Source organism: Juglans microcarpa x Juglans regia, chromosome 1S, assembly GCF_004785595.1.
Source record: "Juglans microcarpa x Juglans regia isolate MS1-56 chromosome 1S, Jm3101_v1.0, whole genome shotgun sequence".
Classification (NCBI taxonomy): domain Eukaryota; kingdom Viridiplantae; phylum Streptophyta; class Magnoliopsida; order Fagales; family Juglandaceae; genus Juglans; species Juglans microcarpa x Juglans regia.
In genome coordinates, this window is record NC_054595.1 from 17,921,858 (window position 1) to 17,993,946 (window position 72,089).

General features: G+C 37.4%; 3 protein-coding genes and 1 non-coding gene across 7 annotated transcripts; 3 read left to right on the plus strand and 1 right to left on the minus strand.

Moving 5' to 3' along the window:
- Positions 1-30,666: 30,666 nt before the first annotated feature.
- LOC121245988 (pentatricopeptide repeat-containing protein At3g09650, chloroplastic) lies at positions 30,667-35,503 on the minus strand. 3 transcript variants are annotated; one of them, XM_041143942.1, is made up of 3 exons: positions 35,065-35,503; positions 34,663-34,722; positions 30,667-33,190 (listed from the first exon to the last, which is right to left on the minus strand). In XM_041143942.1, exon 3 carries the CDS (start codon positions 33,088-33,090, stop codon positions 30,820-30,822), a length of 2,271 nt encoding a protein of 756 aa, XP_040999876.1. In that variant the 5' UTR covers positions 33,091-33,190; positions 34,663-34,722; positions 35,065-35,503; the 3' UTR covers positions 30,667-30,819. The 3 variants fall into 3 exon arrangements, 2 of the variants coding, with proteins under 2 accessions (XP_040999876.1, XP_040999875.1); XM_041143941.1 differs by having other exon boundaries at positions 34,663-34,845; XR_005937038.1 differs by lacking the exons at positions 30,667-33,190; positions 35,065-35,503 and adding an exon at positions 33,339-33,655 and having other exon boundaries at positions 34,663-34,891.
- A 2,021-nt stretch (positions 35,504-37,524) lies between these two features.
- LOC121245989 lies at positions 37,525-39,104 on the plus strand. The gene is made up of 3 exons (XM_041143943.1): positions 37,525-37,948; positions 38,039-38,292; positions 38,515-39,104. Exons 1-3 carry the CDS (start codon positions 37,802-37,804, stop codon positions 38,909-38,911), a joined length of 798 nt encoding a protein of 265 aa, XP_040999877.1. The 5' UTR covers positions 37,525-37,801; the 3' UTR covers positions 38,912-39,104.
- A 9,600-nt stretch (positions 39,105-48,704) lies between these two features.
- On the plus strand, positions 48,705-53,929 carry LOC121245990 (importin subunit alpha-2-like). Of its 2 annotated transcripts, none has more exons than XM_041143944.1 (11): positions 48,705-49,090; positions 49,368-49,479; positions 49,562-49,653; positions 49,757-49,888; positions 50,168-50,353; positions 50,442-50,605; positions 50,736-50,814; positions 52,255-52,383; positions 52,583-52,710; positions 52,800-53,180; positions 53,291-53,929. In XM_041143944.1, exons 1-10 carry the CDS (start codon positions 48,878-48,880, stop codon positions 53,176-53,178), a joined length of 1,614 nt encoding a protein of 537 aa, XP_040999878.1. In that variant the 5' UTR covers positions 48,705-48,877; the 3' UTR covers positions 53,179-53,180; positions 53,291-53,929. The 2 variants fall into 2 exon arrangements, with proteins under 2 accessions (XP_040999878.1, XP_040999879.1); XM_041143945.1 differs by having other exon boundaries at positions 49,368-49,464.
- A 3,487-nt stretch (positions 53,930-57,416) lies between these two features.
- On the plus strand, positions 57,417-57,567 carry LOC121247940. The gene has a single exon (XR_005937341.1). It is a non-coding gene; the product is annotated as a U4 spliceosomal RNA (small nuclear RNA).
- Positions 57,568-72,089: the final 14,522 nt, after the last annotated feature.

A 72,089-nucleotide genomic window follows, 5' to 3' on the forward strand; every position in this document is an offset into this window, starting at 1 on the left:
TATCAAGATTATCAAAATTTATTATAATTTTATTTTTAAATATTATTTAAATATAAAATATTTTTAAATTTTTAAATTTTTAATATTTTTATCTAATTGTTACCTAATTATTATTTCATACAAATTTACAAACTTAAAAAAATATATTCAAATAATTATTTTATTTTTAAATATTATTTAAATATAAAATATTTTTAAATTTTTAAATTTTTAATATTTTTATCTAATTGTTACCTAATTATTATTTCATACAAATTTACAAACTTAAAAAAATATATTCAAATAATTTTTTAATTTTATAATATTTTTACTTAATTTTTTATTTGATCTTATTTTTCAAAATTTAATAAAACGTTTTCATTCAAACTATTTAATACTATTTACAAAATTTTAAAATATTCCAAATATCCAACCATCCGCCTAAAGCTTTTCTAAAATTTTTTATCTCATTTATTTAATCTTATCTAATTATTATAATTTTTTATATAAAATAAAATAAATAATTTAATTTTTTAAAATTTTAAAATAAAAATAATATTAAAAAATATTTTAATAATATTTTATTTAATTTTTAATTATTATTTTAATTGATTTCATTTCATCTGTAAAGACGCGTTCTCTTTTAACTTCCAGGTTGAAAAGATAGTGGAGACTTTGTGTCTCTTCCTACATGAAAAGATAGTGGGATATTTTGGGATCTTTAATTTTGTACACAAGCGCCCCTAGCTGCATGGATCCATCCATATAGGCTCCTCTATCTCTCTAGAAAATACGGATTACTTTGAGGGCAGGCCTATTACTTCAGTACGGTTTTCACCATCCATTTGCCAAATACATAGAGTAATCTTGATTTGTAATAACAAGAAACTGACAATTCTTATGGGTTCATGATTTTGAGTAATTTTCTTAAAAAAAAATATTCTTACAAACGAGTTCGTATATCAAATTATATATTAATAATGACATATAAAAAATTTATTTAATAAAACAGTATGAATTGAATCGAAAATAATTTTTGTTAAAGAATATTTTTCTTTTTTCAAAATTTTCTTTTTTTTATTTTTCTTTTTAATAAAAAAATAATATGAGTGTCGGTATATAATTTAGTACACCAAACTATTTGTAATTAATAAGGCTGATTTGTTAAACATGGTGTTGCATAAATTATGGGTTAATTTGAACCCTCTCATGTTAACAACTCATGACTACTAAACAAACCCACGAGGTCCCAAGGTCAGATTAAAAAAATACTATATATGCTATATGATATACACATGATATAATATATATATATATATATATTAAAACTCTCTAATCCTTAAAAGAAAAAATAAGGCAGAAGGGGACAATATTTTTTAAAGCACTCGCACGTACGGCCCCAAAAAGAAGAAAAGTGGTGTTTGTCTCCTCTATATCATCACGGTTGAACTGTTAGGCCTGAGAGTATTGGAAATCCGAAAGGCTAGGAAGTAAGAAAAAGCCTTGTTAATGCGTGCCTTATGTGCGTGGTGTACACCTCGCGTACATCATGGACACCCTGCGAACACATCGCACGGAGCACGTCCTTTTCTTCTATTTTGCAACATTATTAACTAGATAAAAAATAAAGGTGAAAAGGTGAGAGCAATCTTATCTCTTTCGGAGACGATCCCACGAACCATGGAGCCATCATTCTCTCGCTTTCGGCATATAGTGAGAATACATGAATTTTATACCTCAATCATTATTTATTTACATTCTATATTTATAATTTTTTTTTATAAGATGTGAAATATTTTTTTATAGAATGTGGGATAGAAAATAGTGATTGATGAAAAAAAAATCTCATTGAGAATAAAGTTAATCTTATAGACGGCACAACTGTTAATGCGTAAATTTGCATAGCAAACTGGAAAATGAAGAGAGTCATCCTGGCCCACGATAATAGTTTAAGGCCTCGATGATGCAATCAAAAAGTCCATGATGGTGGTTTGGGAGTCGATAAGGTGCTCAAACGTTCATCCATAAAAATAAACAGTAAATAAATATATAAAATATAACTAAAGAGAGAGGACGCACGGAGTTAGGTGGATCGGCATAAATTTCTACGTCCACAGATTGTTTGGAGGTGAAATCCACTAAGTTTAGTGATTATACAATCTCTCATGACTTCACATATCTCTCAATACAATGGAGAAAATTATATTTTCTGGAAGTTGAAGAAGATGTGATCTTCCTCAAGGAAGAACATTTGAGGGGTCTCTACGTGTAATGAAGTAAGGAGATTCCCTCCCTTTATAGAGGTCATTTTCCCTTTACGTGCCTGAGCAGTTTGGCCTTATGAAGCAATTTCCTTTTGGTGATAGACTCCCAAGGGTTGGACCCAGCTCATTTTATATTCAACAGACGCTCGCAATTTTTAAGGTCGATTTATTAAACAAGGTGTCCTTAGAATCTTCAAGTCAATTGTGAAAAAGATAGTTTGAAAATTTGCAGAAAAATAAATTATGGAAACTTTTCTCTTGTTTTTTATTGTTGTGTAAAGCAAGAAGATCTCTGCGAGTGGAGCTCAAGAAAAAATTTGTGAGATTCATGGTAAGGGCCTTCAAGGATGGGCTTTTGGGAAGTTTGTTTGTGCAAGCGTTTGCTTGTTAATCGAGTGTACTAATGGTCACTTATGATTGTTTATCGTTTACCAGAGAGCGTGTGTTTCCGTACTTAGTAATCATTTTTGTTTTCATTGGCACTAGTGGATTATTCACCCATTGAGGCAATTTCCTGTTGATGTTTTCATTTTGGTGTTGAGGTTTGAGTGTGTTTGTAACTTGTGCTAAGTGGTCAGGGAGCCTATCGACCACCTGGGTCCATCTCAAGTAGTTGCTGAGCCTATTGACTCATTCTCGGAGGCAACCCGTGCGAAGTGATTATGGAGCTTAGAGGCTCATTCCCGAAGATAATCCGCGGGCGAGGGTTATGGAACTCAGAGACTTGGAGATGAATAGGAAATTTTTGGATGCCAAAATCAACTGGAGTTGGGCTCGATCATTTCTTGGCGGGAGATGTGCTCGACTATGCTAATTGGCGAGGATCGAGGCCCTCAAAGGAGTGGCATCATCCTTTGATCACCAAATGCGAGTGTGAGAGCATTCGAATTTCATGTTAGGCAGGAGATGTGCTCGATCGCGATAATTGACAAGGAGTTATGCACAAAAAGGAGTGGTATCATCATCTGTTCGCCAAATGTGAGTGCAAGGGCACTCAACTGTGTGGGCGAGGAGTGATCCACTCAAAGGAGTGTCATCATTCTTTGATCGTCAAATGCGAGTGCAAGGAAACTCAGCTTTTGGGCGAGGAGTGATGAACTCAAGGGAGTGTCATTATCCTTTAATTGCTAAATGTGAGTGTAAAGGCACTCAACTTTTATATTAGGCTGGAGATGTGCTCGACCATGCTAATTGGAGAGGAAGGATGCACTCAAGGCAAAGTCATCATACTTTGATCACCAATGTAAGTGAGAAAGCACTCGAATTTGCTGAAGGAGATGCTCAACTACTCTATCCTAGCGGGAGAGGTGCGAATGTTGTGACCTCTCAGCTTTGCTAGAAGAGATGCTCGACCTCTCTGTCCTAGCGGGAGAGGTGCGAGTGTTGCGACCACTCGACTTTGCTAAAGGAGATGCTCAACTGGTCTTGTCTTGCAAGGGGTGTTCTTGACCATGTTACTATGGGGGGAGTGATGCTCCATTGCACCACTACAACGATAGGCACACTTGACTGCTCTACAGCTACTGCAGACGTACTCTACCCCGTTATTGCAGAGGGAGTGATACTCCACTGCAGTAAGGCAAGTAGCGCAATGTCTGGCCAGAATTCGATTCGTGTGGTGCTTGAGCAAGGTGTGAGGCTCCTAAGTGAGGTTTGAGGGTGGTGTTGCTTAGGCAAGTGTTGTCATTGCCCAAGAAAAGTGTTGTAGGTCTGGGCAAGCGTGGTTGCTCGACAGGAGCCCTGGTGATCCGGGCGAGCATTATTGTCGCTTGGTGTGTGCCTTTGTTTTGGTGAAGATAAGGAGCTGAGGTGCCTGAGCGCTACTCAAGTGCGGCTTTACAGTTGGCGTTCCAGGTCAAGTGAAAGGTTTTCAAGATTTTTGTCTGGTGGAGGTTGATTGCCATTGTGCTCTCTCGTTGTTCTATTTGTTTACCTAGGACCCTTTTTTGGGATATGGATCATCTAAACTTCTTTTTTTTTTTTTTTTTTTTTTGGTTAAGACTAGTAATTAAACTGCATTCTTGCTTATTCATCCACCGGCATTCTTGTGGAATCCTGAGGGATTTTGGGAAGAAACTCCAAAAAAAAAATTATTAGCGAAAATAAAATTCAAACAACGATTCGAGAGTATCAAATCAGGGTCATTTAGCTATTGCTTTCAATTCTTCCTTGACTGAGATTGTTTGCTATTGAATTCTTTTAGCATGGGGAAGATGTCGGTCTTGAGCACTTCTGTAGCAATGGAGATTGTCCATCTCTGGATGATTTTTGTTCATTCACTAACTTGGAGGCTCGTACAATTCCGAGTCAAGTAGCTTAATTTTTTTGTTTTCATTCGATTATCGAACATTGACTATTCACATATCCTTCGAATGAATTTTCTTATTGTTTTGCTGAATATGGTCAACGAGATTTATGGTCACCGTTGAGGTGGAACCGGTGGGCCCATGGGCCATGACTGTTGGTCAAGTTTGGTGGCACTTGTAGTGGGCCATATGCCCATGCGTGCGTTTAGCTCACAGGTTGGTGCGTTAGTACCCACTAACTTGGTGATCCCGTTGTGCATTGCATGGGTTAGTGTGGTGAGCAACCTATTGTGGTGAGCAACCTACAGTGGCGAGCACTTATTGTGGCAAGCAACATACCGTAGGTGAGCAACCTACTGTGGAGAGCACTTACTGTGGTGAGCAACTTATTATGGTGAGAACTTACTATGGGCGAGCAATGGTAATGGTGCCGAGCAAAGGCAAGGGTCGTGACCTCCTCTGTGGTGAGTTATGCTCGGGTTCAAGACTGGGAGACCATTGTTTGCTTGTTGCAGGTACAGTGGTTGTTTCTTTTCTTTTCTTGGCCGATGAACTTGTAGACTAGCCTTACGTGGTAGCTATTGGCTTGTAAGCCGTCCACTATCATGTGTAGTGGTCTCTTGTTGATCTTCCATTGGTGAGCTTGGGTGGAGCTGGGTGGCAACCTAGTAGCTAGACGACATCCACCATGTTGATGGCAATGGTTGGGCTGAGCTTCACGACGAGAGGGGACTTGTAGTGGTGGAGAGGTGTTGCCGAGGGGAATGGATGTGGTCACCATGGTGTCATACAACTTGCACCGTCAGCGCCGAGGTTGAACAATGTGATGTTCACGGCACTAGCGACAGAAAACTTGGACGAGTCAGGTTGGGTTGAGCAAATTTCCATAGTAAGCGACAGTGTTAGTGTAGAGCCAATCCCATGGCGAGCACCAAAGATAGCGACAAGGATCTCTGTGGCAGTTGAAGCTTCGTGGTTAAGGACCACCAAGAAGGTGATAGAAAGTGTTGGCAAGTCAAGTGGTGGCCTCTGGTAGCCTTACCAGTTCAAGATTGGCTGGTGGGGTCCTTCACGCTTGTTTATGGGCTTTCAGCAGCAAGGAACTGGCGGGAAAGCTTCTGTCAGCTTCGTTTGGTCGTCGACGTGCACCCCTATACCCTTTAGGACTGTGTAAATCCTCCGCTAGCTCCAACTCCGGCCGACCTCTGCTCCAATTCTAAATTTGACTGAGTCAGAATAGTCGAAATTTGGAGTTGTAATCGGAGTTCCTCCGAAATTGTATGTTAGGGTCGGAGTTGGAGTTCCGAACCCAGATGAGCTCTAAACTCCAACTTTTCTTTTTAACCTAACTAAACAACGTCGTTCCATTTCAAGTGGAACAACGTCGTTTTCTTCACATGGGGGTCCAAAACACAAGACCCCCTTCTCCCCTCACCCTTTTGCGACTTCTCTGTTCTCTCTTTATTTCTCAACTTTCTCTCTTCTCGTATGCCGTTTTGCGCTGTTTGCTGTCATCGCGAGCCTAGCCCCACCGTAAGCATATCACCACATTCATTTGTTTGATTCTTAGATGGTATGCAAGATTAATTTGTGATGAATTTAAAATTTAGGGTTCCTAAATTTTGTTGATTTTGTTGCCATGACTTCATTGTAAATCTAATTTAATCATAATTGTGATTTTATTATTTAAGGGCTGCCTAATTTTGTTGCTATATTGTGGAATTTCAATTTTTAGGGTTTGAAAATCTTAAGAGTTTTTCTCCAAATTTCCATTCCGTGTATAATGGTCATGCATCATTGCATATTGAGATTTATAATAACCTATTTTCTTTGATTTAATTCTATTTCAGATTTTTTAATTTTTTGGTTTTGTTGTGTGTTAGTGCATCTTTGATTCTGTAATTTTGTAGATTAAATTTGTCGTGGTCAGTGCATCTATGATTCTGTTGATTTGTGCATATTTTAATATTTGTAATTTAGCATGTGGAAATGCATGACAAAAAATTTTCCCGCAAATACTATTTAATAGCAAATAATTACGTTTTGCCACAAAAATCACGTCGTCAAAAAATTCTTGCCACAAATAACTATATCGGACTATTTTATTTGTCACAATTTATAATCTGTGAAAGTTAAAGACTTTTTCCCACAAAATTAAGCTCATCAAAAAAAGTTTGTAGATAATATTTTTTTTTTACAGCAACATATGCATTTATTAGTGACAGAATTAGTTGTTGACTAAAAATTTACGATTCCCACGAATACAATTTTACTGCAAATAATTACAATTTGCCACCACATTCACGTCGTTAGAAAAATCTCGCTGCAAATAATTATATTAGACCATTTCCAATTTGTCACAAGTTACAATCTGTGAAAATTAAAGACTTTTCCCACCAATTAAAATCATCAGAAAAAGTTTGCAAATTATATTTTTTACCGACAAAATTAAGCTCACTATAATAAGTTTGCAGATAATATTTTTTTTACGGTGACAAATGCATTCATTAGTGACGGAATCAATTGGTGACAAAAAATTAATGGTTCTTGTGAATACTATTTGGTACAAAATAATTATATTAGACAAAATTTTATTTGCCATCAATTTTAATATGTGAAAATTAAAGACTTTTTTACACAAAATTAAGATGATCAAAAAAAGTTTGTAGGTGATATTATTTTACAGTGACATATGCATTCATTAGTGACGAAATTGGTTGGTGGCAAAAAATTTAAAATCTTAGATATAAACCCAGCTTCTTCTCTTTTCCCTCTCATTTCTCCTTTTTTACCTCTCTCTCTCTCTCCTCTCTCTCTCTCTCTCTCTCTCTCTCTCAGCCGACAACCCCTCCCTTCTTCCCTCTCTTCTCCTTCGGCCACAGCAGCGCTACCATAGTGTAGCCACGTAGTCACTAGCGTCAACCTCCCCTCACCGGCGCCAACCTCCCCCATCCCTCACATTGTTGGACCACCCCCACCTCTGATCTACCTTCCTGCACGCCTTCCTCCCTCTCCTACTCACTGAATCAAGCCCCCTCCCTACACGGGTTCTATGTCGTCACACAGCCTAGATCCGCCGCCAGCGGCTGCAGAATGACCTCCTCGAGGCTACCAACCATCCACCGGCACCCCCCCCCCCCCCCCGGGCTCCCCCATGGATAGCCTAGTCCCCTCTCCCTCAGATCTATGTATACCTCTCTCTCCCTTTCTTACTTGTGTCACGGCCTCCACCACCCATTTTGGGTTCTGCTCCCTCGCCACCACCCATTTTATTTTTGTAGTTTTATCACACTCATTATTTGTTGTGTAGTGAATTGTGCAAATGGAATCTTTAGTGTGGATAAGAAATTTGTAAAACCATTACTACTTCAAAACAAGGTAAGCTTCTATGGTCTGATGAATTATTATCAATTTGTTAATATTGTCAAATGCATTTCATGCATGTTTGATAAGTTATGTTATGTTGTAAATTGCATATGTGAAGAGTGTGCTCTGATTGTGCTAGTTGAATATGATGACATGGTGTTGTGTACACAGAAACAAACTTGCATGCTTTTAATTGTAATCAGATCTTAGTTACTATGTCCCTGGTAATGGAAGTAGATCTTTGCAACACAAGTTTTAGGCTCAAATTGATCATAGCCGAGAAATGGGTAAAAATCTAAAGTAAAGTTAATCACTTACAGTAAAGCAGCCCTCTTAAGCCTAACTTCTTATTGTGCCAGATTTTCTTGTAATGATGGCTTGTGCTCTGATAATCTAGATTGGGATGGGAAGATATCCTACTCATTAAAGTTGTGGCTTGGGTAGTTTTAATCATTGAATTTAATAGTTGCTAGCTTTTTTTTTTTTTTCCTCTCATTTGGTTTTAGATGCTAATTTGTGCATGTTTATGCCTTGTATATTAGTCCATCTTTTATAATCCTACTTTTGATGTTGGATAGTCAATGTCAATTGAACATCAATAAAGCTAGTTTGAAAGTTTTACATATATTGTGATTAAGTTTTTTAATTAAAATGGTACTTTTTTTCTATCAATTTTTTTTTTTTTTTTGTAAGGGCTGCTACAGTCGGTAGCTAGCAATCAAAGTAGGAATATAAGAGGGATCAAAGTGGGCCAACCCGGTAATCAAAGTATTTCATTTATCTAATTTGTGTTCAGAGTAGTTTTTTTTTTTTTCCCAGTTTTTTGTCATCTCTTATTTGTAAGCTTAGAGATTTCCACATATGTGTACTTAGTCAATGTGGTTAAATGCAGTTGAAAACTTTTCTAGTTTTAATTTTTTGTAGTTGTAAATATTATTGGTATTGGTAATATATTATTCACATTTTTTGTATTTTAGGTATAAGATTCTAATACTATTTTATTAGTATTTATTTTGACTATTTTCGGCGATCACAAATTGCCGGAAATACTTTTTTGGTCGCAAATACATATTTCCAGCTATTTTCACCGCGGCAGATAAGTATTTCCGACCCCAATTAACATGGTTGGCATACTTTTTGCGATGAAGGTTTGCACTTTTGCGAGGAAAAGAATCGCTGGAAATACTCTTATTTCTAAGGAACATTTCGCTTGCGAGTTTAAGTACTATATCTCAAGACGTAATTCGAGGGAGTCAACTACGACTTGAAGTTGCAGAAAAAAGTCATTTCCAACACAAATATGGGCTAATTGTGACAAAACCATTCGTGGGAAAAAGCATATTTGTTGTAGTGATACAATTAAGCACAATCAATTAAAAGAATATATATAATCTAGCTATAACATTAATGCCTATTTGGAAAGAAAGTATGGTCCAATTAGGTTAATTATCAATGAAGACTGAGCATTCATTATATATGTATGTATACAAGTCATTGATCCACTATATATCTTGGTGGCTGGCCAACTTTATGAATCATAGAAGGATTATATCTACTTTACAATAGTAATTATTGGAATATGAGCATTCATTATTTATGTATGTTTGTTAGTAACATATAATGAGTATTATATTAACGTTGATTTGTGGAATTCTGGTACAATCCAAATTGTATGATTAAGTGATGAAAACCCTTTCATTATTCACAATAACAATTAACAAAGACCTTTACTTCTCAATTCTAGAAGGGTACATGTTAGGCACATTTTTCTTCATTTTTTTTAACCATAAACTTCCATGTATTTAAATAAAGATGTAACAATTGACTCACACTGTGGATCAATTTGGTTATTCTCTTATTTCTTAACAAGTTCTACTAAGTCAACCGCATGTATTATTGGCGTTACTGGAATAATAAATTGCATCTTGTTCTAGGATTGCGTGAGAGGAGTCAAGGAAAAAATGGCCTTAAATAGTCAATAAATATCATAAGACATCCAGATTTTAGTCCATAAATGATTGCATGTAATGCACCCATTATGTACCAATAATTTTGGGGCCAGGGGCTAGGGCCATGAACCATCATTAGGTGGTTCGCATTTAAGATAGTTAATCCATCTGTTGGCAAGGTTCAAAATTGCTTGCATGAGAGAATCACAGGATTACAACCTATATATATATATATATATATGCATCATAAATGGTACTTTAGCCAAATATGAGCATTCATTATATTTCTAAATGATTACTAAACATGATATATATATATATATGTTTGTACTTGTAATGATCATAGAAGGAATAGTATTGCTCATTATAAATAGTTTGTACTTGTATGTTCATTATAAATAGTATTGCTCTTTTGTATGTATCTATCTATGTATGCCTGAGCAATATATTATATATCTAGCAAAGAAGTGAAACATACATAACATGATGTACATATAGTTGTTTTCTTTTTCTAATTTGTTCGCTTCTAATTTATTTTTTTAGCACAGTTGATCTATATATGGATGTTACACCTGCTGGAGACAATCATCCACAAGGGATGCCACACCCGCAGTTCCTACACCAACAAGTGCTTTCACCCCTAGACCCATATCTAGAGCAGCTATTTTATGTACAAGTAATAGACTCTCAATAGATGTAGAAGATGGAGATATGCTTAATGAGGAGGAGGATATGCATATTGAGCATGATCGACCACCACTACCTAGTAAAAAAAGGTCGTGGACTTGAAACATTTCACCAAAATTCTCATTGATCGTGAGAACCTGCAGACAAGATACCACCATTGTGGCAACTTTGTAGTTGTCATTCGAAAAAGTAAGACACCTCTGTGTTAATAGCACCTCTGTGTTAATAGCAAATCTTAATAGTTGCCAACGGTATAAGATACACAAGGGGTTAGTGGCCACTGATCAAACCAAGCTCTATTATAAAACTTCTATGGCCATTGATGGTACACAAATTAAGAAACTATCAATCCCTCAATATGGTGAGAAGATGTTGAGGGAATTGCTTACAGAGATTATCATCTGTGATGAGATGTCTTTTACCACAGTTAACAAAAAAGGCTTCCGTAAATTTGTGCACATTCTTGAGCCACAATTTCCTATGTCTTCACGATATACGGTGATGCGTGATTTTTTTTAAGAGACATGCAAAGGAAAAGATGGAGATGACTGAAACGTTTATTGCCACTGCCATAAAGTGTCAATTGCAACTGATACATAGACGTCCATACAGAATGTCAGCTACATGTGTATCACAGCCCACTTTATTGACAGTGAGTGGATATTACACAAGCGGATTATTGGCTTCAAAGAAATTGTTAATCACAAGGGTTCATCCATTGGGCTGGAGATGGATGACTATATAAAGGATTTGGGAATTAGAAAAGTGTTTTGTATCATAATTGACAATGCCAGTGTCAATGACACTACAATTGATTGGTTAAGGCAGAATTTGACAGTAAAAAAGGATATCATTCATAAGAACGAATTTATCCATGTTCGATACTATGCTCATATCATCAACTTAATAGTTGCTAAGGGGTTGAAGGAGATTGATGATTACATTATCAAAATTCGCAACCTTGTGAGATATGTGAGGGCTTCCTCTCAATGACTTGGCAAGTTTAAGGCTATAGCCGAATAGTTTGAGATTCCATATTCTAGTATGTTCTGCTTGGACGTTCCAACTCGATGGAACTCTACATACATGATATTGGATGTGGCGCAAAGTACCAAAAAGCGTTCGAACGGATGGAGGTCGAGGATGGGGCCTGAGGTATGCATTATTGGAGTCAGTTAGGAGAAGAAGGAGTCTCAGTGCAATGGAAACAGTTGATTGGGCCAATGTCAGGTATTTTATTCAATTTTTGAAGTTGTTTTATGACATAACTCTGCGGATATCTGGTTCCAAATCTACTATTGCGAACTTGTACTTCGACAAGCTTTCGGGGTTTTATGACCACTTGTAACAAAGTTGTGCTGACACTATGGGATTGTTGAATATTATGGCTATGAGGATGAAACCCAAATATGATAAATATTGGAGGAATGCTGAGAAGATAAATAGATTATTATTTGTGTCTACAATCCTTGACTCTCGATATAATTTGGTTATTATAGAATTTTGGATTAGGGACATCCTTGGGGAATAGAAGGCTGATGAGTTTATTAGAGAGCTAAAAAGTGATATTGATGACTTATATAGCTACTACAACAGCAATTGTCAGTTTTCAACCAAAGGTGGTAGGTAGCTCTTTACGCCTGACATATGTTGATGACACACATGCACCTAGTGATGACACACACATTGTGGCGCCCCCAATCCCCCTTATATAAATACACAGGGATCGAGACGCCAGGATGGTGACAACACGGTCACACATCCCAACGAAGTGCCAGTGTGTGTACATGCAACAGTGTACAAATATAATAACGCAGCGGATAGTCAACTAAGTACCAGAATTTAAATACAAATATTTAAAACAATTTATCTTTAAAAAATTATACAGTCATCCCAAATATAATACAAAAGGTGAATACATAAACTGATAAAAACACATAACTCACTAAACAGGAGCAATCCCAGATCACTCCTCCAACGGAGCCAAGCTAAGGCTCGTCATCATCATCTGCATCAAAATCTGCGATACCATAAAATGGTACCACAGGTAAGTATAAACCAAACAACTCTCGGGATAAAAATACATTAATGCAACCAACAATATAGCAAAATACAGTTAACCATAAAATACCATTTTTTCCCAGAAAAATGATTATTTCCAACACACGCCAAAAATCCCATTTTGGCCCAAAATATCCGTAACACATTTTCCCATAAAATGATTCACACAAACAATCCAATTATCGGACACTGTAGGCGGGAATCGCAGGCGAAACTCTACCACCGTCCCTGCTTACCACCATCCCTACCGCGTGCACCGTAGGCGGGAATCACAGGCGGGACACAACCACCATCCCTGCTTACCACCATCCCTAACGCGTGCACCGTAGGCGGGAATCACAGGCGGGACTCTACCACCATCCCTGCTTACCACCATCCCTACAGTTCCTTTACACACAATAAATACTTAACAGAGCACTGTAGGCGGGAATCACAGGCGGGACACAACCACCATCCCTGCTTACCACCATCCCTACAGTCTCTTTCCTTTTACTCACATGAAAATCCAAATCCAATAAATACATAAACATGTATGCAATACACGAAAACCCAGTTTTCTTTACAAACATGATCATGCATGCAATATGCGATGTACGTGAACAAGTCATAACCAACAACCACAATTCACAATGCAAACAAACACAACTCCGTCCACAATCCATCCAACCCCCGAAACTCCTCGGACTCAGTCCGGCAAAACAACCCAATTCACAGATAATATGCGTTAGTGCAAAAATATATTTAAATCACGAAAGTTCTTTAAGGAAAATACTTACAGTGCAATATAATAATTTCCGGAGGATCTCGAAGTTGCAAGTGGTGATTTCTGAGCAACACCACAGTGTAAAATACACTGTGGCCGTGGGTCACAGATACCCACTTTTCAACGAGGACAAATGAAGACCCAAGATTGATAGGGTAGGGCCTAGGGAGGTCGGTGAAGCCAATGGTGGTGGTGGTTTGCCGTGGGTGGCGGCGGAATGGGCGGTAGAAGACCAAAATGCCCAAATCGGAAATGTAGTTGGTGGAGCTTCACCGGTGACGGATCGGAGGTGGGGTTGGGTCCAATGGGTTGCCAAGAGGTCGGGGATGAAGTGGTAGGAAGATGGTGGCCAATGGTGGTGCGACGGCGGCGCAACGGCGGAAGGAGTGCCGCGGCTTCGAAGAGCTACTGGTGGTTAACGGCGGCACGGATGGAGGTGAGGTTGGTGGGGTGAGGTCGCCGGCGGCTGGGGAAGCTAATGGGCTGGGCGGTGAGGGCCACCGCCGGCTCACGGCGGCGCTGGCGTGAAGGTGGCCCGCGGCTTCGTGGGGGGCGTGTGGGCTACCGGCGGCGAGGTAGGGGCTGAGATTTGGGAGGTGAGGTCGCCGGAGGGAGGGGGAGCTGGTCGGCTGGGCGGTGTCGCGCACGGCGGCGCGACGGCGGCGGGCTGGGCGGTGAGGAAGAATGGACGGAGAGAGAGGGAGGGAGAGGGAGTGCGCGGGAAGGAGAGGAAATAAAGAAGAAAAAGAAAAGAAAGAAAAGAAAAAGGAAGGAAAGAAAAAAGGAGGGAAAAGAAATGAGGTCCAATCCTCATAACTTGGGTCACAAAAATGATCCAACGGAGATGATTTTAAAACCACAAGTTAAATAAAATAATTTAAACGTAATGGTAAAGTCAAATTGAAATAATTAAATCCCACGGTAATTAATTTAAATATTAAAAGCAATTTAAATGCATAATAATAAATAAATATTTGGAAAGCACAAAAAAATAATTTTCACCAAATAAAATCATAGAAATAAACTTACTAAAAATCCAACCAATTTTAAAATAAGAGGATAAATTTTTGAACAATCAAAAATAATCCTTCAGTAAAAATACACTGAAATACGGGGTGTTACATCCTCCCCCCCTTAAAATAAAATTTCGTCCTCGAAATTTGTAGGGCCAATCATCACTCTAAAGCAGGATACCAAATACAACCAGAACACTCTTAAGAAAATCACACAACCTCCAACACCCAACGGGCATGGATACAACTTGCATAACTTTCCAAAACCCAAGAATAAACCACACATGGCATCCATTACGAAAGGTAAGATTAGACCCATACCTGCCGTAACTCCAGCGTCCTGAGTCCCTGGAATCTCGTCGCCAGCACTACCAGGAGTCACTGCATACACCCGAGCCTGAACTAGTTGCCTCTGATTAGTCCTACCACCGCGATGACCACCCTGATTTCCTTGGGTCCAATTAGGGCACTCACGAGCAAAGTGTCCTGTCTGACCACACTCAAAGCACTGGTTCCAACCCTGACGACACTCGCCCTCGTGGGCTCTATTACATCTACCACAAACTGGAGCTCGGCCCCCAATACGTATACCGGAAGCTGCCTGCGCTCTGGCCCCGATCCTTTGCACAAACTTCTGTGGCGACTTGGAGCTGCTCCCTTCACCATCAACGTTCAGTCGCTTCTTACCCGGAGGGGAACCTACCACAGCACCTCGCTCTCGCTCAGCAATTGAGGCCACATTGACCAACCTCTGAAAGTTCTGGATTTCCAAGCATGCAACCTGCCTGCGGATTTGAGGGCGCAACCCTTCTTGGAAACGTTCAGCCCGCATCTCTTCCGTAGCAATGAGGTGAGGAGCAAACCGCCCAAGCTCCATAAATTTCCTTGCATACTGCTCGACAGTCATGTCTCCTTGAACCAAATTATTGAAATCCCGAGCCAATTGCCGTCTCACCGAAACAGGAAAGAATCGATCATCAAATTCTTTCTTAAAACGCTGCCAAGACACAGCAGCCAAGGATCCCAACTCCATCTCTAAAAGTGACCGCTTGTTCTCCCACCAATTTGCCGCTTCACCTTGCAGCATATAGCTCCCATATAATACCCTCTGGGCCTCAGTGCATCCACAGACTTCAAACGTTCTTTCCAGATCTTGAATCCACCTTCTAGCCCGTAATGGATCCTCTTCACCAGAAAAAGCAGGGGTCCTATGCGCTAAGAAGCGCTCATAGGTGCACCCGGCCTGCATCGCCCTGTACTGCTCTCCTTGCTGCGGACGAAAATTCTGCTGAAGAAACTCCGTCATCCTATTCAACGCCCTCGCCATGGCATAATTTCCATCACCCCTCGGTAATTCATCCTCGGGCTCATTAGCTTGCCTTCTTGGTCGTACCATTTTCCTGCCATAGCGTAACCCTTAACCCCACTATCAGCTTAAAACAAACTAAAAATATAATTATAGTAAAATAAATTAAAATACAACCATATCACATAAAATAAAATAAAATAAAATAAAACCAACAAAATAAAATATCATAAGACAAAAGGAATAAAACAAATGAAATAGTATACAAGAAAATAATTGAAACAAGTAAAATTGCCTGACATATAATAAAATAACTAAATAAACTAAAATAACAAAAATAAGATAAATAACAAACAATTAACGTACAATTAAAATAAATAAATTAAAATAATGTACTCCCAACAAAATAATTTCAAATCAAAATTTTAAAATTTTCTGGTACTACACCTATGGGACATGTGGTTCTACCCAGAGCCGAACTGCTCTGATACCACATGTGGCGCCCCCAATCCCCCTTATATAAATACACAGGGATCGAGACGCCAGGATGGTGACAACACGGTCACACATCCCAACGAAGTGCCAGTGTGTGTACATGCAACAGTGTACAAATATAATAACGCAGCGGATAGTCAACTAAGTACCAGAATTTAAATACAAATATTTAAAACAATTTATCTTTAAAAAATTATACAGTCATCCCAAATATAATACAAAAGGTGAATACATAAACTGATAAAAACACATAACTCACTAAACAGGAGCAATCCCAGATCACTCCTCCAACGGAGCCAAGCTAAGGCTCGTCATCATCATCTGCATCAAAATCTGCGATACCATAAAATGGTACCACAGGTAAGTATAAACCAAACAACTCTCGGGATAAAAATACATTAATGCAACCAACAATATAGCAAAATACAGTTAACCATAAAATACCATTTTTTCCCAGAAAAATGATTATTTCCAACACACGCCAAAAATCCCATTTTGGCCCAAAATATCCGTAACACATTTTCCCATAAAATGATTCACACAAACAATCCAATTATCGGACACTGTAGGCGGGAATCGCAGGCGAAACTCTACCACCGTCCCTGCTTACCACCATCCCTACCGCGTGCACCGTAGGCGGAATCACAGGCGGGACACAACCACCATCCCTGCTTACCACCATCCCTAACGCGTGCACCGTAGGCGGGAATCACAGGCGGGACTCTACCACCATCCCTGCTTACCACCATCCCTACAGTTCCTTTACACACAATAAATACTTAACAGAGCACTGTAGGCGGGAATCACAGGCGGGACACAACCACCATCCCTGCTTACCACCATCCCTACAGTCTCTTTCCTTTTACTCACATGAAAATCCAAATCCAATAAATACATAAACATGTATGCAATACACGAAAACCCAGTTTTCTTTACAAACATGATCATGCATGCAATATGCGATGTACGTGAACAAGTCATAACCAACAACCACAATTCACAATGCAAACAAACACAACTCCGTCCACAATCCATCCAACCCCCGAAACTCCTCGGACTCAGTCCGGCAAAACAACCCAATTCACAGATAATATGCGTTAGTGCAAAAATATATTTAAATCACGAAAGTTCTTTAAGGAAAATACTTACAGTGCAATATAATAATTTCCGGAGGATCTCGAAGTTGCAAGTGGTGATTTCTGAGCAACACCACAGTGTAAAATACACTGTGGCCGTGGGTCACAGATACCCACTTTTCAACGAGGACAAATGAAGACCCAAGATTGATAGGGTAGGGCCTAGGGAGGTCGGTGAAGCCAATGGTGGTGGTGGTTTGCCGTGGGTGGCGGCGGAATGGGCGGTAGAAGACCAAAATGCCCAAATCGGAAATGTAGTTGGTGGAGCTTCACCGGTGACGGATCGGAGGTGGGGTTGGGTCCAATGGGTTGCCAAGAGGTCGGGGATGAAGTGGTAGGAAGATGGTGGCCAATGGTGGTGCGACGGCGGCGCAACGGCGGAAGGAGTGCCGCGGCTTCGAAGAGCTACTGGTGGTTAACGGCGGCACGGATGGAGGTGAGGTTGGTGGGGTGAGGTCGCCGGCGGCTGGGGAAGCTAATGGGCTGGGCGGTGAGGGCCACCGCCGGCTCACGGCGGCGCTGGCGTGAAGGTGGCCCGCGGCTTCGTGGGGGGCGTGTGGGCTACCGGCGGCGAGGTAGGGGCTGAGATTTGGGAGGTGAGGTCGCCGGAGGGAGGGGGAGCTGGTCGGCTGGGCGGTGTCGCGCACGGCGGCGCGACGGCGGCGGGCTGGGCGGTGAGGAAGAACGGACGGAGAGAGAGGGAGGGAGAGGGAGTGCGCGGGAAGGAGAGGAAATAAAGAAGAAAAAGAAAAGAAAGAAAAGAAAAAGGAAGGAAAGAAAAAAGGAGGGAAAAGAAATGAGGTCCAATCCTCATAACTTGGGTCACAAAAATGATCCAACGGAGATGATTTTAAAACCACAAGTTAAATAAAATAATTTAAACGTAATGGTAAAGTCAAATTGAAATAATTAAATCCCACGGTAATTAATTTAAATATTAAAAGCAATTTAAATGCATAATAATAAATAAATATTTGGAAAGCACAAAAAAATAATTTTCACCAAATAAAATCATAGAAATAAACTTACTAAAAATCCAACCAATTTTAAAATAAGAGGATAAATTTTTGAACAATCAAAAATAATCCTTCAGTAAAAATACACTGAAATACGGGGTGTTACACACATCTTCCTTTGGTGCGATGGTATCATCAAATCCGTGCATCGAGAAATATTATGTAGTGTGAGTCTAAGGTTGAGCGTTATTTTATGAAAGATGTCAAGGCACCTAGTGATGCATTTCATTTATTAACTTGGTGGAAGGTTAATTCCACCAAGTTTTTAGCCCTTTCCCGAATATCCCGGGATGTACTAGTCATTGCTATCACTACGATTGTCTCTGAGTCAGCGTTTAGTACCAGAGGTCGCGTGTTCAATGCTTATCAAAGTTCATTAGCACCGACTACTATGGAGGCCCTCGTTTGCATACAAAACTGGCTAAGTGAGACGCCCATTAGACTAGATACCATTGATGTCTAGAGCTATAGGCTTGAATCGGGTAAGTTTATACTTTTTAATTATTATTTAAGTATTTTCAATATTTTTATTATTTAACTTATAATTTTTATGATTTTGTAGACGTAACTTTGAACCCTAGAACAATTGTAAATGATTGAGATGGTTGCACCGTGGGATGGAGAACCCCTTTTGTTGGTGAGAAATGAAATATCATTAGCAAAAAAGCCTTGTTTGTTTTTGTTAGTTCAAAATAATGCTTTAGTTCTAACTTTTTTTAATTTCCAAAACAATGCAGAATGATTGAGATTGAAGGTTGATGGTGATGAAAATTGAAAATTATTGTCAATTTGTAATTATGAATTTGTAGTTTTTTATTGTATTCTGATACATTATGACATTGTAAATTGATTGAGGACTTTGGTGAAGTTGACAGTTGGTTAGGGCTGATACTTGGTTGTGATTGTGGTGGACAAGTGGTTGTTTTGTGTTGATTGTGATTCAAATTGTCATTGTGGTGGTTGGCATGTTGTGAGCTTGTGAACTTGTGATTGTGGAGGTTGTTGTTTAATGTTTGGTTATGATTGTGCTAGTTGTTTGGGGGCTCCTTTGCATTTTTTATTTATATTGTGTTTGTGATTGTACATTTATTTCTCTTTGGTTTTGTAATGTATATAATTTAATCATTGTATTTTAAGTGTTTTAATTATTTTTTACAGCATTTCTTGGAAATGGGAAGCCCACTAGGATGTTGGTATTTTTAACAATATTTCAGAAGCCCAAATATCACAATGGGCCTTGAGCCTTTAGAAGTGGGCCCAGGGCATTTGGAATTGGCCCTTGGCCCAATGACACTCCGATCAGAGCTCCTAATATAAATAAAGAGAGAGACATGAATTTATATAGTTTAGCATAAAGGCATACTTCCATGAGTCATTTGGGATCGAAAGCCACTAAACTCGGTGATTGTACAATCTTTCATAGCCTCACATATCTCTCAATACAATGGAAAAAATTAAATTTTCTAGAAGTTGAAGAAAATGCCATCCTCCTCAAGGGAGAAAATTTGAGGGGTCTCTATGCATAATGAAGTCTGTCCAAAATTTGAGGAGATTCCCTCTCTTTATAAAGGTCCCTTTCCTTTTATGTGCCTGCGTCAACTTCCCTTATGAAACTTTTTCCTTTTGGTGATAGACTCCCAATGGACTGGACGCAACTTATTTCATATCCAACAAGCCTAATGTATATAGCTCTTAAAAATCACCTTGACACAATAGAGAGTAAAAAAAAAAGAAAGTAACCTAAGACAAAATAACAATTCGATGGTGGTGAGAGAGAGTTTTGTTGGGCTGGTGTGGTTTGTTGCGGTAGGAAATGAGCATTCCAAATCGGCGGGAGGATTTTGTGATGGTGATGGTGGAACTGCGTACCGCAATCTCTGGGACGCACGTTTGAGGAAAATTATCAAAATGATGTTTTAAAGAATTTTTGAAGCTATTTAAACACTTTTTAAGACCATTGACGGAAAACCCTAAGATGCTCTTACAATTCAAACATATTTGCTTAATAGAGCACTAAACCAAATGCCCCAAAACGCACATCATCTTACATTGCATGTCACTCGAGTTTCATAAAGTCTAATGTTGTAAGACAATGTGTTCAAATATTTCTTTGGAATTAAACTTCCTTAAATTTTAATTCAGAACATCATCATTCTCGTCATATTTTGAACAATCTAATTCAATTACCTGCGAAGATAAAAAAACCCAAAACTAATATAAACAGTAAAAGACAAACGAGAGGACACAACGTACTTGACGTAGTATAATTTGCTTCCATCCACTAAACTCTCTCACTCTATCCCTCCCTCATTATCTTCTTCCATAAGAAACCATCCAGCCTTTCCCAATTGTTTTCACCCTCAAATGGACCGACCATGAACGCTACTACCTCTCCGCAACGGCTCTCACCATCCTCATCCACAACCTCCCCTTCATTGACTTCTAACTCATTCCCACTAACCCAATCTCTCTCTTCATTGGGCATCTCCTCCACCATCACCATCCCCAAATCCTCCTACTGATTTGGATTGTCCACCACAAGAAACTACACCATCCCAACAGACCTCTCTGTCACCACCACCAAACCATTCCCTGGACCATAGACTCCTTGCTCTCTTTCGTCAAAGAAAATTAGAGCAAGCTTGTATAGCTTACACCCAACCTATTCACCTCCCAAGTCACACTTGCCTTAGCCGCTTGGTCTCCCAATTTTCCTATCTAAACACTCAATTGGGCATCACGTGAACCCAGTCCATCATCACCCCGCCTCCACCACGGGACTAATCGTTGAGCTTTGCCACACAATTATCTCTCTCAGATAGCTGATCCCTAAGCCTCTAAAAGATAAAAAAATAATATTAACAAATGAGAAGTAATACTTGATAACTTTTTTTTTTTTAGAAAGAGCCGGTAGCCACACACACAGCAGTCTCATCCCAAATTTATTAATAAGCCCTCACTTGTGGCAGAGGAATACCGTGGTTACAATCAAGACATCTGATAGATTACGAAAAATGCCCCCAAATACCAACGAACAAAACATAATGCAAAATAAACAAACAAAAATAAGCATATAAAGGAATCAATACTAAACAAGCCTATATAAGAAAACCACAAAAGCTTCCAATAGCCAAAATTAACGACATCTTAATGAAGGAAGACCAGACAAGTCCAAACGAACCAAACCTCTAAGGGCCTGAGGAAGGTATAGACCAACTTGACACCATTGGCGCCATCCTTGGCCAACTAGTCCGCCACCTTATTCCCTTCACGTAACACGTGTTGAAACCGATAATTAATGACTTGAGTCAAACTAACAATCTCTTCCCAATAATCCTCCAGGTACCAAACCCCACACCTCCCCTTATTCCACCAAAGAAATAATCACCAACGAGTCAACCTCAACAATCACATTAAGAATATGAAGAGATTTGCATAATCGCAAGCCATTAAGGAGCGCAAGTAACTCCGCTTTATTATTTGAGCCAAAACCAATAGGAGAGGCAAATGCTTGCACAAGCTATCCTTGATCATTGCGAATAACTCCACCAATTCCGCTAGAACCCGAGTTCCCAAGGCTACTACCATCCATATTCAATTTAAACCACCCTGATGACAGTTTATGCCACTTGACTACTTTACATCTCCTTTCTTTTAATGGAGCCGGTTGAGTCCGTAAGGCCTGGCCTTAAGAATCATGCCATCATATCGGGAAAAACTATAAGAATTATCAATTGCCTGACAAAGGGTACCAATCCAAATACAAATAGATTTGACGATCGCATCATGAGATTCCAATTTACCCTCCATTCGAGCTAGACATCGTCTTCTCCAAAGTCTCCAAATAATAATGACAGGTAGCAAGCCAATAATAACACCCACCTGAGAATTTGACTGAGCACGCTGGAACCAAGAGGATACTTGCAGCTTCCAATTGCTACCAATCGGAAGTCCAAAGAGGTTACCGAAAAAAGACCATATTTTCTTTGGAAAATCTCCCTCAATAAGAATATCATTAATGTCTTCATAATGACCTGCAGTACATCAATCACATTTGGAAACAATAGGAATGCCAACACGGCGCAATTTGTCATCTACACTCAAAGCCCTATGCCAAGCCTTCCAGAACTGAATAGACATTTTTAGGGGAAGATTTTTATGCCAAATCCAAGAATGCCAATCCAACAAGGAGCCTCTGACTCAAATGCAATGCCATGCAGATTTATTAGAAAACATACCTGTCTCTGAGGGGGTCCAGACAAGAACATCCTTACCCGAGTTTTACCCAAATAAAGCAGCTAAAATATCATCAACATTCTCCAGGCCAACCAAATTCTCAAGGAGATTCACATCCCAACTGTTTGACAGCCAACACTCTTTAATTTTCAACAAAGATGGACCCATAATAGGCAAATCATTACTCAAAGGGCCACTGTCCCTCCATTTGTCATACCAAAAAAAAAATATCTCCATCTCTAACTCTCCATTTAGAATTATTCAATATCAGAGGAACACAACGAACAACTATTCTCCAAAATCTCAAGCCTTTATCAACATCAATAAGGACCCAAGGTTTTGAACCCACATGTTTAGCCTTAAAAAAATTTGCCCAGAGAGAGTTACCTTGTAAAAGATTCCAAGCTAACCTCATATGCAAAGATGTCTAAGTGTCCTGGAGATGCCTCAACCTGATGATTGCTTGAGGGACCTGTAAAATAGCAAACAGGTGAAGGGCCACACTAGAAATGACATGACGTAATAAAACTAGTTTCCCTCCAGAAGACAGGAGTCGCATTTTCCAACCACTAAGTTTTTGTCTCACTTTATTCATCATGCCTTCAAGGTCTAAAAGCTTTAGACAACCCAGGATAATGGGGACTCCAAGGTATTGAAAAGGGAAGTGCCCCTCCACAAAACTTGGGAGAAGTTGTCGTTTGCGAGTAGGGGAGATTTTATTCGAACAATACAGGATGAACTTCTATTTATTAATAGCCTGGCCTGACCATCTTTCATATTGGTCTAAAATACTTAGAAGCACCCAAACTAATCTTTGACTCACATTAGAGAAAATAACCACATCATCAGAATACATTAAATGAGAAATGATAGGCGTACCTCGGGCCTGATGAAAATGGCCAAATCTATTCTCAGCCACGCTCTGGTGGATCAACCTAGAAAGGATCTCATGTTGAATAATAAACAATAAAGAGATAAAGGATCACCTTGTTGAAAGCCACGGCCTCCCGGAAAGAAGTCTTTCATTGTCTCATTCATCATAACTGAATACCAGGGACTAGAAATATAAAAGAAAATCAGATCACAGAATTGGGGCGAGAAATCGAAGCTCAGCATGACCCATATCAGGAAATTCCAATCCACTTGATCATATGCTTTTGTCATGTCTACTTTCAAAATGATGTTACCACGTGATTCCTTTTGTTGATAGATTGAACTATTTCCTGCGTAAAGCTAATGTTCTCATAGATACTTCGACATGGTATAAAAGCTCCTTGTTCCAAGGAAACCAAACGTGGCAAGAGACTAGTCAAGCGATTCACAATTATTTGGAGCAAAGTTTATAAAAAACCGAGTAAAGACTAATGGGGTGGAACTTGTCAAAACATGTCGGAGAATCCACCTTTGGAATTAGGACCAAGTTAAGAAGCTGTAAAAAATTTTGGAAGAGACTTGGAAGCAAAGAACTTCGATACTGCATTCCACACATCAATTTTAACCACCTTCCAGCAACTCTTATAAAAACCAGAGCCAAAACCATCAGGACCAGGAGCACTATTAACTGAAATTGAGGATAAAGCATCAAATACCTCTTCCAAGGAAGGCGCACAAACAAGGGAGGCATTCTCCTCCACAGAGATAATCGGGTTTATAAGCCCCTCAAGATTCGAATTCTCAACGGGCGGATCACCCTGAATAAAAGATGAGAAATAATCAACTGCACATTGGTGTATAGACTCCGAGGATGTATAAACCACATCATTCGAACGCATTGCAAGTACCCTCTTATGCCTTTTAATGGCTAAGCAAGCATGAAAAAATTTGGAATTCTAATCCCCATCACCGCCCATTTTAGCTTGGCTATTTAAGCCAATCTAATTTCTTCCTGACACCTCCAAATTGCTAGTCTGAAATGGCCCCTTGAAGCTCTCGGTCAAGATCTTCTTCCCAGTTTAATTAAAGCTATAATTCAAGCTCCTCAACCCTATTCTCAAGAGCAACAATCTGACACAACATATGCTCGAAAACCCTTTTATTTCAATCCTGCAAAGCAACCTTAGTCTGTTTTAGCTTCATAATCAGATTTTGAATAGTTGAACCACCCGATCGAGATGCCTAAGCTTGCCGAACACAATCCAGAAAATTATAATGTCCCACCCACATCTGTTGAAACCGAAAAGGGGCTGGTCCATAAGAGAAAAGGTCTTTCTTGAACTCAATAAATATAGGAGCATGATCTGAAATAGATCATGGCAAGTAGGAACATGTAGCATTAGGAAAAACCGAGAGAAATGAGGCATCAAACAACACACAGTCCAACCATGCCCAAGAGCGAGCAAGACCATGTTGCCCATTACACCAAGAGAAGACACTTCCCTTTGAAGCCATTTCAATCAAAGCCCCATGTTGAATCTAGTTATTAAAATCCTCCATAGCTCCAAGTGGACGACGCCTACCCCTGCTTCTCTCTAAATCATTCCGAATTATTTTAAAGTCACCAACAAAATACACGGGTCTAAGCCCACGTTCTGGACACTAAGTTCATCCCACAATATGCCCCGATCAGCCCCTGTGCATTTAGTGTAAATCACTGTTAAAAAGAACTTCTCAACACCTTCACCCACTTTGAGAGAAACATATTGCTCTCCCAAACAAGCCAAACTCACCTCCACTGAGCAATCCCAGAATATCCAAATTTTTTCCCCGTTAATCTCATTTGAAATGAAGTTGTCAAAATGCAGAGTATATGCCAACCTCCTAGCAACATCCAGAGTCTGGAAAGGCTCCAAAAGGGCAACGATTTTCAGTTTCAACTTACCAAGCAACTTTTTTAATCTACTTTTAGAAGTCTCAACTCCCCTAATGTTCCATACAAAAATGGGATCAATCATTGAGGAGGGTTAGAGACTGAAGCAAGAACCCGAGAAGAACTTCGCATTTTAACAAAACTCTTTTTCTTGTATTTTTGTTTACCTTCATTGGCCTCAGATTCAATCATATACCCTTTATCCAGCGGAAATACTTCAGAATGTAATTCTATCTCTGGCTCGGAAACAACAACATCCAGACTCAAGCTCTCCTCAGCACGTTTTGCATCCTGTTCCTCTGCATCTAAGTCATCCTCCTGGGCTACTATGACGGCAGGAGTAGACTCTTTTGCAAAGGCCATCTGTACTGACCCACACTCTGTTTCATTATCCATAGGCAAGATCACAACATAGTCTGTAACACGTAGTTCATCATCATTCTCCTTATCGACCTCATTTTCGGGAATTATTAGAACCTCCCCATCAGTATGTACATGTACCATAGACAATGGTTCAGTCACAACTGCACTCGTAGCAGTAGGATCCCCATTCACAACTACACTCGGATTATCCCTCTCTGGCTCACCATCCTTCTGGTGACCATTCTTTGGTTCTGGCAACGGATCAGTCACAACACATGGGATCGTCACATGAACCGTAGCAGATTCCCCATTCACATCTGTGTCTTTCAACCCTTTCTTCCTTGCCCGAGTCTTTCCCAACTTCTCAAGTTTCTCAGCACAGCATGTTTGCAGATTATGTCCTTGAATCCGGCACTTACAATAGTAGGCAGGGAGAGTCTCATAAACTACTTCTTGTTTCCTACTCAAAGGCAGGCTCGGTGCTCCAATCCAGAAATGTGATAGAGGATCTTTTCCCGCATCAACCTCCACACACAACCTCGCACCATCCATTCTCATGGCACAATGCATCAAATTATCCCGACGAATGAAAGTACTGATAGGAGCCATGAGAATACTCAAGAACACCTCATTGTAAAAATTTGGAGGAAGCCCTGGAGAGAAGTTCATACCAGAACACGAAAGGGCTCGTCATCCTTTGTGAATTATGGTGTCCAATGAAAAACTCGATAGAAGCTCCCTTTGATCTCTCAAACATCCCTCGACAGAGCTTTCGTGAAATCAACCTCGTTTGTCATATGTACAAACACGTTCCTCAGCCTATGCATGGAAGAGACAACCGGAGTGGACGAGAGGCCCCAACGATTGTGTATGAATGCACAGACTGCATCCAAGGATGGACATTGTTTCAGAAACTTGAGGATCACCGAATAGCGGAAAGGCTCTGCAGACTTGATAATTTCTTCATGAGAAATTGAAAGTAGACTTCACCGTCCAGGACCTTCGGAAGACGAGATGGTAGCACCATCTCTAGGATGGGCTGAGGGACAGCAGCTGCCAGATCGGCAAAGGAAGTCCGACCAGAGGCGCCATCTGCGGCTGCCATGCAGCCAGCCGTGGGAGACCATGCAGGAAACTACCAAAACCCTACAACTCACGTAGAGAGAAAAAGGGCAAAAACAAAAAACCCTTATTATTAAGTAGTACTTGATAACTACCATTGTATAAGTACTAAGACTCTTAGGTGTGGTTTGGATAGCAAAATATTTCCAATTCATTTCATTTCATTTAATCACATCTCATATCATTTCAATATCCAAACACCACAAACACACACTTTTCAATTTAAAATTTTTAACTTTTTTCATATAATCATTATTTAATCAATACAACTTATCCAAACTTTTAAACAAAACAGAAAAAAATAATTATACTTTTTCAAATTTAAAAAAAATAATATTAAAAAATAATATTCTAATAATATTTTAACTTCATAATATTTTTATTCAACTTTTTCTCTCTCATTTTCTAAAACCTCATAAAAGATATTAACTCAAATCATTTCACTATTATTCACAAATCATCTCATCTCATCTCACTATCCAAACGAGGCCTTATCGTTCGTGTAAACCATGCTAATTTGGAATATTACACAAATATCTGTAAAAAAAAACTAACAGAGTATAAAACCACAAAGAAAGGTTGAAGCTTCTGCATTATACAAATTAGGGGAGGTTTGGATAGTGAGTTGAGATAAGATGAGATGAAATGAAATGAAAGTTAAAAGTTGAAAGTTGAATAAAATATTATTAGAATATTATTTTTTAATATTATTTTTGTTTTGAAATTTAAAATATTTGAATTGTTTATTATATTTTGTATGGTAGTTTGAACAATTTATAATGATTAGATTAGATGAGATAAGATGAGGTGAGTTAAAATGTTTCTTATATCCAAACAACCCCTGACTTCAAACAGAAGAAAACAAATGCAAGATCGAGGTGCAAAGGTGGAAATAAGAAGAATATGAAGACGTATCCTGATCTGGAAATCTCACAGTGCAATATTTTATAATCGTGGGAGAAGTGGAGACTAGAGATAATTGGTTTCAACAATCATATTCCAAACCAATCTGACACATTTTCTTCGCAAGTTCCTTTTTCTTTTTCTTTTTAACTTCTTCCAAATTGGGGTTGGAAGAAAAATATATATGAGTTGTTATAAAATGAATTATGAGCTGGAAATAAAGAGATTAAAATGAGGATGAAGGACAGTGGTTGATGGAGAAGAAGTTTAAGGAAGACAGACATTGCTTCATAAGGTCCTCCCTTGCTGAGATTTCAGGGTTGAAGCTTTAAACTACAAGAACATAGGATTAATACAATTCAAAATACAATTAGTAAACTGTAAAAAAATGTGTGAGAAATAAGTGTCATCTTGTTGCTTGACTGGCTTTCACTTCGATCTTTTCAAAATATGTCTACTGATTTGATCTTCCCTGTAGATTTGATCATTTCAACTTTCTCTCTCTTTGGATTATTCATCAAAGTTTGAGCTCCCAAATCCAGATAATTTTCTATTTTTCAAACAACAAACTCAAGTCATTCTATTAATAAACGAAAACTGATGAGTTTGGTGTTGAGAAATAATCTTACATTATCTGTAAACAAAGTCTTGGTCATGTTTATAAAGAATGAGAAATTCTCTCTTATAAAACCGGTTTTATGAGATGAATTAGACTCATAAATTTCTTCATTTGGTTTGGTTGGTATGCAGAAGAAGAAGATGGAGCAGGAAGTAGCGGAGGCAGAGATTGTGTTACTATCCCACCTCAGTTTCAAACGGATTCAAATGTATGAGAAGTACCCAGAAAGCCAATCCAGAAGCAGGCACTGGAAACATCTCAAGCAGATCCTTCAGGCTGGGAATTACCAAAATTACCCTCCTGATGAACCCACTTGCAAGTTCTTGGAACCCTTTTACAGTTTTGCTTAGATGCCAGAATATCACATTATGAATTACTGGAAAGAATGTTGAGAATGTTCTGAAGAGCAAGTAAAGTTGTGTTTGCCTATTGTGTTGAAAATAATTATATATTTCTAATTTGACAATAAATTGTAAGCCTGCATGTGTGATTGGTAAATTGCGCATAAATTTCTTGCTGGAGACAAGATATATGGAAAGAGTGGATTCATGAATTTGTTTACTAGATTGACAAAGTTCTCTGCTATGTTTTTCAGTTTCTACCCTTTGAAATTGATTATAATTAATCTGTAGAAAATAGGTTGTGAAGTAGTGAATGTGTTATAATTTGCGTGAAGCATGTGGATGTTGGTTTTGGTTGAATTTGAGTTTTTGAGTCTCTTGTATTTATATTGTAATGAGGTTGTTAATTATAGTTTTCTCAAGGTTTTTTTTTTTTTTTTTTTTTTTGAGGCACATTATTTACACGTGAATTTTTATGGTTTGAGAGCAAATCGAATAATTTATGAATAGTAGTAAACTATTTGTAAATAGTAGTGATGAAGTAGTCTGAACATATCTGAGAACAATTATGTTTCCAAACAGGCCAAAGACAACATTTTCCCCAACAAAAAAAAACTTAGTTTAACCTCAACAAACCAGACAACTCAGAGAGCAATATTGGCAATGTTGTTGTCGCACCCTCTAGTCTACAGAAAGAGCCCTACAGAGAGAGATGCCCGCTGACCGCTGCTAATGTGGAGAAGGATTATGTAGCAATTTCTAGTTTTGATGTAAAAACAGAGCTTCATCATTAAAGTCGGAACTCTTCAAGAAGCAAAATTTAGAGCAGATCAAACTTTCATTTATTTTCATTCTCTATTCTGAATTTCTATCACATCTCTTCAGATGCATTTTTAGTGATTGTCATCAATATCATAAGGAGGTATTGGTTCATGGTAACATATATTCTTAACATTATATGTAGAAACAGACCGGATGGAGTTACAAAAATACAAGTATATGCTATGATTGTGTGTGTGTGTGTGTGTGTGTTTTTTTTTTTTTTTTTTTTTTTTTTTTTTTTTTTTTTTTTTTTTTTTTTTTGGGTGAGTGAAAAAGGGTAGGAAGGGATAAATGGAGGTGGCTTCACTAGCTGGACATGAACATAGTACCACCCTACCTGATTGAGAAGAGCTTATTCGGTGGGAACGTTCGCTCAAGTCAGATTTGAATTTTAGGCTAGACCCTATTCTCAACTAGAGAATTTAACGGAATCTTTAGGCAACTAATCCTAATAGTCTAAGGCGAATCCATATTCAAATTCAAACCTAGGACCTAGTACATGCTCAATCACATGGGAGTAATCTTAGGAACATTGAGCCACCCTCCGTGATGGTCTGTTAATGCGTTTTCAACACAGGTGTGTGGTCCTCTATCTCATTGTTCAATGTTTAAGTGTTCAATTCATAGAAAGATGTACAGAATGGCACATGACTTGGTTAAAAACGAGACAACTCGTGCATTACAGTAAATTATTTTACATTTCAAAATCAAGCTTCATGATGTTAGAACTACATTTCCATCTTCCTAAAAACTAGATATATAAATATAAAAATAATTTGTAGAAAAAATAAATATCTATAAGAATAGAAAAAATTTTATTTATCATCCATTTTACCATCATCCTATAAACATCCAATGATGTGGCATTAAATGATTGGCACTCATAAGAATAATTTGTAATTGTGTGAAGTCATCAAAAGACTTCTACTCTGATTACAAGTTTTTATACAAGCTTCCTACACATCAAATTGAATGGCCCTAAGTACAATTACAATTATACACTATACATCTAAGGTGCACAAAACACAATGGACGTCTAAGATCACTTTGAGCTCAGCTGTGATACCATTAGTGATAAATGTCCAGCCCATTTTCAATAACTAAAAATCAAAATCAATCGAACCAAAATACAGAATATATTTCTAACAAGATATTTGGTATCAAACTGAATAATTACATCAAAAGTTACATTTGCTCTGTTGTTTTGAGCGGGAAATCCCAAATCCAGAACTAATATACAGAAACGTACCAATTGGTCGAACTGAATCAAAATTCAGAAACATTTTGATCACCATCGATGGGTTCTAACCTCCACTCACTCCCATAATAAGAATTAGGCAAACCCAACCAGAACTTGAAAGCCTCAGCTGCTCTCTTCCTCTCACTCCTCCTGTCCTGTCTCGCCTTTGATGCATGCTTACTAGTAAACATCCTTGAATGCATTTCCACATAGATTCTTGTATACTTGGTCTTATTTGGTGGTATCCCATACTCTTCCATGCAAGCCACAATTTCTAAGGCCTTCCTAAAAAAAGCGGCTCTCACACAGATATCAGCCAGGGTATCCAAGAGCCCCTCGTCTGGTTTCAATGGAGGGATAGTAGATAAAGAATCGGAACTTTCTCCTTCATTTTTCACTCTGCATCTCTCCTTCACTTCATTCCAAAGTAGAAGTGCCTCTCCTGGCTTTCTAGCCAATGCAATTCCATTTGCTAGACTGCCATAAGTAGCTACATTTGGGTGAAACCCGTTATCCTTCATCTTGGTAATTATTTTCTTTGCTTCTTCAATTAATCCCAGTCTACAATAGCCTTCAACCAACATATTCCAGGCAACTAAATCAGCCTTCACTCGAGCATCATTAAGCATCTCATCAAATACCTTGTTAGCAAGCTTTGGTTGACCCGACAAGGCAAAAGCTTTCATTAAAGTGGTATAACTAATCTTGGTGGGAGCAATTCCTCTAGCCCGCATCTCGTTAAAGAAAGAAAGAGCCCCTGCACTGTCATCAACAAGTATACAACCATCAATCAAGATGTTATAGGATATCACATCAGGCTCAATTCCTGCATCCTCAGTCATGTCCCTAAGCAGCTCCTTTGCCTTGTCTATCTTTAGTTGCTGGCAGAAACCCTTAAGCAGTATATTGTAGGTAATCCGATTTGCAGGAACACCTATTCTCGTCATTTCAGCCAGTACTTGACAAGCCCGATCCATCAACCCTGCCTTTACCATTGCAGAAACAACAGTTGTATATGTTACATGATCAGGATGACTAGCACTGTCATCCAGGCGCCGCATTGCCTCTAGCATTCGAACTGTGTCAGTGACACGGCCAGCCTTCATGTAACCTTTCATTAGAGTGGTGTAAATTCTAGAATTAGGAGCATATGCTTCAGGCAATAGTGGCGGCTCATTGTTACTGGACTCAATAAAATTAGGAAGCAACTTCACAAATACGTCTCCATCCCCATCTTCTTCCTCTTGAGTCGACTCCCTGAGAACCCTACAAAGATCTCTCCTACCTTCCCTCATTGCTTGAACCATTTTCTCGGCTGTTTCCAGATCACCAAAACCAACATAAGCTGCAACAAGCGAGTGCAATGTTGTCATGCATAATGGAATTTCCTTCTGAATAATTCTCTCCAATACAAATACTAGTAAACTCTTCCTATCGGCTCTCGCACACAACTTAATGATAATGTTGTAAGTTAGTACATCAGGCTCAACACCAAACTCGGGCATTTCGTTAAATAACTGCAAGAACTTCTTAGTATCACCGAGATTGGCACAGGCATTGAGTACAGCGTTGTAAGCAGCCGTGTCAGGCCGCGAGTTGGCAACTATGGTAGGGTCTGCAAATCGACGGATCCGCTTGGTGACTGCATTGAATAGCCTGAGGGCTTCTGTGGGGCCGTCATCGCCCGAAGCGGCGAGACGGCTTACTACGGCGCTCCACGCCTTAACGTGGGGAAGATAACCGGAGCGAAGCATGGACTTGACAATAGAGGTGGCGTAGAGTGTGTGACCGGCCTTGGTGGCTGCAACAGCAAGGAGGCCTAGGGAATTGGCATCGAGGCGATGGAGCTGGCGCTCGTGGCGGAGGCGGGTGATGATGGACTGGGCACGCGTGAGGCCCAAGTGAGTGTTTAGATAGGACAATTGGGAGACCAAGCGGCTAAGGCAAGTGGGACTTGGAAGGTGAGTGGATTGGGTGTAAGCTATCCAAGCTTCCTCTGTTTTTCTTTGACGGAGGAGAGCTAGGAGTCTTTGGTCCAAGGAATTGCTGGGTGGTTCGGTGGTGGTGAGAGAGAGGTCTATTGGGCTGGTGTGGTTTGTTGTAGCGGGCAATCCATATCGGCGGGAGGATTTGGGGATGGTTATGGTAATTGTGGAGGAGATAGCGAATGGAGGAGATGCCCAATGAAGGGAGAGAGCTTGGGTTAGTGGGAATGAGTTAGAAGTCGATGAAGGGGAGCTTCTTGTGGGTGAGGATGAGGATGGTGAGAGCTGTTGCAGAGAGGTAGCAGCGTTCATCTTATGCAGAGTTATGCCCTAAAAACTTGTTGAAAATATATTATGCAATCTGCGATGATCCAATAGCATTTCTCTCATTCCATAAATCTTTCATCTTATACTGCAAAAGCAAGAGCAATTTTTCTTAGAAAAATAAATTAGTATATGTATGCATTGTGGTTGTCCAAGTCCAACGCATAAGCCAAGTAAAATAAAGTCAGTTAACGTTAAGAAATAAAATATCACAAAACATTAGTATCATATCAAAGTTGAAATCTAAACTTTTTTATTTTTATTTATTGTTGTACACTATAGTTTACAACCATGGTTAAAATCTAAAGCACATCCATGGACGGAACAGTCAACATACTTCAACATCAACCTATAATTATCCAACAGGATCATGACCATTGCTGAAATCTAGGAAACTAAAATAAGCATATGCCTTGCCTACCTAGGTCATATACAAATATATTGTTCAGATCTTCTGGTATGATTCTCCAATAGCCAGAAATGAATTGCCCAGCTTTTCCCTGTCACAAAGTGCACCTGCAACTCTCTTCTTCCTTTTAGCTAATTCAAGAAGCTAAACATGAAATATTTAAAATATGAAATGGGGCAGCATTAAAGTTCACAATAACAGTATTAAGGGCAGTTCTTTCTAGCATTCAGAACTTCCAATGGATTATTGGATATATCATACAACCTATATGTGCAGCTTAAATATGGAGGCAGGACTCTCTTGCCATGTGAAGCCAGTTTACTTGCAACGGCTTCACCTAGTAACTTAAAGATGTGTAGCTTAAATATGGAGGCAGGACTGCTGTAGAATTCTTTACATAGTAACTTCCTGTTAACTGCATTCAAATTTGAAGATTTTTATTCTATCTTTGATAAATAAGTCGCATCTAAAAGAGCAATAAGTCGACCTACCTACTGACATCATGCACTTGATCATAAACACGCACAAAGAAGAAGATCCATCATTTTATCCAATCAACTTTTACCAAAAAAAAAAGCCTCTCACAAAAACTTCTCTCTCCAAACATCATTCAATGGACCCTGCCACTTTTTCAAATTCAATAAAAACACACCTCAAAATTTCTCAATCAAAAGATACTTTCTAAGGGTCCCACCACTTTCAAAAAACCTACACAAAAATCTCTCTAAAACTTTCCATCTTGGTTTAGAAAATCTTCAAGATAATTTTACGTCCAAAAGAGCCCTAAGAATTTTTCTAACAAAAACTGGAATGGAAGATTTTGCAAAACAGAAGGCAAGAAGGCAACCCAGCCATGCTATTTTTTAAGCATTCATCTTCTAGACGAGACTAATCATTCGGTAAACACACATACACAAATCCATCTAGTCCGTCAGAATCAAGTTCTGGAAATTTGACAAAGGAACTAAATGTAAGAATATCCTATCTATGTAAACATGAAATAAGAAAACCGATTGATACACTAACTCAAATCAGAAACAAAATTTGAAACCATCCATAAAAATTACAAGCTATCCTGTGTGCTGAAGATCCCTCTAGCAGTTGAGAAGAGCTCAAAAACAAAGAAAATGCGGATAGAACAGAATTCGTACCTTCAGCCATGCCAAGATCATTCTCGATTTCTCGATGAGGCAATCGAGAGATGCATTCTGCTGCAACAGACACGAGGGAAGGCAGAGGGTGATTCAAACAGAAGGAGAGACGAAGAGGGAGAAGCCACCGCTGCCGGCGTCGGACTTTCACGGCGGGGATGACCGGAGGGGAGCCGAGCACGGCTGAGGTTGGAGATTTCGAACCCCTAACGGGTTTGAGTTTCAAGACAGAGAGAAGGAGGGGATCGGTGAAGCAAACCGGTGGCCTCGGTCGCGGCTACCGGGACGGTGAAGGGAGAGGAGAGAGAGAGAGAGAGAGAGAGAGAGTGCGAGAGAGGGAGAAAGAACCAGAGAGAAAGGGGCCGAGAGAAATCGGAGAGAGATGGAGGCGGAGGAGCTTACCGGCGATGGAAGGGCTACGGCGATCGTGCGTGGCGCGGTGGAGCGGTGGAGAAGTAGACAGCAGGGAGGCAGAGGGCGACGGGGAGAGAGGAGGGTGAGAAGCCGAGAGAGAGAACGGCTGAGAGAGAGAACGGGGGGAAAGGGAAGATATTTTCAATGGGGGCATTAACTCTGGATATGCCAAATGATTAGCAAACGAGAGGACAGCATCCGTCCACTAAACTCTCTCACTCTATCCCTCCCTCGTTATCTTCTTCTCCGAGAGACCATCCAGGCTTCCAGCCTTTCCCACCCGTTTTCACCCTCAGATGGACCGACCATGAACGCTGCTACCTCTCCGCAACGGCATCCTCATCCACAATCTCCCCTTCATCGACCTCTAACTCATTCCCGCTAGCCCAAAAACTCTCTTCACTACCCATCTCCTCTAGCGATGCGTTTGATTACAAAAATCGGCTGAATTTAATCTAATTTTAAATTAAATTTAATGTATAAATACCTAACTTTTCAATTATTAAATTTATCTTAATTCAAACTTCTTTATACGTGTGACTCATAATTTTTTTTAACTTTTCATAAAATATATTAAACTTATCTTAACATCTAAACACATTTTAAATTCAGTTTAGATGAGCCTCACATAACTTCTTCCACTACTCAACTTACTACTATTCATATAGAACTGAGTTCAACTTAACATCTAAACGCAGCCTAAAACTACTTAAGTCATGTTTGGTTACAGATGAATTACATATGACAGTTTTTTATTAAAAAAATTAAATTATAAATTATATTTTATATAAGAGTTTAAAAAAAATTATAATGATTGAATTTATTTATTTTTAGATTATGTAAAAATGTCATATTATGGACTTTTTAATTCAGATTCAAAGAACAACATGAAAAAAATAACTAGATAGTAAAAGAGTAATAAAGGAAGTGTAAAGATATCACTATCTTAAAATATTATAGTTTGAATAATAGGATGAGATGCGATGGTTTTAAATAAAAATTAAAAGTTAAATAAAATATTATTATAATATTATTTTTTAATATTATTATTATTTTAAAATTTAAAAAAAATTAAATTATTCATTATATTTTACAAAAAAAAAAAAAAAAAAAAAAAATTGGTTGAATGGCGGTTCTGTATCCCATTTGGACCAGAGTCCAAATTATGCTGGTTTATGGATTTTCTGGCATGTACACGACACGAAATTGGACAGGATTAGTTGGACTTCAATAATAATGTTGGGAATGTCTCGGTCACTGGGAAGGCTGTGGACGGCATCCTTCATTATCTATTGAGTTGCCCCTCAAAAGTAATTATACTAATGTTGCACTCAACTATTTATTGCCAGAGGCCTCTCCTCCTAACATTGGCATGATGGGTACTAAACTATTAAAATGACTTTAACAACAAGAAGTGCTTAATAAATAAAGAACAATTATAAGAATAAACTTACAAAATAACATATTCTGAAGTGATATATTATATCTATTTTACGATAAAAAAAGTTTTATAATATAACTTACCATGTGATAAAGTAACATTTCACTACAAAAATTTTTTTTATTTATTACTAGTTATTTTTTATTGAAATGAGTATTTTCATTACAAATAATTCATCACAAATATTCATTCTTCTAGTAATAATTTTTCAGTTACTTTTATGAACTAAATATTTTTGTTATTGGCACTGGATGTCTCGAAACAGGAATCCGATTAATCTCGAGAGTGCAAATGCCCTCGCTTCTAACTAACAAGATTTGTAGTGTCATAGATCCCAACTAATTGCTGCAATAAAAAGAATTTGTATAATTTCAAATCTCACGTAATTTGTTTTAAAAAAAATTTGAACATACTTGAAACATAGCTCATTTTTTTTTATAGTAGATTTCATTATTTAAAAAAATTACGTGAGCCTTGGACACACCCTCAAGTTTCAAGCCTCAAACGGTCGGTATCGTTACAATGGTTGCAATGAAGTATGAGGCAGCCGCCAAAGTTGATAATTTCCAGAAATTTTGAGAGGTATGAAGCTGTTTCCACAAGTGATCTGTAACGTGTGGATAACCTAAGAGCATGTTTGTGATTGAGTTTTAAATCTTAAAAATGATACGTTTGATAAATTTATAAAAAATACTTTAATTATTTAAAAAAGCTAAATGTCTACTTCTTTAAAAAGCACTAAATTGAAATTTTTATGAAAAAGTTCCAGCATATAACTGTATATTTAAAAAAAATAAATATAACTAATTTTAAAAGTGCTTTAGATATATGTTTATCAAATAGTTTACAGCTTTTGAAGTATAGAGCTTATTATTTAAGTTATAAGATATGAGTCCTGAAGCTATAAGCTATATTTTCTACCACAATCTCAAACATTCGCTAACAGTATACAGAAAAATACTTTAAAAAAAAAAAAAAAAAGAGGCATATCTACACGCGTCTCCCCAATTCAAGAGCAGCAACACACAAAAACTCGATGACTTATCTTTACCGATCGAGCACCTTTAAAGCAAAATGTTTAGGAGCAGAAATGGTCCTTTGTGTGAATTCTTAACAATAAAGCTCATAGCCTGAGAATCTTTAGCCTTAAAGCAACCTTTGCTCCAAGCAATTCTGTAAATAATTCCCTCCATGTCTCTCTCTTTATTTTATTACCGAACAACTCAAATCCCATGATGTCTTTGATCTTCTTGAGGCTGGCATGAGTTTCAGCTCTTTTAGAAAATGGTTGTCACACATGCCGACCTTGAACCAAGCCGTCGAAGCACCAAGCTGGGCAGCAAAACCGGGGCCTTTCTCGTGGTATTGACCATTCTCTGTGGCTTGCTTTGCTTCGTTCTTTGTCTCGTTGCAGAAGCTTTGCGTTCTGAGGTAAGAGTTGCAAAAATAATGTTCTGGAACTATGGCCGACGACTGGACAATATTATTTGATGTAAAAGCATCTGTTGGGTTTTGGTACAGGTTGCTTGGGTGGGAACCGGTAATAGAGGAAATAAAGGGAAATATGAATGCATATATAGTGGTAGTGGGAAAACACCATTGTTGTGTGCTGCTGCTGCATTTGTTGTACTAGCAATTTCCATGGTGGTGGAACATGCGTACATGTTGATTGCAGTCACTAAATCGCCACCTTCAACATTGGTTGCTTGGGACCCCGACTCTGCTCCTCCCAAGTCTCTAACATGGCTAGCTGGCTTTTTCTTTGTCTCAACTTGGTAATATATAACTCGTTTCCAATTATCTTGCATTTTCAGTACCATTAATCTACACACTTTCCAACATGGCATATTTCTGCATTAATTGCTTTTTTGAATGCTGGAGATTTTCTCAAGGATTTTGAATTCCAAATGTAGAAGAGATCAGGAAACTATTATGACAGAGAGCCATAAAAAAAGAACCTTTTTCTTCTTTTTTTTTTTTTTTCTGGGTTCTTGCAGGATCTGCTTTTCCCTTGCGGAGATTTTGTTGTTGATTGGATTGAGCGTAGAGTCTGGGCATCTTAAGAACTGGAATAGGCCAAGTCCTAGTTGCCTTGTCATCCGAGAAGGCTTGTTCTCTGCTGCTGGAGTGTTTTCGTTAGCTACAGTCTTCCTCGCTGCTAGTCTATACTTGACAGCATTGCGTGCAGAAACAATATCTCAAGAGCTACAGAATGTGCGGCGTGAAGTGCTCGAGACATCGGTCCTCTATGCATCTCCACCGAGATCGCCTCGACATCAGTTGACAACCATGGCAAGGGAGAACCCCATAACCACACAGAACCATATTATTCAGCCACCATTGTTGGTATTTCCATGGGCTTTTACTTTTAGCAAGCACTCAAATTTAGTGTGAAGCAAGCAAAGAATAGATTGTGCCGGCCTCTAGCTATAAACTAATGCCACAAGCTACACCTCGATTCTATGCAAATAATGTGGAGATCAGGCTATATTTGTTCATAATAATGATATTCATGTCATCAATTTATTTTTGTAAATTAACTTTTTATGAAATTTTAATGAGATGAGAATATATTGGTATTTCTCAATTGGCTTGGATACTTTCAGCTAAGATCAACTGCAGCATGCCATGTTATCTTCTCCCTTCCAAAACGCACACAGAGCCACCCGAGGCCCTAGCAACCCCTCCCTCCCAAGTCAGCCGGAGATTCTCATTCTCCATTCCATGACTCTTCCTCTTCTTCTAACGATTGCATATCTTCTCCCCGCCATCTCTCAGTTTCCTTTTTTCATTTTTCCCAAAATATTAGGAAAATGAATGAAATTAAAGGCTAGAGTTAGGAGTGGTTTGGATAGTAAAGTTCTTTCAACTTATCTCATCTCATTTCAATATCTAAACACCACAAACACAAATACTTTTTAATTTCAAATATTCAACTTTTTCATCTAATCATTATAATTTTTCTAAATTTTTAAACAAAATATAAAAACTCATTTAACTTTTTCAAATTTCAAAGCAAAAATAATATTTTAACTTTATAATATTTTTATTCAATTTTTTTTTTATCTCATTTCTCAAAACCCCATAAAACATATTAACTCAAACTATTTTTCTATACTATTTTTAGTTAATCTCATCTCATCTAACTATCTAAACGGATACGATTTCTTGGTCTGCCAACTCATCACACCACCCCTATTGTTGGAAGCAGCACCCCATCTTCATCCACCCATGAGTATAAATATTTTTTCAATAAAGCTACCCTGCCACTTGCATTTGCCCACTGCAAATGACTGTCTGACGTGGAATGTGACGTGTAGTGTCTGATGTGGCACAAAAACAAAAAACACATTCCCTTCCTGCGTGATTTACTTCTTCCCTGTGTAAAGAACTGAAACTCATCTGCATCCACCTGCCCCAGTTGCCCCCACCCTCACGGCACCGACCACCACCATACTCGGCCCCATCTCCAACGAGATCTGGGTCCACACAGAAACTCCACCACAGATTCGAATCCACAACCGAAACATGGGACCCATCTCACATCCACCAGCCTCCTCCCTCACAGCGCCGACCACCATACTCGGCCCCATTTCTGACAAAATTTGGGTCCACACAGAAACTCCACCATCGATTCAACTCCATAATCTCGACGCCCCCCCCCCCAATTCGAAGTTCCCGACTCCACAATCACTCCACACCGGACTCAAGGTAAAAATTATAAGTAGTTTTCTCCAAGAACTTTTTTCTTTCATAGCATTCTCTTTTTGGAGGGATTAAGGGATGCTTGCAATTTTGGTGACCAGGTTGCAGCTAAATAGGGTTGCCCCCACAAAACTTCAATGTATGCATGACCAAATGGCTTTGCATTCATAACTTCTCTTCTTTTGTTGCTTTAATGGATAAGAAAGATGCACATATGCTTATTAGCCGAGCCAAAACTTGAAATAATAAGAAAATAAATTGCATTTTCCATTTGCAGATCTTTTGACAGTGACAATTCTCTCTAAAACAAGACACAAAAAGTCTAAAGCCTAAAGGGGTCCAATTCCATCAACATTTATAACCCTCATTTCTTCATGCCAAAAAAGCTCAACAAAGTAAAAAGGGGGATCCAAATGTATTTCTTTTTGTAATGGGAATACACATTATACACGAAGAATAATTCTACACACAAAATGTTAAGGATTGTGGTTGGGGAAGCCCAACAAAAAGAAAAAGAAGTATATTTCTATGTTTTGACTTCTGAAACTAATCTTTTAAATAGTTTGTCATTGGTCTATGAGGTGAAACTTTATGTAAGAAAATAGATACAGTTTTCATTTCATTTCAGCTAGTGCAAAGAATTTGTAAATTTAACAACACCGTGACACGAAATTTATGTTCTGCTCGAACATTGTTGTATTTTTTATTTCCTTTTATTTAACCTTGAAAAAACACAAACTTGAAAATGGCTACCAAAAGGGAAGCCATTGAAAAGTTTACCAGATCTCCTTCAAGACTACAACTTACTATGACGTCTCTTTCCCCAGTATGTAAATTTGATGAATCCAAGGCTAGGTTGATTGTGTACTTGCCTTCTGTATGTGAGGTCAGCTTTAAAGACTCCTCGGCAACCTTATCCACAAGATGCCATAATATTATGACACCATATGAGAAATAGGAGGGCCTTTAATCTTGGGCACTTTAGGCATCATCTTAATTTATTTATGTACATGTTACATTTTAATGTCAAGTATTCATGGTCTTGGATATGAGGAAACTCATGTCTCAACACTCTATTCTTTTTATAAGCTCAATTTCTAATGCCTTCATTTTTTCACATGATCAAATGGTACTCTATATAGTATATTGTTGTTGTTATTATTATTATTTTTTTTTTTGTTGAGTTGTAATAGACTGTTGAATGTAATGATGAAAATGTTTATAATCTTCTCATGTCAATAATATGAAGAAAATAAATGATATGTTAATTCAATTATCAGATACTAATTGTAGATTCTCCAAAGCTGAGTTGATATGGCTTCCTTTGTAGAGTTATTGGATAATGAATATAATGAAGTAGTGGTTGATGATGGGCCTGATAATGATGATGATGTCGAAGAATCCAAGATTGGAATGATATTTTCTAGTGAGGAAGAAGTCTGATCTTACTATATGAAGTATGCTAAGCATAAAGGGTTCGGGTGCGTAGAAGGAATTCTAGACAAAGAGACGATAGGAAGGTTAGATGATTTATATTGGTATATGTGCGGCAAGGCACAACAAAGAGTCAGGCTTCCAATGTCCTCAAACCAAGACAAACAGAGAGGGTAGGGTGTAAGGCAAGAGTTAATGCAGTTTTGAATGAGGACGACGGATACACCTTGTCTAGTATAATCTTGGATCACACACATGTATGTAGTCCGAGGAAAGCAATACACTTTAGATGTTTCAAGAAAGTAGAAGCTTGTGTGGGTAAGAGGCTTGAAATAAATGATGAGACCAGAATACGTACGTCAAAGACTTTCAAGAGTGTAGTTGTTGAAGCGGGGGTATGTGAATGTGCCATTTGGGGAGAATGAATGTCAAAACTATATTGACAAAGCACGACAATTTCACCTTAGAGTTGGTGGTGTTGAAACTATAATGAACTACTTCCAAGATATATAGAAAAAAAAATCATCTTGACTTTTTTTATGTGATCAATGTGGGCCCTGACATGAGGTTAAAGAATGTGTTTTGGGCAGATGCCCGAAGTAGAGTTGCATATCAATCAATCGGGGATGTGATTACATTTGATACAGCATACCTGACCAATACTTATAAAATGCCTTTTGCGTCGTTTGTGGGTGTGAACCATCATGGTCAATCAATCTTATTTGGGTGTGGATTGATATCCAATGAGGACGCACATCCTTTAAGTGGTTGTTTGAGTCATGGTTGAAGTGTATGAATGTCTGACCGACAAATGCAATCATTACAGACCAAGGTAAGGCATCGCAACTTGCATTACAAGGGTGTTTCCATCGTCTAGGCATCGTTTTTGCTTGTGGCATATAATGAAAAAATTTCATGAGAAGTTTGGGTCACATTCTCAATATGACGAGATCAAGAGTACTCTATACAAATGTATGTATAACTCGTTAAGTGAGAATGAGTTTGAAGAACGATGGTGTGAATTACTTGACACCTATGATCTTCACGATAATGTTTGGTTGGGATTTCTTTATGCTGATAGACAGTTTTGGGTGCCGGTGTACGTTAAAAACATCTTTTAGGCTGGAATTTCAATTACAAAACGTAATGAAAGTATGAATACATTTTTTGATGACTACGTTCACTCTAGGACCATATTAAAACAATTTGTTAATTAATATGATTAAGCCCTTAGGAGGAAGGCAGAGAATGAATCAATTGCTAACTTCAATTCATTTAAAACTGAGATTCCTTGCATCTCCCACTATCCTATCGAGAAGCAATTTCAAAAAACATACACAATTGTCAAGTTTAAGAAAATCCAAAAAGAATTTCGAGGATTTTTATATTTGACTACCTTGTATTTAGGAGGCAATAGTGCAAAATATATGTACGTAGACGCGGAGGAGATTGAAGTGAGTGATGGATTCCTTAAACGTGCAAACTACATCGTGAGCGTAGATGAAGACGATCCCTTAAATATTCCATGCAGTTGCAAGTTGTTTGAGTTTAAGAGAATATTATGCAAACACGCTCTTCGTATTCTGGCGCAGTTAGGTAAGACTGAAGTTCTAACAAAATACATTTTAGATCAGTGGAGGAAATATATAAAGAGAAAATATATCCATGTAAAAAGTAATTATGAGCAACAAGCAACCCCGATAGACAAAGGTATGATCGGATCTAAAATTGCTTTTATCAACTATGTTCAAATGCTGCAAAAATAGAGAGAAATTGTGTGAAATTGATCGGTCAACTAGAACAGTTGAAGTTAGAGTACCCAGATGACGATTCAAGAGAATGTACTTTCCCAACTGGTCCAGCTACTCCCATGGATGGCACAAAAGGTAAAGTTCTTAGTCAGTTGGTAGTTTGGAGTAAAGGGAGACCTCCAACTAGAAGAAGAACGCACCCTATTAAGAAGGCTCTCAAGAAATCGAGTACGAGAAGGAGATTGCCCACAACTAAGGTTGTATATTGCACTATTATTTTTGAACATATGTACAAGACCTTTCTTAGATACTATTAGTTTTTTAGAAGTTCCAAATCAGAAAAGATATGTACAAGTCCTATACTTCCACACTAGCTTCTTGTTTATTTGCTTCACATCATATATTATCAAGTGGTTACCAACTTCATTTTTTAAATTTTCCATATATTAATCTGGGTGTCTTCAGTATTTAGTTTAACTAAATTGCTAGAGTTGAAAGTTCCAGCTTGATTGTCCAAATAGCAAAATTTCATCTTAGGTTACATATTACGATATTATTCTCGATTTTTGTTGATATGCATAGATGAGTAGTCACTTATCAAGAGAAGATAGACCAAATTACAATGTGAGCGGTACACAACATGAGACTCCACAAACCCAGGTACACTTAAAAAGTCAAGTGTTCGAATATTTATTCATATTCTTTTGTTTTGTTTATGTATAGAACCCAAAAAATGATATTTGATCATTTTACTAAGTATCCTGGCTACATGATCAACAAAGCCAAGTTTGGACACATGCACCGGATTATTTTTCTACTCCCTCGACTGCTCCTCCACCTCTAGTACAAGTGCGACCTGTGCAATTGAATCTCTTGGATCAGGATGATCTATATCAGCCTAGATGGTAGCAACCATGATTGTGTTGTATTTATGATGGTGTTGTCCAGTATAGGTGCTTTTTGTGTAGAAAGAATTTTGAACACTTATTGTTAGGCGTTTTGTTGTAAATGAAGTGTTTTTTGTATTTATGATGGAGTTATCCAGCATAGGTGCTTTTTGTGTAGAAAGTATTTTGAACACTTATTGTTAGGCGTTTGTTTTAAATGAAGTGATTTTTGTATTTATGCTCCTATCTTTGATGTTCATTGTTGTAAAGGGGTTTTTGTATGTAGAAGGTGTTGTTGTTGTTGTTGTATTTAAAAAGTGCTTTTGCAATGCAAGTGAAGAAGAAGTCCATATATATGCTTCAGTACACTAGAAAATTTTTATTACTTTATATTTTAGAGTAAAATATGAGTCTATTTAGTGGCATGTGGGAAGCCAATAGCCTGGAAGTTGGTAATTTTGATACTGACATGCATTGATGCATGCAATCATATGTAATTGCATTATTTCATGTTGTCTGTTCTGTTATGCGGGTTCATTTGGATGTTGCCTACTTGATTCATAGATTGACTTTGGGTGTAATAAAATCCAAGATAGTTCAAAAAGATAGGGACCTTTTTTGCCACTAGCATGATAGTTTAATAGTTGGTGGTGAGCTTTTTGCATCCATCTTTCATACAATCAAATTTCTGAAGTAAAAAAAAGAACTCACTTTTTTCTCTTTTACTAAAAACAAACACTTAAAATACAAGCTTTTTATTCAAAATCTTAACAAATACAAAGAGTTTCCACAAAATATAAAGAGCTTCCACATACATAAGAATATTCAAAGTCTCAACAAATACAAAGAGTTTCCACAAAATGCAAAAAACTTCCACATACAAATAGACTTTCCAAGTTACTGACTTCTATTACAAATAGGCAGTCTAAGAATATAAGGTGGCCTTTGAATATTGGGTGATGAAAACATTCAATATGTCAAATATTTTAATGAGCACAGAGGATTAGAAAAGTCTATTGATGATGATTGAGAGGTCGTTGCTACTTTTGTAGATCTTTTTAGGCTTTTCTACAAGGTCACATTGAGGTTATCTGGTTCTTTGTAGCCTATATCCAATGATTTATGTTAACAAATATGTAGAGTAAAAGAAGAATTGAATGAAATGTGTATGGGTGACCATATTAGGATGCAGAGATGGCATTGATGATGAGGGTCAAATATGACAAGTATTGGAGAGAATTGAGTAGATTAAATATTTTGTTATACGTGGTTGTTGCTCTTGACCCCCAAATTAAGATTGATGACATGATATATGGTTTGTGACTTGCGCATACGAAAGCATGTGCTAATTTTATTGGAACAATGGTTAGAGAAAATATTGGTAAATTGTGTGATGAGTTTACTGTGATTAGGGATGGCAATGCACTTATACCTACACCTACCTCACCGCCTTCTTTAGAAGTCGAGCTAAGGAAAAAGCATAAGTTGACATGGGGTGAGAGCCTCTCATAGAACCCCTACTAGTTTGTCAATCTACGGAGGCGTAGTCAGAGGTAGACAGATATTTGACAGGGGATCTTCTCCCATATATCCGACAATTCGATATATTAGCATGGTGGAAGACTAATGCCGTGAAATATCTCATCCTTAGAAAGATGGCCCATAGTATTTTGGCCATCTCTATTAGCATTGTTGCCTCAAAGTCGGTCTGTCGTATCGGAGGATGCATATTGAATCCATTTTTTAGTTCATTGCTTGCTACCATTGTGGAGGCATTGATTTGCACGCAAAATTAGATCAACAGGACGAAAATTCATGCTCCGGATGTTCTTGACCTTAAAGAAATCGATGAAGAGGAGGATGGCGATCAACCTGGATCTAGCAATCGTTGATTTCATTTTATTATTTTGATTTATTTATATTCATTTCATCGGTTTTAATTTCAAATTTAATTGGTGTAGCAAGACATGAGATGATGTCTACCTCCATTGCAGTATGACTTCGTGGTATTGGACCCACCATTGCTATTTGTCATAGGTTTGTACAATTTGTATTGTCCCTTAATTATTTTTTGTATTTATATAATTTTTGGTATCTAATTGTTTTCTTGTATTTTTATAGCTTTTATAATCTTACTGTCATATGCGCAGCTCAAGCCTCAATACTAATCCCAAGCCCAATGACCAAAATTCAAATGATCTATTCTCATCTTGATCTCTATTTCATCTTGGTTAGTCAAATTTTAGTTTTGAATTTTTTTATTTCTAATATATATTTGTAATTTTAATTTTTGTTTCTTGTTTATAATTCTAATTTATTTTTCTATTAAATTGTTAATATTTCAGATTTTATGATCTCACAGTAGGCAGCAACCGCAACACTAATTACATGTATTTCCGCCCTTGGCCACTCCTCTCAAATGTCAAACAAATCGCTCAGTTTAGTTGTATTCAATGATTTAGTTATTTATAATATTTATACAATATTTTATGTTTGTAATTTTGTAATTATTTTATCTTAATTTGTATTATTGTAATAACTTAGTTATTATTATTAATTTACTAGGTAGTAGTAGTACTTCATTTTCTCTTAATTTGTATATTATTTTTATTATTGTAAGTTCTTTTTTTTTTTTTTTTTTTTGTTAATTTCTAGAGGCCATTTTGGGTTCATTTCAACTATTTTTGAGCAATTTTGGACCCAAAAACATGTTTTGGGCCAAAAGGCCCATTTGGGAGGGGGGCGGGTTCCGGGGTGCAAAACTCCACCCCCGCATGGCGGCGGGGAGGGGGCTACGCCCCGTAGGGTGCGAGTAGCACCTCTACCCTTATCTTATTTGCATGTGATACTCTTGCATTATATGGTGCTAGTCACAATAACATTCAAGCTTTGCGAGCTCTTCTACTTTGCTTTGAAGCAGTATCAGGATTGAAAGTAAATCCCGCCAAGTCAAAATTAATTCTAGTTGGAATTGTTCCAAGTGTTTTGAGCTTCGCCATCATTCTAGAATGCAAAGTCTACACCTTGCCAATGAAGTATCTCAGTCTTCCCTTGGATGCCTCCTTTAAGTCACTCTATCTGGGACAGAGTATTGGAAAAAATGAAGTAGAAATTGGCGAGGTGGAAGATGATTTATTTGTCCAAAGGTGGTATAGTTGTGTTGATAAAAAGTAATTTTTTCAACCTGTCTCCCTACTTTTGATCTTTATTTCCAATAACATGCAAGGTCGCTTATTGGCTAGAGAAGTTGTAACGAGATTTCTTATGGGGGAATAGATGAAGAATTCAAGTTTCAGTTTGAGAGTTGGGCTACGATTTGTACCCTAATACGTGAAGGCAGGTTGGAAATTCAAAACTTGTTAGTTTTCAACAAGGCTTTATTAGATAAGTGGCTATGGAGATACCATGATGAGAGAGACACTTTGTGGAAATTTATCATAAATTTAAAATATGGAGGACTGTCGGGAGGATGGTATTCGAATGAAGTGAGCGGACTACATGGGGTGGGGCTTTGGAAACACATAAGAAGAGGTTGGACAAACATCCATTAATGCACACGCTTTGCAGTTGGGGATGGTTCTAGAATTAATATCTGGACTGATCTATGGTGTTGAGATTAAATCCTTAAGGAAGCCTATCCAATAATATATGGCATCGCACAAAGACAAGAGACTTCAGTAGCAGAACTCATGGGTCTTTCTAGTGGCTCTCCCTAATGAAATCTCATTTTCCTTAGAGATGCCTAAGACTGGAAAATTGACACATTTACATATTTATTCAATCTTGTGCATGATTGTAAAGTGAATGAAGGAGATGATACGATTTTATGGTCACCGTCCAAGAATAGGAGATTTACTGTATAGCCATACTATAAGTCCCTTATGAAACTCTTTACAAGAGCATTTCCATGGAAGAACATATGGAGGACTAATGCTCTCTTAAAAGCTTCATTTTTTTAATAGACAGCTTCATTAGAGAAGATTCTCACCTTAAATAATCTAAGGAAACACTGACTCGTTGTGTTAGATTGATGTTATATGTGCAAGAGAATTGGTGGATTATCTATTACTGTATTGTGACGTAGCCATGAGTTTATGAAATGATATATTTGCTAGAGCGGGACTTCATTACATGATGTCACGGAGGGTTGTGGCTTTATGGCCAGCTGGCAATGTATTTGAGGTAACTCTCAAATCACAACTATGTGAAAGATGTTATTAGTAGTGCATATGAATGGAGAGGAATTGTAAAAGTTTTAAAAATCGTGAACAAACAATGGACGATATTAGAACTTTATTTCTTTATATTTTGTTCTATCGGTCGATTATAATAGATTTTAATGACATCTAAGACACAAAAAATTCTTAAAAAAATTATTTTTAAACCATGTTTAAAATCCTAGTGAAAAAAGACCCGCCTCCAAACTCTCTTCCACCGTCTTTCTCCCTCTCTTTCCATGTCTCTCTAGTCTCTAGGGTTTTTCTTCCTCCATTCCACTCTGTTTCGAACTGCACACAATCAATTGTGTGCGCGGTACTACCGCCAAGTTTTTGTTGTAATCTGACGCCGAGAAGCTAGCAACCATGTCGTTGAGGCCGAATGAGAGAACCGAGGTCCGCCGGAACCGTTACAAGGTGGCCGTGGACGCCGATGAGGGACGCCGTAGACGGGAGGACAACATGGTCGAGATCCGGAAGAGCAAACGCGAGGAGAGCTTGCAGAAGAAGCGCCGCGAAGGCCTCCAGGCCCACCAGTCCTTCTCTTCCTCTCTTCACGCCTCTAACGTCGAGAAAAAGGTACGGTAAATGCATTTATCAATTTCTGTATATTCGTGCATCTAAATCGTGTGGTGCGAATTAGGGTTCTGAATGTTAATGATTCGCTTATTTTTAGGTCTTAGTCCTTGCTGTTGCTTTTTGTTTAATATATTTGGTTTGCCGATTTCTTTTCGTCGAAGAATGCGTGATTAGGGGTTTTATTTTTCTGGGCAATGGTATATCGGTGAGTTTCGGCAGTGATGATGGAGTATTAGTATGTTGATGGTTTGTAACTGATTGATTGATTCTGATACAGTTGGAGAGTCTTCCTTCGATGGTTGTTGGGGTTTGGTCCGACGATAGTAATTTGCAGCTAGAGGCTACCACGCAGTTTCGGAAGCTCCTTTCAATTGGTATTTTCTCGTATGGTATTTTACTCTTGTTAGACTTTCCATGGTTTCTGTTTTCATTTAAGTAAAGAGTGAGTATGACCGATGATTTCAAATACAGAGAGAAACCCTCCAATTGAGGAAGTTATTCAATCTGGGGTTGTTCCTCGGTTTGTTGAGTTTCTTGTCAGGGAGGACTTTCCTCAACTTCAGGTTTTTCATTCAAGTCTTCCCTACCTTCTTCTGCAGATATGTACGTCTCTATTATATTTGTGTTTTTTATTTAGTTTTTTCCTTTTCGTGGTTTGTTGTGTAGTTTGAGGCTGCTTGGGCCCTAACAAACATAGCATCAGGAACTTCGGAGAACACGAAGGTGGTGATTGATCATGGCGCAGTTCCAATCTTTGTCAAGCTACTGGGTTCCCCAAGTGATGATGTTCGGGAGCAGGTATATATTGGAGCGAAATGGATTTGACCTTATTTTGCAGGCAGAATAATGCTATTCTAAGGCCTCTACACCACACACCATCTACATGGTATAATTTAATTTGTAAGATTCAAATCTTAAAATTTATCTTCCAAATCAAATTATGCCATGTGGATGGTGTGTGGTGTAGAGGCTTTATAATAGAATTATTCTTGCAAGAATAGGTTAAAAAATGCAGAGGGGAAAAAACTGCCATAGTCATATCTTAGCTCTTTCTGAACCTTTATATTATCACTGCAGGCTTTGTGGGCATTAGGAAATGTTGCTGGGGATTCCCCTAGATGCCGTGATCTTGTCCTCGGCCATGGAGCCTTGCTTCCATTGTTGGGACAGTTGAATGAGCATGCAAAGCTTTCAATGCTAAGAAACGCCACATGGACTCTATCTAACTTCTGTAGGGGCAAGCCACAACCTCTCTTTGATCAGGTGGTTTTTTGTTTATTTTTTTGCCTCTAAGCGTAGCCTCTCTGCCATCGTGTTTTGGGTCTTTGTAACCTGGATCTTCGATGGGCAGGTGAGGCCAGCACTTCCTGCTCTTGAGCGTCTCATCCATTCAAATGATGAGGAAGTTTTGACAGATGCCTGCTGGGCTCTTTCGTATCTTTCTGATGGTACAAATGACAAAATCCAAGATGTGATTGAGGCAGGTGTCTGTGCCCGACTTATTCAGTTCCTTCTGTGAGTATATCGCACATAATTGATCTACATGTATAATCTCGTTTCCAACTTATTGAAAAAAAGTATAATCTCGTTTCCAATTTTATGGAATATATGCCAAGTAATCTGAAGCATATGCATGTTGTTTCAGACATCCATCTCCCTCAGTGCTCATTCCTGCCCTTCGCACAGTTGGAAATATTGTGACAGGAGATGATATTCAGACGCAGGTAAGAGCTCTTCGATTCTGTTTCATGACTTTAAACATATATGCCAGCATTTTGTGTTATATTCATTTGTGATTGTGTGGAAAGTGAATTGCCGCATTTCATTATGCTTAATTTAATTGCTCAAGAATATGGAAACACAAAATTGAATATATATTGAATAAAGGTAGTTTAATATATATTCAACTAAGGCTAATTCTCCTGAGTGAGCTCTGGTGACTAGAGGGGGGAAAGAAGTTATCTGTGGGCTTTTCCCTTTAAAAGCAATCTTATAAAAAAAAATCTTTCTCTACACCCACCTGTCAAGTTCACTAGGGAGAACGTGACACTGCCTTGAGAATGGGGAAGAGGAGTGTCCTCCTACTGGAGGAACTCAACTTCAATTAGGAGAGAAGATTAATGATTGGGGAAAGACCTTACTGTGTGAACCGCTGAATTTTGCTCAAGCGGGTCCAAGAAGTTAGATCATTTGAAGCAAATGCTCCCAAATTGGGTTCCATGGAAATTAAAAACTTCCAACACTCGTCGCCTTGATGAGTTAGGGGAACTTGATAGTATTGAAGCATGGGCAATTTTGTGTGATGAGGAGAAAGCAAAGAAGATTTGGTGTCTGGTTTGGTGTCTTCTAATAGAGCTTTGCTTATCAGGAAAACTTGAAAACGTTTGCAAACTAAAAATATTAAATGATAGATTGCAATATAAAAATATTGCCGCTACTCTTTTTCGCCATCATGTGATTTGAATATCTATTTCAAGATTTTAGGTATGAAGCTCACTGATTTCATAAATCTGTCAAGTGCAAGTTAAATTATAAATTGAACTTTTTATTTGAACTTATAAAAGAAGTATTTATTGAACTTTTAAGCCTCTGACTGTGGGCTGCCACGGCCTTTCTGAATACATGTTGTTAAGTCTTTTAAATATGAGTTTTGAATATATTTTCTTTGAGTAATTGCTGCGTGGGTACTAAGACGTATTTGCCTGGATGTATATTTTAAGTGGACCTTTGCTTGTTTAATATTGTTTTAAAATGAGTTTTGAATAGTTATTGTTGTGATTCTTTAGCATTATTGGAAAAATACCTCAGAAAGTGTTTTACATGGGATAGACACAAGAGTCCTCACTCAATATTTGGATCTAATTTTTGAAAGTTCCTAGAACATGTGAATGAGTTGAAGTAATACTTTATAATCATGTCAAATTCAACCAAACCTGCCAGTACAGATGCCAGGCCTTTTGATAAGGAAAATAGAAGAACTCTACATGAATGATTGTTTAAGCAAATCCCCCCCCACCCCCCCCCCCCCCCCCCCCCCCCCCCCAGCAGCAAAGAAGGGAAAAAAAAAAGGGTTGATTGACTATTGTTACTTTTCCTGTGATTGCATCTCTTTTGTTTTTTTTTTTTTTTTTCTGTGGATTTTGATGGGTCACATGCTTTCTCAGTTTATAATCACCCATGGTGCACTGCCATGTCTTCTGAGCCTGTTGACCCACAATCATAAAAAAAGCATCAAGAAAGAAGCCTGTTGGACTATCTCAAACATTACGGCTGGAAACAGGGAGCAAATACAGGTAAGAGTCTTACTAAGTATATGTCAGCTTGTTCATATAAGAAATCATTGTCTTAACGCTAGATGTGGATAAAGAAATTAGGTTCCTCATTATTTTCTAAGAATTTTATGTAGGTTCCTCGCTAAAGAAACTATTTTGCAGAGGTATAGGTTAGTTGGTTATTTGAAAATAATGTTAAGTCAACTTTGAAATGATGCAGGCTGTTGTTGATGCTAGTTTAATTAGCCCCTTGGTCACTCTGCTTCAAAATGCTGAGTTTGATATAAAGAAAGAGGCAGCTTGGGCAATTTCAAATGCTACTTCAGGCGGTACTCTTGATCAAATTAAGTATGACCTTGTACTTTTTTCTCTTCCCCTTTATTCATCTGTTTATGGGGTAGATATTGTGACTAACGATTTTTTTTTTTTTTTTATAGGTACCTGGTGAGTCAAGGGTGCGTAAAACCCTTGTGCGATCTTCTTGTATGCCCAGATGCAAGGATTGTCACTGTCTGTTTAGAAGGGTTAGAGAACATTCTGAGGGTTGGGGAAGCAGATAAGAGTTTAGGCAACACTGGAGAGGTTAACTTATATGCCCAGATGATAGATGACGCTGAGGGGTTAGAGAAAATTGAAAATCTTCAGAGTCACGACAACAATGAGATCTATGAAAAAGCAGTCAAACTTCTCGAAACATATTGGTTGGAGGACGAGGACGAGACATTACCTTCAGGTGATGGTTCCCAGCCTGGCTTTGGCTTTGGCTTTGGTGGGAATGAGGTTAAAGTTCCATCAGGCGGATTCAACTTTAGCTGAAGGTAAGCTTTAACTAAATAAAGAGAAGTGAGGATAACCAGATATGAAGAATCATGAGATATAACCTTATTTCACATTTTTATTACTCATTTGCTTCACAAAAAAATTGCAGGGATAAGAGTTGGATGAAGAAGTTCATGGTGCGGATGGCCAGATATGTTGGGTGAGGTCAGGGCATCTTTCAGTGTCTCATTTGAGTCGAGTCTGGTCCTTTGTCTGTTAAGGTCCAAAACGTGCCAATGTGGGTCAGTTACACCCTCATGTCCAAATAATGTGGGACTAGGCAGGTTTAATTGTGGTGCAATGGCATATCAGTTGTTCTAGGGGTTTTCACCTGGCACCATAGAAGGCTGCGACGTCAGCATTGTTGCATAAGCAGCACTCCGACGAATATGGTTTTGGGGCGGGGGGGTGGGGGGGTTGCGTCTCGAGTCATATCGTTACCATTTAGTCTGGATTTGTTTTGTCATGTTGGGTGGATATATTATTGCTGTATGCTGAATGAAAGGAAGAGACTTAATGTTATTTTTTTGTGGTAATAATCTTTTTTAAGATTTTTGTACTAAAGTTTGTTTGGTAATCTATTGTAGAAGTACAATACTATCATGTGGTTCGATAAGTCACATGTGAACCTCCAAAGTGGTGGTCCAGTTGGCAAAGGCTAGGGAATAGTTCTCTCCTCCCTTCCCCAATGTCACATGTTTGAAAGAGCTTGTCTTAATAAAACATGTGAACCGAAGTTTTGGAGATCTTTGCATGCTGGTACTTAGGTGGAGTTGCAATGATGGGCTGCCCTTTTTAGGGGTGAGTAGCTATGGCTCAATCCAAACATGTCGCAACGAGTATGGACTCTTATGGTCACGCTCAGTGGGGGAAGCTATAATGGCCGTCTCTTTATACTCTTTTGCCAAAAAAAAAAATTGTCATAAGGGAGATATAGTTTACCAAATATAACTGTCAAAAGTTGATTAAGCAATGACATGAAGTGATTCAAGTCGTTCTGGCATGCAAGTCATTGATAGGAAGCTGGAAAAGAATAGCTGTCTGGTTATATTCTTTAGAGAAGATAAATAACTATTTTTTACTTTGAATAGATATTCTTTAAGAAAAAGTATACTCTATTGCCTCAAATGTATTGCTCGATTTGACCGTTCGGTTTTTTTTTTTACCGTATTTTTTTTATTTTTTAAAAATATTTAAATACATTAAAAAAATGTGAATAGAAAAATAAAAATAAAAATAATTACTTTTACAACTAACGGTAATATCGAGCGGTGCTATTCAGGCGGTAGAGTAATACTGCTCGTTCTTTAAAGGATCGTTTTACATGTGAGAGGACATTATCTACATTTTTGATGTGACAAGATTTGACTCTAATATTTTAATTTTTATTTTTTTTTTGAAAATTAAATTTTACTATGCCATTGGTGCCAAAGGTGTGGAAAATTGAGTTTTGTTACAAATCCGACATTGTCCACATTACATACTCTACATCTATAATTTTTATATAGGATATGAGGGTGTTTTTTATAGGGTGTGAAAGTATTTTCATAGGGTGTAAGATGGTGAATAGTAACTGATGAGAATTTTTTTAAAAAAAAATTATACTATCAATTCCACTTTCTTATTAATACGTTTAGCCCATACAAAATTTGCTTATGCTGTTCTTATTCTCTGCAAGTGGTAATTTATAGCTCTACACATGGTAATTTATATCAACAAAAATAAATTAGAAGGATCATTCCCATATTCAAACAAAACTTAGGGTCTGGGGTTGTGTGTTAGGACTTTTAAAAGTACTTAAATATTCTTGTAAGTCCTATAATGAAAAAATTAGGTTGTTTGAATATTATATAATAAAGTACTTTTTAATCTCAAATAAGTTAAAAAATATGTTTTTTTAGATAATCCGGAATGTAGTTTAAATTTTAAAAAGATTGTCAATGGACAAAAATACTTATACAACTTTTAGATAATTACAACTTTTAAACTTTTAAAAATATCATCATAATTTTTGAAATAATCAAATGCTCGTCATATCTAATTTAGAAAATATTTTTTTTTTAATTTGTTTCCAAACAAATATAAAATGTTTAAAAATGCTTTAAACATATGATTATGAAATAATAAATAACCTTTTAATAATAAAATTTATACCTTAAATTATAAATTATAAGTTCTAAAATTATAAGTTATATTTCTCGTTGTAATGTCAAACATGCACTTAACTAAATTGAAATTGTTTGGGTTGTTCAATATGACGGCTTTTTAAATAAGCCACGGGCCCTAAAAAAGCCGAACAAATGCACTCTGTTGTAGTAAAAGTCGAGTTAATGTTAGAAGAGGAATGTTATGTATCATTACTATTTATTCCCATATTTATAATTTTTTTATAAAATATAAAGATGCCTTTTGAAGTGTAGAACGGTAATATCAAGATTTGAGTGTAATTAGTGATAGGATAAGAAGAAGAGTGGTGCTACTCCACCGCAAATAATGCACTGCTCCATCTTACCCTTAATTCAAAATTCATTTTTTATTGTTTTTAAAATTTTTAATTCATATTTTTTTTATTATTTTAAATATTTTTAAAAAATATAAAAATATATATTAATATACTAATAGTTAATTTCTTAACTATTAAATAAAAAAAATAAAAATATATAAAATGTTAAAATGAAGGGACCAGATAAAGTAGTATTTTTCTAAGAAGAAAAGGCGCATATGAGTCAACAGCTTTGAGAGCCAAGAGTCAGAGACCGACATGTGTAACCTTGGGAAGCGCCAAGGAGGGATCAAACGACATGGATGATGCTATTCCTCCCACTTCAAGGTCGTAGCTATCGTTGGCATTTTATTTTATTTTATTTTGTGATTAAAAAAATATTTTTTAATTATATAATTTTTTTAAAACAAATATTTAAAAATATTAAAATATACATGTAAAAAAAAGACAAAAAAACCATATTAAAATAATTAGCAAGAACTAACGGTGGCTGTAGTATCATTTTAAAAATTAAAAAAAATGATACTCTTATTAATGTTTCTTACAATTCAGTATTCCTGCTAAAATTTTTATTTTTATTTTTACTTGGTAATTAATGAGAAGACAACCAAAAAAAAAAGATGCATCATGCTTAACGATAAGAGTACTACCTCTCAGCGAGAGCTAGGACGTAGCACCATCCATACGAGCATTGATGATGAAGTGACAGAAGAAAGCAAGTAACATTAATAAAAGGAATGCTAACCCAGAGGCACACGTTTCTCATCGGACAATAGACAACTGAAGAAACAACAGTCTCAACAGGGGAACACCCGAATCATTAAATTAAAGATTAACATTATATTAAGTCGTAAAGTGTATAAATATCGTGTAATTACTTTAAAAAAAAGTGAAGTTTATTATTAAAAAAATTAATTCTTTTTCATGTGAATTCCAGATTTATTCACTTTTTTTAAAGCGACTGTATACTACTTGCACATTCACGATTGCAAATATCATTTCTCTAAATGAAGAGGTATTAGCCTTCGTAGAGACTATGTAAAAGAGAACTTGTCACACAAAAGGGATCCCCAGCAGCAATGTAATATAAGGTAAATCAGGAGTAGAATGCTCGACCCTGGTTCATTTTTGCTTTTATAAGCTTAGGTCACTCACATTATCTTTTATTTAAGTTGAGTTTTATAGTGAGGTATAGGGCTGTGCAAAATACCCGCTGGACCCGTCAACCCGTTTGACCCGATTAGATCTGTCCGATAGAAGACGGTTTTGCATCAACGTCGAGTCGAACCCGATAAATAACAGCAGACCCGACTCTTACAAAAATAAAAATAAAACACTTCGATCTTCAGAGTTTAGATACAAACCTAGCAGCCAAGTCGCCCCTGTTGGTCACCGATGATTGCGAATCGCCTGTTGTTTCATCTGCAACCAACGTCGGATGACCATTGATCAGGTAAGATTTTACATGGATTTCATCTGCCCTTCCCCAACTCAGGTGACCATTGCCTCTTCTTCACTCTGGCTCTCACTCTGCCTCTTCTCGCGACGACGACGCTACGACATCTTTGTGGGCGTTGATGGACTCCAATATAACAAGCCAAACTCATGCACGACACTGCGTCGAAGTATTTGATGCGAACGACGTTGCGATGACGTTGGATTTTGTTGGGGTTTTCATTTTGCTTCTGAGGAATTTGGGGTTTTTCTTTTGTTTTGACTGAGGAATTGGGTTATCTTTGCGCTTGGGGCAATGACGCAGCTAGTGAGGTTCTAACCGAGGCGCATCTATTGCTGGTTGAAAACTATTTCCAAACCCCCTCTTCGGCCTGGGTTCAACCTTGGCCGTCGAGAATTTCTGGAAGGGCTCCCCTCGGGGTAAAGCTCTGCGAAAAAAAAAAAAAAAATCGAGGAATTGGGAAAGTTTTCTCAGGAGTCGGTGAATATCAAATGACCCGACCCGCATGTTACAGGTCGGGTTAAAAAGTAGTGTAGGTTGGACGGGTTGCAGGCTTAGTGAGGTATTTTAAAGTATTTTGTAAATAGTAATTAAAAAATAATAACAAATTAATAATAGAATATTAAATAGTAGTTAATACTAATAAAAAATAAGTAAAAAATAATAATAAAATACATGATAATACCTCGGTATTCAAACTAGGCGTTAAGCTTCCAAGGTATTCCCACGAGAACTTTCGACTCATAATTTTCTGTATATTAAGCTTGTAAATTAAACTTCCGATTTCACTCCCTAGCAGACAGAAAGTTATATCAACACAATCAGTCTTCCAATTTATATCATTTCGTGGGAACGTAATTATATAAATTGATTCGCTACTTAAAATCAAACAAACTGATTGGATTGCGAGGAGCTCAGTGAATGTGGGTGGGGGTGTGCCAGTTTCTAAAGGTTGGGGAAATAACTAAAATCTGAAAATGCAAAAATAAAATACCAAGAAAGAAAAGGAAGGTTAGGAGTGACACGAGGATGATTATTCTCCATGCTGGGACCAATATTCCCCTTAAAAACGTGGATCAAACTTGTTTGGTTAAGTGTTATAGTTATGTGAGGCCCACGAGTCTCACGGCCGCATGAAGGCAAGAAATGTAATGGAAGAGTCATCTCGAGACAAAACGAGCAGGATCGCCAAACACGTGGTTGCGGAATTTATGCCTTTCTAAAGGAAATATCAACTTAATGAAAAGGCAGATAATGTGCGGAGTTAATGACTCCAAACCAGATACTTGCTCCACGAGGGAGAGATTAGAGCCAAGCCGAAGGACGGGCCTTACCATATGGAGGTAATCTATCGATACAATTACATACAAAAACACGTGATATTTCAATCTATCATCATTGACTTAGGCATCAGATGTATTCTCCCACAACTCCAAGTCATTCTCATTTCTGGTTGCAGGATTGTTAGGGCTAGTTGTAGGTGTATGAAACATGATCTCAATAATCGGCACCGTCTGTGGGATACTTTTTGTCAAAACGTTTTCCTTTTTCAATATATTCATAACAGCGTACAAGATTATATATAGATACAAGATGAAGCTATTCTAGGATATACGAAATCTATGGCTAGACATAATGGTTGACCATTTAAGGACGGGAATTTACAATGAAAGAATTCCTATAATTAGTCTGATTTGTTTCTCATTTTACAGCTCACTCCAACACTCCCCCTCAAGTTGGTGCATAGATGTCTCTAATGCCCAACTTGTCAAGTGAGATGTAAAAATTTCTGCTAGATACTGCTTTCGTGAGTACATCCGCTAACTAGTCTTCAGACTTGACAAATGAGAATCGAATAATTTTCTCTTCAAGGTTCTGTTTAATGAAGTGACGATCGACCTCAACATGCTTGGTCCGATCATGTTGGATAGGATTATGAGAGATGTTAATGCCTGCTTTATTGTCACAGAATAGATTCATATTTGAGTTGGGAGCAAAGCCTATCTCGGTTAGCAACCTCTTAAGCCAGAGAAGTTCGCATAGGCCCTTGGCCATTATTCGGAATTCTGCTTCAGCATTAGATAATGCTACCACTTTCTGTTTTTTGCTCCTCCATGTAACAAGATTGCCTCTTATGAACGTGAAATAGCCTGAGGTTGACTTCCTGTCTGAAATATTTCTTGCCCAGTCAGTGTCGGTGTAACCATCAACCTTCAAATGATCATTTTTGGAAAACATTAGCCCTTTTCTAGGAGAAGACTTTAAGTACCGTAGTATTTTAGTTACTGCATTCATGTGATCTTCATTAGGACAGTGCATGAATTGGCTCACCACACTCACAGCATAAGCTATATCTGGTCGAGTATGTGACAAGTAGATGAGCTTGCCAACTATCTACTGATACCTCTCTTTATCAGTAGGCACTTGATCGATATATTCCCCAAGTTTATGATTTTGAATAATGGGAGTATCGACTGGTTTACATTCCAGTAACCCTCCTTCGGACAGCAAGTCTAATATATATTTTCTCTGAGATAAAAATATGCCTTGTCTCGATCTAGACACTTCAATCCCCAGGAAGTACTTGAGTTCTCCTAGGTTCTTCATTTTGAATTCAGCTGATACTGCAGTGTTTTAAATTTCGTACCGTACCGGCCGGTACGGCCGAAATTTTTCATACTGGCCGGTACCGGCCGAAATTTAGGCCTGTATGTTTTTTTTTTTTTTCATTTTTTCAAATTACAAACTTATTTTTTAACCCTCAATTCAGACTAGACTATTTATAATTTATATATATGTATTTATATATAATTTATTTATATATAGACTATTATTTTGAAATATAATTTTTATATATATTTATATATATAATTTATTTATATATCGACTATCCCGAAACGCTATCCCTAAACGGTACCGGTACCGAAATATTTCGTTCCAGTGCCTTGACCGGTACGGCGTTCGGTACGGTATTCAAAACATTGGCTGATAGTTGTTCTTGGAGTCCAAAAATCTCTTCTTTGTCATTACCCGTAATGATCATGTCATCTACATAGATAAGCAATACTGTCACTTTTCTAGATCGGTGCTTTAGGAAGAGAGTGTGGTCCGAGTTACTTTGTTGAAAGCCATATTTTTTCATAGCTGCACTAAGTGGACCAAACCATGCACGTGGTGATTGTTTCAACCCGTACAAGGTTTTTTGTAGTTTACATACAACCTTGTTTCCTGAAGTTGCCGAGTACCCTTGTGGAAGGTCCATGAAAACTTCCTCTTCTAGATTGCCATGGAGGAATGCGTTCTTTACATCAAACTGGTGTAATGACCAATCTAAATTTGCTGCAAGGGATAACAAAACTCTAACAGTGTTTAGCTTTGCCACTGGCGAGAAAGTTTCTTGATAATCGATACCATATGTCTGTGTATATCCCTTTGCCACGAGCCTTCGCTTTGTACTGGTCAAGTGATCCATCAGCATTGTATTTACTGGAGAAGACCCATTTGCACCCTACTGCCTTCTTTCCTTCAGGCAGTGAAACTAGCCTCCAAGTGTCATTTTTCTGCAATGCCTCTAATTCCTCCTTTATCGCTTGACCCCATCTTGGATCAGAAAGTGCCTCTTCAACATTCCTGGGAATATAGTCTGAGGGTAGTTGATGTGCAAAGGTCTTGAGAGGTTTGGATAGCCTGTGAGTAGACATATAGTTGGCAATAGGATATTTGGATCGTCTATCTTCCACTTCTGGAGAGTATCGGCTTGGTGGTTTGCCCCGATTGTGTCTATCAGGTAATACATATTGCACAGTTGCATTCAACTTATTAGTGGGAGAGGAAATGGTAGGAAAACTTACCTCATTGATATTTTCAGGAGAAGGGCCTTTGGGTACTAAAGAGTGGGGAACTTCATTCTCAAGAAGGGAGCCTTCGGTTTCATTACATTCCACACTTTCAGACTCAACTGGTATAACTATGTCACTTGCAACTGCAGGAGCTTCATGAGATTCCAGACTTTTAGATTCAATTGGTTCATTCAGATCCACCACTGGAGAGCTCTCAACATGCAGCCTTGTCTCGGTGTTTCCATCATTAGGCTGCTTTGAGTTGCATTCGGGTTGTTCTTGTTCTGAGTTGTATGCAAATTCTGGCCATGCAGTTGCCAACCAATTCAACTCTTCATCTCAGGGCTCCCCCTAAAGAGATGATTTGGTTGTCGATGATGGGAAGAAGGTTTCTGATTCGAGAAATGTGACATCCATGGTGATGTAAGTACGGTTGGTGATGGGGTCGTAGCAGTGATACCCTTTCTTATGCAGAGCATACCCCAAGAAAAGACATTGGATTGCACAAGGATCCAACTTTGTACGTTGGTTCTTATGGAGATGAATAAATGCAACGCAGCCAAACAGCCGTGGGGAAAACATTAAGACAGTGGGCAAGGAAACATGGCTCGAGAGAATCTGTAAAGGAGTCTTAAAGTTTAAGACTTTAGAAGGCATTCGATTGAGTAGATACATTGATGTGACCACAACATCATCCCAGTGCCGATGAGGTACATGTGCTCCAATCAATAAAGCTCGTGCTGTCTCTAAGATATGTTGGTTCTTCCTTTCGGCAGTGCCGTTTTGTTGAAGGGTCTAGGAGCATGAAGTTTCATGGATGAGGCCATGGCTTTGGAAGTAAGTTTGAAATTTTTTATTGACAAATTCAGCTCCATTGTCAGTACGGAGGGTCTTGATCTTGGTTGAAAACTGTGTTTGGACCATAACATGGAATGATTGAAAAATGCCAAAAACTTCTTCTTTTCGTTTAAGCAAATACAACCAAGTCATTCGAGTACAATTATCAACAAAAATTACAAACCACTTAATACCAGAAGGAGTAGGTATTGGGGAAGATCCCCATACATCTGAGTGTATTAAAGAAAAAGGTATATCCCATTTGGTTTGGCGTACAGGATAAGGGACTCTATGACTTTTGGCTACAATGCATGTCTCACACTTAAAATCCAAGGGCTGTAAAGTAGAGAATAAAGCTGGAAATATATGTTTCAAATATCCAAAAGAAGGGTGTCCCATGCGATTGTGCAGAAGCCAAATTTGCCTTTCTTTGTCACTAGTTTCATGGTGTATGTGATTGGCTCTTCTTGAACTGAAGTCATCCATGTAGTATAGTTCTCCATTTTTAGTACCACGCCCAATGATCTCCTTGGTGAGAATATCCTGAAGAAAACAAAAGGTAGGATACATTAACACCACACAATCGAGGTCTGTTGTAACTTGACTAACAGATAGCAGTTTATTTGACAAAGAAGGAACAAGTAAAGTATGAGATAATGAAAGGGAGGAGGATAAGGCAACTGTTCCAGCCCCTGTAACCGGATATTGGACTCCATTAGCATTTGCAATGCGAGTTCTTCTGGGCTGAGTGATGTGCGAAAAATCATGGGAATCAAAATTCATGTGATCGGTAGCCCCGGAGTCTATAATCCACATACCATCATCCCGAGAATAAGATGTAACACACACTTGTCCACAGTTACCTTGATCATTGAGTGGTGCAAAATTATTTGTGGGTTCGAGTTGCGCAGTATGGGACAATTGTGGTTCAGCATTGACTATAGCTGCTCTGCCTGTGCCTTCATTTATGCCAGCCCCCTCACATTTTTTCCGTGCCTAAAAGTCACTCCACCAATCAGGATACCCATGTAACTTGAAACAAGTCTCACGGGTATGTTTCATGTTGCCACAATGTCTGCATTTTCCTTCATCAGATTGAGGCTTAGATTTGGAGGTTGGGTTCAACTTCCTTGGTTTGAAACCTTTAGACACCATAACTGCACTAGAGGCACTGTCTCCACTAGATGTCATAACAGTTTGCCGAATATCTTCTCGCCGAACATGGGCGTAGGCTTGCTCAACTATAGGAAAAGGTTGTAACTGAAGTACATCACTTCGAATATTATCCAGCCGGTCATCCAAGCCATCAAGGAAGACATAGACTTTTTCTTCCCGTAAAATGGAGTTATATTTCTGAATATCAATTGCACATTTCATCGGGTTAGGACGACAGAAATCAATTTCACGCCATAGGCCTTGAAGATCAGTGTAATATTTTTCAATGGATACACCAGTTTGTCTCATACAAGTTACACGACGCCGAAGACCATATACTTGGGATGTATCAGTCCCATCAAAGTAAGTTGTGGCAATAGAATCCCAAACCTGTTTTGCAGTTTGGAATCGAATGAAATTGCCGATCAAGGAGGGCTCCATCGAGTTGATCAACCATCCTTTGACGATGGCATTTTCAGTCCACCATATTCGGAAGGATGGATCTGTTTCAAGAGGTTGTGGGGGGTCACCAGTAATATACCCAAGTTTGTCTTTGCCAGAGATATACATTTCTACAACCTGGGACCATAAGGCATAGTTAGAACCATCCAACTTAATGCCAATGGGAACAGTCGAAGAATCTGATGGGGATGTGAGAGGAGGTCTGGACTCTGGTCAAGGCCTCTGTCATTTTGGTTGTCCAATCATCAAAATGGTCTCTGCCATGGTTACTGAATACCAAAGCTTCTGGTTAGTGGATGTATAGAGCAAAGATCCTAGGATCCTGCTCTGATACCATGTCAAAACGTTTTCCTTTTTCAATATATTCATAACAGCGTACAAGAGTATATATAGATACAAGATGAAGCTATTCTAGGATATACGAAATCTAAGGCTAGACATAATGGTTGACCCTTTAAGGACGGGATTTTACAATGAAAGAATTCCTATAATTAGTCTGATTTGTTCCCCATTTTACAGCTCACTCCAACACTTTTGTTAAAACATGCTTTTCTTATGCTTGCAACGGCACACTCCTAGATAACACATGATTAGGACACAACAACTATAGAAGAGAAAGCAAGCGACAAGATGTACAGGAGATTCACAGAAATGGAGGAGAGATTGAGGAAGATGACATTGGAAATGGAGACCCTACAAAGGGAGAACGAAGCCTTGAGACTATGAGAGATAGGATCCATAGGGGTTGTAGCACCAAACCGTGATGGAAGGCGAGCCGATCCCAGGCGACAGGGAGGAAAAGAGGAAGATGCACAACAATTTACGCGGCTTCATGGACAAGTATGAGGAGATAGAAAGGAAATTGAGTGCGTCGGCATCCCTCGATAATCTACTCAACAACATGGATCTACCTTATAGTACAATGATCATGGCAGTTCCACTTCCCCAGAAGTTTGAGGTCCAGCATATAGAGCTATACGATGGATCTAAAGATCCCATTGAACATCTGGAGATGTTCAAAACCCATATGAGCTTGCATGGATTCCCGGGCGAAATCACATGTTGAGCTTTCTCGTTAACCTTTAAAGGAATGGCTAGAGGATGGTTTGGGATATTATAGCCTATTCCATCGCTAGCTTCGAAGAACTAGGTAGATAGTTCTTAACACAGTTCATGGCCACTAGATAGAGGAGGCGATCAGTAGCGTACCTTCTCACTGTGAAACAGCGTGAGGACGAGAGCTTGAAGGCATACCTGACACTGTGAAACTCCCATCCAGTACTACATACAAAGAACAACTTCTAGTACCAGTTCTTAACTTAGGAATAACAAGACTCCAAGCGCACCACTCAAAAACTGCACTGATTCTCGTCTCTAATGTGGGAATAATGAGAAAAACTGATTCCTGTGCCAGTCCTTAATGTGGGAATAACTAATTCCTATCCTAATCTGAAACGTGGGAATAACGTGGGTCAATTCCTGTACCAGTCCTTAATGTGGGAATAATGAGACTCCAAGCGTGGTAACCAGTTCGAGAACAAAAACTGGACTGATTCCTATCATGTCGCTCAACGACATGGGTGTAAAAAGATTTGTGAGCTGTGTGGTCTGGATGATCCTCACCTACAGGCTCCAAAGCCAGTTGCCACGCCACGTACCACGACAATAGGATTCTCCAAGCATTGGGAGGAGTTGGGTTGGAGCCATACTTAGAAAATCCTAAACCTCGCGAATGAGGTGACATAAACTGAGCCTTTGCCCCATCAGAAACATACTTATGCATAGGCCCACATGTTTAGCAAACCCCTCAAAATCGATGACGTCGCGACGAGTATTAGGGTTGAGCACCGACTGCTTCGGAGTCGAAGGGCCCAACCTCTGACTCTGACTCCAACTTTGTCGAAGGTCGAATCTGACCTCTGACTCCGACTCCGAGATGCAGAGAATTCGCTCCGCCTCCGACTCCGACTTGTCGGAGCGAAGTCAGATTTTTGGACTTTTTTTAACTTCATATTTGACTCACTTTTTAAAAGAAAAAAAATTGTGGGCTTTCAAATTTCAATTTTCTCAAAATTACAATCCAAACTTATTAAACTTTTGATTATAATAAAAAATACAACTAAATAAAACAAGTAACATACTAACATACATTCAAAAATTAAAAATAAAAAGAAAGTCCTATTTTTACATGTACTCCCATCATCCATGATTTCATATCCACATCCAACTAATCACTACAATAAACAAAGGCACCGTATACGAAATGAAGATTAAAAAAAAAAGGCATCATATAGTTACTATAGTATACTATTATAATTACTATGAATCTATTTTTAATTATATATTATATTATATATATATATATATATGAAGATTCATAAAAAAATATATGATATATATATTATTATATATGAATATTAAAAAAAAAAGCACCGTGTACGAAATGAAGATTCAAAAAATAGTATTACTATTTTATATATAATATACTATTACTATAATATACTATTAGTCTATTTCTATATCTTATAGTATAATTACTAATACTATAGTATCATACCATTAGTATGTTAGTGATTTAATATTATATATATATATATATTAAATCTCTAATCTCTTATACTTGATATATATATTAATATATATAAATATTAGTAATACACTAATAGTATTAGTATTAGTTATACTAGTAGTGATATTAGTTATACTAATAGTTATATTAGTATTAGTTATTATTAATACTATATATTATACTAATAGTGATATTAATACTATATATAGTTATAGTGATTAGTATAACTTCATTAGTATTAGTTATAGTGATTTAGCATAACTATATTAGTATAAGTTATAGTGATTTAGTATAACTATATAATATATTAGTATAAGTTATAGTGATTTAGTATAGATATAATACTATAAGTTATAACTATAGTCTATAATAGTATTAGTATAAATATTAGTATTAGTTATAGTGATTTAGTATAACTATATTAGTATAAGTTATAGTGATTTAGTATAGGTACAATACTATAAGTTATAACTATAGTCTATATTAGTATTAGTATTAGTTATAGTGATTAGCATAACTATATATTAGTATTTGCTATAGTGATTTTAATTTAGTATAACTATATAATACTATTAGTATAAATCACTATACAAACTATATCACTGATAGTATTAGTATACTAATACTAGTATATCACTATAGTTAATAGTATCATATAGTAATTTAGTATTAGTAATTAATACTATAGTGATTTATATAGTAATTTATATATAAACTTAAAGTGGATTACTAATAGTATTAGTATTAGACCATAAATCTAATTAATATACTAATATATATTAGTATTACTAATATATTTATAAAAAAGAATATGTTGAGAATTTATTAAGTAAAAAAAATATAATTAATACAAGATATTGTAATATAAAACTTATATGAATAATACTTTAGTTATTATACATTAGTATTATACGTTATTCTAAATTTATAGATTAGTGTTTATCCATTAGTATTACATGTTGATGTTATTATGCATCTTAGTGTTTATAGTATATTATATATACATTAGTATTACCTGTTATTATATTTATACATTAGTAATTTAGTGTTACATTAACTTAACTTACATGTAACATGGTAGTAATATTGTAAATTTGTAATAGTATGATATTTACATATAGTCATATACTAAACTATTATTATTTATTAGTCAATTTAGTCTATATATTATAGTATAAATATATTATTTAACTAGCATATTATTGAGTTTAACTAATTATATAAGATATAGTTGTATAAAATTTAAATGATTAATATATAGAAAAATACATATATTTTTATAAAATATGTATAAAATCGGAGGCGGAGTCGGAGGGCCAAGTCGGAGGTGGAGTGTCGGAGGCGGATCTGAGCAGAGCCGGAGTCGGTTCGTTAATGACCCCGACTCTGACTCCGATTTTGAATAGGAAAAAACTCCGACTCCAACTCCGACTCCGACTTGTCGGGGAGTCGGAGCGGAGTCGGATTGTCGGATTTTTGCTCAGCCTTAATGAGTATAGGCAAAACCATGTCAACAAAATCAGGGATCCCATACAAATCCCTCGCCGAGTCCAAATCCACCCTAGTAGTAGTGGCAAACCAATAATTCTCCTCAAATCTATTTGGTCGAGAGGAGCCACCAGACCTGTCTGTAGACCTGTGGGAGCAGGAAGATCAAGAACCAAAGCAAGAATTGCTGCGAGGGGCCATCAACGGCAAGGAGATGAAATAGGTCCGAGTAAAGGGAATGGTGAATGTAATGGGCACAAAAGAAGAAAGAGAAATAGTGCATAGGGGAGGAGAACCAATATTTAAAGGAAGATAAAGGTTGTTGGGAAAACGATGGCTTGTACCAAAGGGGAAACGATAGGTGTCACCCACAATGAAGACGAATCTCGCAAATCCCTCAAAATGCGCTGCATGAAGGGACGTGAAGAAAATGGATAGATGAGCATTGCTCTACACAAGCAAACAAATCATGAAAGGGTAGGAAAAGTGTCAAAGCCTGCCAAGAGGACACACGTTAAAAAAAAAATAAGAGGAAGGAAAATTGAGAGAACGGGACGTAAAAAAACTCTTGATTGCACGTGCGGGAGGGAAATTTGCGGGGTAACTGCTAGGCGCAATGTTCCCCTTAAAAATGAACCTTGTTTGATTAAGGGTTATCGTTTTATGAGGCCCATGGGCCTCATGGTCGCGTGAAGGCTAGAAATGTAATGGACAAGTCATCCCATGACAAGACAAGCAGGACCGCTAAACACGTGGTTTCGAAATTTAAGCCTTTCTAAAGAAAATATGAACTTAATGAAAGGGCGGATAACGTGGGGGAGTTAATGACTCCTAGCAAGATACTCGCTCCTTGGGGCCAAATTAGGGCCCTGATGGCTTACATCCCAGGAGCGAGGGTAAGAAGTCAAGTCGAAAGATGGGCCTTACCATATTAAGGCAATATACTGAAACAAATACCCACTGAGGTACGCATCAACCTCTCTCGAAAAATTACATACGAAAGCACATGATATTCAATCTATCGTCACTGACTTGGCCATTGGAGGTATTCCTCCACAATCCCAAGCCATTCTCATTTCTGGTTGCAAGATTAGGGCTAATTGCAGGCGTACGAAACACGTTCTCAACACTCCATACCAAAAGCACCGATACAAAGGAACCTCACAAGAGAGAAGAAAGTGAAACCAAATGCAGATAAAAATAAGAGATCTTGATTGTTCTAATTCCCTCCTCAAAGCTGCATGCAGGAAACTAGAGTGATTGGCTTCACCGAGAAAACGATTGAGACAAACGGGAGAGAGTTGCATGGATCCTCTTGTATTCCTTAATTATTTGGCCCTTGAGGTGAAGCAAGACAAGATGGCCACAGATCATGCATGTATATATCCTTGCTTTTCTTGTATTGGCATGGTTGACCTCTGCAAGCTTTTTACAAAACTAGGGAAGTTGATCCGTAACCCTCTGCAATTTTTTCATGCATGTACCATTTCCATGTTGACCATAAGCATCCAAGATAAGATCTTCCCTTTTTACCTCCATCTTCCTTCACTAAATACCTATAAACTAAAAGCCCTAGTCCAAACTTTAGCTTCTCGAGTTTTCACGAAAAATAAAATATAATGAGGATGATGGAAGGATACAAAGAAAAAGAAAAATACCCTTTATCATAACTGTAGTCACAATTATAAAGTTTAACCTCTTCACCATTAATTTATTGTCAAGATAACATCCCTTAATAATTAGTTGATCTTGGTTTTTAAGATTTCATTAGAGGGGAATGGTGTGGGAAAATGAGATCGAGGAGAACAAATGAAATCGAGAATTAATGCTGTAGATGATGATGCTTTTACTTAATTTCTTCCTGCCAAATAAATATGTTATGTGCCAACGGCTGTAAAATGATAATAATAAAAAAAATGGCAACATTAAAAAAGGGTAAAAACCCCAAAGGCTTTGATAAATGTGTTGCAGTCTTTATGCATGTATGGTCTCTAAGGCAAACCAAGTGGTCTCATGACCTTTCCTTGTCCTTCTCATATCTGCCAAATATTTGTCTCTTTTCTCTATACATTGCGTCTCTATCAATATCTAGGTCTTTCTTTACTTTTGTTTCATTCTTTATTCAACTTGTGTGGTGCACCGCATAGCAGCATATAAAAACATTAGAATTTCGTCTTTTTTTTTTAAAGATTAATTATAGGTATAAGTTCTAAATATATAAAATTTGTATAAATCTTTTATAAAAATGTGGATATCATAAAAAAATAAGTTTTTTTTTTTATTTTTTTCATTGTGTGGTCTACTTTTTTATAAAGAACTTGTGTGATTCGTACATTTGATACTTACATATATATATTTATACATATATATAATTTCTCTTATCTTAAACTAATCAATTGGATGATCAAATAGTAGAACCTCATCTTCTAGGCGTGGTTTAAATGTAGCTACTTGGTTTATCCATTGCCACAAGAATTCATGTGGATTTGATTCAAGGTCATTTCTCAGCACACAATCTTGTTAGATCCTTCTTCACTTTGACCATAATCATTCCTAAAAGAGAGAACCCCATTAATCTTGTTCTATATTTACTGCAATAATTGATCTTACTATAGTATAAGTTTAATATGAAAATAAGTTAAATAATTAGTATAGAAATAAATTAGCAGTGAATTCAAATCCGACTAAAAATTAGTTTTTAATTTTTAAAAAAATTAAAATTTGTAAATGAGCTAAATATAAAACTAAAAAAAGTCCAAAACCGACTCCACTCCAACAAGTCGGAGTCGGAATCAGAGCCTGCACAAGTCGGAGTCGGAATTCAGATTTGAACTCTGACAAAGTCGAAGGCAGAATCGGATTTAGGAGAATCTAACTCTGACTATGTCGATGCTCACCCCTAATGAACAATAATATTGTTTATGTACTCTTCACATAAATAATATACAAACATGTTTAGATTAGTGACTTACTAAACTTGCCTAAAATGCACATTTCCTTGCTGAACTCTAGGCTTCGTTTGTTTTCACAACCATTCTCATTTTATCTCATATCATCTCATCTAATCATATTATTACAAATTTTTTAAATTCTCACACAAAATAAAATAAACAATTCAACTTTTTCAAATTTCAAAACAAAAATAATATTAAAAAAATATATTATAACAATATTTTATTTAACTTTTAACTTTTATCCCAATTCATCTCATTTCTTCTCATCAAATATACGACGGCTAGGTCTTACTTTCGGTTTCAGGATTCAGCCCCTCAACATCGATCTAGCATCATCAAATAGTTTGTCATTTTTTTTAAGGAAAAATCTTACTGCAAGCAAGTTTATGCATCAATTTGTGCATCAATATTGATATATAATACATATGTTTAATGAAATAATGTGAATTAAAGATTAAAATAATTTTTATGATATAGGAGATTTTCTTTTTCTCTCAAATTTTTTTTTTATTTTTTTTAAATTAAAAAAATATCAATACACGATATAGTACACGAACTCGCTTATACCTAACAAAACTTTTTTTTAATTGCATCTCTCCCATATACACAACTTTGAACACAGCGCCTCCTTTTTTTACCATCTTCTACAGTGGTTTTGAATCTCCCAATCTTGTGGTTGTAAATTGAAGGATCATTCATTATCTGGGTATCCCTCATAATTAATTGTTACTTTAAAAGCCAAAATATAATGAAAACTGAAAATTCTCTACCCTTTCTTTACAAAAGTTTTACAAAATTTCAAAATAACACCTAACTATCTCTACGATTTTAAAAAAAAACTCATATGTCTTTCCAAAGAATTTAATAAAAAATATGCGTAGATGTTTTTTTTTAATAAAACTAAAGAATTTAGTCTTATGTTTAATAAAATCTATATCTTTTTAACTCAAAAGTTTGACCCACAAAATATGTCAAACGATGTATTTTTCTAAAACAAAAAAGGTATGATTTTTCTCTATTATGTTTTATTTCTTTCTATTCAACCTTACTCCTTTTCACGACCTTAATTTCAAATGAAATAATGAAATGACTTTATATATAATTATAGGATGTGCACATTTTCTTGCATTTTTTTTAAATAGATAAATATAAGACTCACATAAAAAAAATTATTTTTTAATAATAAGCCTCACTCTTTTTTTAAAAAAGTGTAAGAGACTTGGATACCTTAAGACTGTATATAACATTACTCGTATTATCCATTGAAGAGAGTAAATTAGAATTAACTTGCATATAATTCATAATTTTTTATAACCATAAAGATCTTTAAACATCTTTAAGTTGATTAACATATTTATATTTTATTCTTAAAATATGTTTTATAATGTTTCTTGTTATATTAAGATTATAAAATATAAATTACTATTATAATATAAGTAACTCGCTCCCTCAAAGTTTCATTCATCTCGCCTCCGCCATGCTTGAGGGTTGCTTTTTATCTTTTTATTTTTTAACATTTTTATGTTAGTTATTTATTTTCTAAATGGATTTAATCCGGAGTGGATGTGTTTATGCTTTATCAGATGAAATGCTAATGTATCAACTTTTATTGAAGTGTAAAAGATATTTACACTAAGATTTGATT

Excerpts from the sequence above, each read along its gene's own strand:
- LOC121245988 (XM_041143942.1), bottom strand. The coding sequence starts at position 33,090 with ATGAACGCTGCTACCTCTCTGCAACAGCTCTCACCATCCTCATCCTCA.
- LOC121245989 (XM_041143943.1), top strand. The coding sequence starts at position 37,802 with ATGGTTGTCACACATGCCGACCTTGAACCAAGCCGTCGAAGCACCAAG. Across the intron at positions 37,949-38,038 it reads CAGAAGCTTTGCGTTCTGAG|GTTGCTTGGGTGGGAACCGG; the intron begins GTAAGAGTTGCA and ends GTTTTGGTACAG. Across the intron at positions 38,293-38,514 it reads TTTTTCTTTGTCTCAACTTG|GATCTGCTTTTCCCTTGCGG; the intron begins GTAATATATAAC and ends GGGTTCTTGCAG.
- LOC121245990 (XM_041143944.1), top strand. The coding sequence starts at position 48,878 with ATGTCGTTGAGGCCGAATGAGAGAACCGAGGTCCGCCGGAACCGTTAC. Across the intron at positions 49,654-49,756 it reads AGGACTTTCCTCAACTTCAG|TTTGAGGCTGCTTGGGCCCT; the intron begins GTTTTTCATTCA and ends TTTGTTGTGTAG. Across the intron at positions 50,815-52,254 it reads GAGATGATATTCAGACGCAG|TTTATAATCACCCATGGTGC; the intron begins GTAAGAGCTCTT and ends ATGCTTTCTCAG.